At 39.1% G+C, this 72,089-nt stretch overlaps 2 protein-coding genes across 3 annotated transcripts in view; both read left to right on the top strand.

Annotated features, from left to right (window-relative positions):
* The window catches only part of LOC308393523 (gamma-aminobutyric acid receptor subunit beta-3-like), a 99,942-nt gene extending 90,729 nt beyond the window's left edge, over positions 1–9,213 (top strand). For both annotated transcript variants that reach the window (XM_080877346.1, XM_080877347.1), the window contains one exon: positions 3,362–9,213. In XM_080877346.1, coding sequence (XP_080733472.1) covers positions 3,362–3,733 — 372 coding nt within the window. In that variant the 3' untranslated portion in view covers positions 3,734–9,213. The remainder of the gene's footprint in view (positions 1–3,361) is intronic.
* A 21,332-nt stretch (positions 9,214–30,545) lies between these two features.
* On the top strand, positions 30,546–48,413 carry ndfip2 (Nedd4 family interacting protein 2). The gene is made up of 8 exons (XM_080879002.1): positions 30,546–30,790; positions 37,115–37,349; positions 38,676–38,806; positions 40,271–40,358; positions 40,671–40,795; positions 42,800–42,866; positions 42,950–43,055; positions 45,476–48,413. The coding sequence occupies exons 1-7, from the start codon at positions 30,764–30,766 to the stop codon at positions 43,051–43,053; spliced, it is 777 nt and encodes a 258-aa protein (XP_080735128.1). The 5' UTR covers positions 30,546–30,763; the 3' UTR covers positions 43,054–43,055; positions 45,476–48,413.
* The last annotated feature ends 23,676 nt before the right edge of the window (positions 48,414–72,089 follow it).

Genomic DNA, 72,089 nt, shown 5'->3' with positions numbered 1-72,089 from the left:
CACTCACGCTCGGTGAGTTGTTTTGTTCAGTGAGACCCTTCAATTCGCCGTCATCATCAGCAGACATGGATGCGTTTTCTTTTGCCTTGATGCAAAAATATTTCTCCATCCATGTGATAAACTGAGCAATCGCAGACATCTCCATGACATCGCAGATTTGCCACATTGGTGTTTCTGATATGACTTGTTTCCTCCTTTCAGAGCTCATTTTGAATGCATGCTGTCTGTATATCTTTCCTCATCGAAGTCATCAGTGAAGCCATTTCTTTCACAGTGCATGTAAGAATGTGGTGAAGCAGTCCACCTGCCAGTGGGTAGTCACTGCAGAGGTCCCCCACCATGCACAGTGGTATACAAAACAAATGAATTAATCTGAATATAGGGAACGAGTGCAGCATATTTACAAAGAAAGATACTAAAGTGACTGTTTTATTTGATTTAATAACATAAGACTTGAAAAACAGTTCATATTTAACCTCAGGTTTATTACACTCCAAAAAGTTGTATTGAGTCTAGTGATGATTGGTAGCCACCATAAGCTTTTTTATTATGTGGTAATTCTTGATTACTGGAGCCCGACTGATATATGATATTTAAGACTGATACCCATATTTGGTGATTTAAAAATCTGATATTGCGCTGTATCAGATAGTATATTTTTTCTTTTAGACACACAAAAGAAACAGATTTGCCTAACCTTTTTCCATAACCATTAATTTATTTACTCCTTCGGTTATTGTGTTTGTGGCATCCCAGACACATTTGACAACAGGGAAATTGCATAATCTCTACGTAACCATCAAATTGTTCAAATAGCTAATAATGTCATTTACTGGCATGACCATAAATCAGTCAGACTCTGGTGAAAGCAGTACATGCACTAAAATCAGAAATGTAGCTGTACTACATGTTAAATATAAGTACAAAGATAGATTTCTACCTATTTCCACAAGATTTGGAATGTTGTGTAAAATAAAAATAGAAATGAGTGATTTACTAATTAATTAAAGCCTGTGTTAAATTAAAAATAGTACAAAGACAATTTATCAAATGTTAAACCCATAATGTTTTTTTTTTAAGAATATATGCTAATCTAGCACATTTTTCATTAAATTTGCAATAAAAATATGTTTACCACTCCACAAGGCATTCTTTGACAGAGCTTTTCTTAAATGATATAACTGAGAGAGAGTAGGAATTTGTAAAGAGCCATGATGTGGGCATATCTCTAGAATGCATTTTGGCATTATCTTTCTGAAACAATTAAGGCCATCCCTGGAAATAGTGTCGTCTGGATTGTAGCATGTGATGCTCTAAAATCTGTAGTTGCTGTACAGCATTAACGTTGCCTTCACATACGGGCAAGTTGCCGTATGCTTCCCAATTAAAAATATGTCTTAAATGATTTGAAAATCAGTGTATATTGACATTTTAAACAGTATAACCTGTTTCCAAAAAAGCCTGTATGCTAAGTGCTTCACATCACCAGGTAAGCAGACTAGAGATAGATCACAGTGCTTTAAAAAAAACAATAAAATATTCTGAAATATAATATAGTGTATAGCACATGAAAAATAAAACTTCTGGATGGGGTAGTGCATAGGCTAATAATTAGTAAATCAAACACCTCACAATAACAAGCTTCTTGCAGCAGTTTTAATTCTAACTCAAACAAAAAGGAACGATGGGACTTCCACAGTTGCTACATTTGCATGAGCAATCACTACTTTTCATTAATGTTGATTTGTCTATAATCATAAGCATGGATTATGATGTATTGTATCTTGTGTTGAATTTAACTGTTGAATATGACAATGAATGAACTGAAATAACTTCTATTCAACTGATGTATCAGGTTAGCAATTTAATGTGTTATCATGGACTATATTGGCATATTAATGTGCAGCAGCAATGCAACATGATTACAGTTATAGTCACAATGTTTAAAAAAAAAGTCAATTCTGTGAATATTTGCATGTTAAAATGTGACAAATATGTTTTTGTTTGTTTTTTTTCTCATTTTTGATTTTAGCAAACTGAAGACCTAATTCCATATAGTAAATGCGTTCAACGTGCTATTCAGCCAAAACGTGTTGTAGCTTCTCCAAACCATTGCTACAATGGAGTGAACAAGGAGTAGAGGGAGTAATCCTGACTAACTCCACAGAGACAAAACTCTATGGAAAATGACTCTTCACTTGTCTCTTATCTGTGACCTCAGGAAATACTTTTCAGTTGAGTTTATGGTCTCAATCAGAATGGTGTTCGTGCATTAATGAAACTCAACAAGGTTAACGGACATGCAACTAAGTTAGCTAGCTAGCCATCGAAAATTACTCAAAAATGGGTTTGTTTTTTTTTAAAAAAAAAGAGGGCATCTCATACTGTGAATTTAAAGTTGAAAGTTACAATAATTTGCCTTTTACAACTTGAAAAATAAAGACCAGTGTCCTCCGAATGTCAGGTGGTGTTACATATTTCCAGTCTGGATTATTGGTTAGCCTTGTTTTGGACAGCCGATGTTCCATTACTGCCACCTGATAGAACAAGCTCACTTTGATTGCATAGAACAATTGTGTGGGCTTTATGCAGAAAAGGTCAACAATGCCTGACAGATACATTTGTTTATGTAAGCTGCCAAAATCAACATTAATATGAAGTCTACGGTAGCTCCTATTTATTTTTATATGATGTGATGCAGAGTTTGAGTAAAACTAAGCCATCCATCCTTTGAAGAAATACAATAATCCTCGAAACTTTTTCAACACTTTGTTTTGAAAGTGTTTGAACCACAAGGGCTCAGATAAAAGAAAAAAACAATGTTTGATATGTAATCTCATGGGGGAATTCAGATGAGGTCGGGCATGAGAAAAGAAAAGAAAATGCGTAACAGTGCTTTAAAAGGAGCCTCCCATTTTTGCATCCTAATAGATGCAATGTCATACTGGTGGAAACAAAGTAGCAATGAGCCTAACAAGGCCCATTTGTTACTTCAGTATTTGTATTGCAATGTATGTTTTCCTGTTTTCCTAGTGTTAGTTCCGTTTTTCAATGCAAGATATTTTAACCGTTTGAGGGCTAGGTTGCAAAGGTGATGGGACCCAACCCTAACAATAATGCTAATACTCACTCAAGGGGCAATCAGAAAATGCTTTTTTTTTTTTTTTTTTTTAAATTATATTCTTCTCCCAAGAAACAAAAAAATAATCATTCCAACAAATGGAGCTAGGGTTCGGGTGGTACGGACTTTAAACCCCAGACAGCCATGAAAATCTTTCTTTCAGGATTCCTTCAATTCTTGGTCTTGGAGGGAAGGTTCCTAAAGTGCTGATATTCATAACTGTTTTCTTTCTCCATTCAGGCAGAGCCACATGGTCATGGGAACATTCTGCTGACCACCCTGGAAATCCATAATGAAGTGGCAGGAAGTGAGATCACCACCAGCGTGGCAGACATTAGGAACTCTCAGTCCATGGTGCAGCTGGACAGCACTGCCTCATCGCACATCCAGTATCGCAAGCAGAGTGGCGGAGTCGGTCCATGTTCTGCTAGCCGTCACTCCCTGGACCGCTCCGCTCAGATGAAACGCAACCGCCTGCGGAGGCGGTCCTCGCAGTTAAAAATCAAAATCCCCGACCTGACGGATGTAAATGCCATTGATCGCTGGTCACGGATCATTTTCCCTTCCGTGTTCTCAATCTTCAACCTCATCTACTGGCTCTACTATGTCTGATTGGACTGTTTTGTTGAGGTGTTTTATTCTGGTTTGTTTTTTTGTTGTTGTTTTTTTTTTGTGACTTTTTTCATTTCATTTGTTTTTCTTCCTTTTCTCTGTTGCTTTTATACATGATGGAATCTGCCACGTTGAAGACTGTAACACAATAAGACAAAAGTGAAAAAGAGACTGAGAAAAGACTACCGAGTTTTGGACCAAGTTCTCATTTAAGTTGTTTTTATATTTGCAGTGTTTGAACCCTTAGTACCGAGTTCTTTTTATTTTTGAAAGTATGTACTGTAATTGGGATTTGTGACGGTCATTTCCCAACACATTTGCCCTCTCAGTAATGTGTAAATAGCAAGATACAAAGCCAGCAATTGAATAAATATTACAGTATTTGCAAAAAAGAAAAAGAAACAAGAACCAGTTAAGTTAAAGATTTTTCTAATCAAAAAAGTAAGAAATCTTTATACTACACAGGTGATCAGATAAGTGCAGGCAACTCCTAGAAATCATTTACCCTATGCACTATTAATGCATGTAATGATCAGCCGTAGAAGAAAAAAAAAAAAGAGTACTTTTTGCCTTCGGTAATAGCACAACTTCACAGCAACAAACCAATGTGTGTTTGTTTATAGCATTAATAATATACTTCCTACTAAATACAATTTATCATGCATTGAACTGGTAAACCTTTACCCAAACACAATATCTTCAAACTCTTAACATCCCCCAGGTCACTGGCAACCCATTTAGGGGTAGGTTTAGGCTAACATCTACCCTTTTTTAAAGACTTTATCACCTACTTGGAACATCCAGAAAAAAAACTGTACGGCCAAAATGAATGTACTTCATTTGAAAGGTAACATAGTTTCTTCAAATGTGCCCGTTTCCTATGTTAATTAAACAGAACCCTAGAACTGACCCTAGACTGACCACCGATGACCAGCTGGAGGTTAGGAGTTTGAAGCGGAGGTTTTTGTCCTCTGTTCAGAATGATTATGACTCAGGTTCTGAATTTTTTGGGTGTCTTTTTCTTAAAAACCAAACAAAAAAAATGTCGCTGAAATAACTTTTTTGGTCATTTGATAAGGGGAATAGAAAATAATAAGCACAACTATGACAACTGCCATTTCTTTCCTCTTCTACCTTCAACCAACAACACTTTTCAAGTGATAGCATGACAGAATTGCACTTAAATTTCTCCAACATTCTAGAAAAACTGTTTAAGAAAACTGCCAAGGGCCTTTTGGGCAATACAGTTATTACTTATCTCATGAAATATTATGATATTTTTGTACTCTGCGTCTTGAGGTCTTCATTTGAGTTCCTAATCTATTCTTGTTTTCTTTTGCGCCATCTCCGTTGTGGTAATAGAATAAAAGACCCATTTTTTGTACATAAGTTCATAGGTGTGTATATATATAAATGTGTATATGTATATATACATGTATATATATATATCTATATATAGCTATGAGAGGTGGGATCAAAAAGTTCCAGGGATGGGCCTCTGAAAATTTAAAATTTGGCTCAGTAGACTTTAGTTCAAGGTTATCTTCTCACGTACCATTCACTGTTAACAGTGCATTTTAAGGTCACTTAACAGAAGTCCTGTGTTTCTCTATTGCTCACTGGATCCACTCAAGTATCTCAACATTTCAGATTGATTTTCTTTTACATAATCTGGATGAAGCAAATCTAGCAAACAGATTTGTGTTGATGTTGTCAAGAAAACATGCATTTTGAATGCACTTAGTGCTGACACACCACAGTTTTTGTAGTTCCGTGCTAAATGTTCTGCATTGATCCCTCAAGACATTACCATAGAGGTCTGCATTGACTGGCTGATCCCTGGACAAATTCCTGTTGCAAAAACCAGTGAATTCCAACAAAATGTATGACAGTAACCCTGTCACCAGTGATGACAATTCCAATACTTACTCCACAATAAGTGTTTCGATGAAAATCACTGTGTTGGGTAATTAACAAATCTACAAGGCATGTGAGATGACAGTATGTCACCAGTTGTGTAAGACAACAATCACGCTCAGTCATGGTACAGGCAATTGTACGTAGTGTACACCTAAGGACAGAATTTCTAGGCATAGCCAGGTGGCAGAAAGCTTCCACTTTGGTGCCCTCAGAATCTCATCACTGCTTTTTGCAGATGATGTGGTTCTGTTGGTTCTATGAGGTGGGGATCTCGTGCTCGCACTGGAGCAGTTCGCCAGTTGATCTATGTCCCTACCCTCACTTGTGATCACAAGCTGTGGATGCAAGCGGCAGGAATGAGTCTATTCTGAACTACTGTGTTAATGCAGCCAGGGATATAACCACCAACCTAAATTGTGAGTTAGTGGAAGGCCTACTCTACAGCCACCCCTAAATAAATTGCCCAACTTTAATAAATTAAAAACCACAAATCGGCAGTACAAAAAAGTCTTTTGGTCTCTATGAATAGTTTGCCACTTCATCAGCAACACTAAATGGGGCTAATTTTCTTATAATTCACCTACCTGGATAATTGTTTTGGGCTCAAACCAATGATCACATTGTCTGTCAGTTCTTGTGATTGGACTCTGTGGGGCCTCATCTACTTCTTTCAGTCGTTAAATTGGACTGCTTCACTGTAGGTTTCTTCATGGTGCCTTTTTGAGGCATTTTAATTGGTTATCTGATGCTTTGCTGTGAGGTAGAGACCTTTCAAGTAGTTCAACCAATATAATTTATGAACACAACCAGCTAGCTGTCATTAGCTGCTAACTTAGGACTCCATCTTTTTATTCATTCATTTCTGGCTCCAGAAACAAACATGGCAACCGCTAAAACATTAACATTAAAGCTCCATATTTGACACCCATAACCAGTGGTGACAAAAATGATCATCCATGGTGCCATGTTTTAGTCCTTTGAGATATATATATACACACACGTACGTTTAAGATGTGCTGTGAAAATGACCTTGAACAGTAGCTCAGCCAAATTAAACTCTGGTATGGATTTTGATTTTCTTCGGGAGCCTGTTCCCAGAAGTTTTTGTTCACATCTCATATATCCCTGCATGTACAACCCCAAAATGAAAATGATCTTTTTGTGATTGTCATACTGGCAATTAACATAATTTAGTAGAAAGAATTAAACTAACAGATCTGTTTCACGCATCCGTTTAGTTTTGAGCATTTGTGGGGCACTCTGAAGACATTCCTACCCAATAACTCCACTCAAGACACTGTATGTATGTTCAGCTGTACTGAGTGATGCAAATGGATTCCATAGAGCCCGAAGATGGACCAAGATAACTGATCTGTCGTGTAAACAAAAGCACATACTAGTATTGAATGTATCAGATCCATTCTTCAGGGAGAGGATAATGAGCCATGATCATAATTTTTCCATCAGAATGTAACACCCATTCCTACATTGTGAGTGACAAATAGAATAGAGTGAGAAAGTAAAAAGATGGTGCTTTACTAGTGTGTGCATGTGCATGTGTGATGGAAAGTGGATATGGAGCCACTGAAAGGAATGGCATTGGTAGATTATTTGTTTTCTTGCTGCTTGCTCAACTATGGACAAATGTCAACATATAATAGTTTTCTGGATTAAAAATAGCTCTACTGTCAGACTCTTTTGACAAACTGTGTGCCATTCCACCTAAGGTCGCAGAGCCATCAACCAGTTATAACTTGAGGATGTACATTTGAAGCATTCTTGATCAATTGCAGATACATGGAATACATCCACTATTTGTGCATGTACAAGAATACATGTAGAGAAAAAAAAAGGTTATTGATAACTGAGTTTGTTGACAGAATACAATCAGTCAAGTTTTCTTTGTACAGGTTGATATATGACTAAGAACTGAATGTATTGTACTTGGATTGTTTCTGCACAATTTCAGTTTGCTTACTGGAAAAAGGATTGACCTCAGTACTGATTAATATAGAGCTCTTGTGACCCCAAATCACATTTTCTGCTGTGTATACAGGCCTGGAGGCAAATAAGATCAGGGTACAAGAAAGAAATGGCAGCGAAATAATACATAAGTCTGCTTAGGCATAAAGTTAAGAAAAATGTACGCTTTTATGCAACCTAACAAGCATCTAGCCCTACAAAGTTGCCCCAGAGATGACCTGAAACAGACATTCTGCTTCACATTATAATAATAATAACAATAATAATGGTATTATACTAAAATTATCAGCAGTCCAGTCAGAAGCACAACAGAGGGTGTGTGTAATATGGTCTCCAATAGGAATTGTAACTAATGGCGCTAAATGGTTTTAATAGTTGCATATGCTTATGCTTCAAGAGAAATAAACCCAGATATTTATTTATTACATTTTGCAAATACAGTATCTGTAATATTTTGCTGAAATCTGTGAAAAAAATAAAAAATGGAAATATTATGTTTTTGTCATAAGCCAGTCAAAAAGAACAAACAAAATTTGCACTTTTGGGCCCTGTTCATTCTGGACCATTACCTGATCGTAATATAATTCCAGCTAGCAAAAGCTTTTAAATATATTAGAAGTTCTACGGTAACTCTGTGAAGTAGTTCATCTGGTATTGGACATGTCATCCCCTTGAAGGCGAAATCTTTCCAAAAAAACTTTACCCAACGGTGTGTTACCAGCACAAATGGAGACTACAAAATATTTTTGGAAATCTAGAAAATATTGCTCAATCATCAAGTGATTTCCAGTAATGTGGAAACAATTTTATTTCACTCAGATACAAATTTGTCTCCACATCGTCATCGACTAGACTTTGTATGTAATTGCGCTACATGTTGTTTTGCAATGAACACACAGTAAAAGAAAATGTCTTTGACTTTGGTCTTGGTCACAGAGCATTGTTTGGGAATATCTTGCATGAATGCAAAAAAGTAATGAAATAAGTCTGTCCAAAGAAGATTCAAACTGCTTTGTGTTGATGAAGCTTCAGTCTAGTGTAAATAAGACTGAACATGGAAGCTAAAGAAAAAACCTTTTACAACACGTGTCTAAAAAGATCTTCCTAGCTAACTGGTTTGCTTTGAATTACTTTTGGATGATGTGCTGGCATTACAACTGGTCAATGTGTGAATCATTTTTTTTTTTAAATTACTGAACTACAAAGCGCAGTTTACGAGTAAAAGAAGGCAAGTGTTATAAACTCTAGATACCTGTTTATCATGCATGCAACTACAATTTGTAACTTTGGAGAATTAAAAAGAAAAAAAAGATTTATTGCAAACTCATTTATAAGAGCTGTCAGCTGCTCATTTTAGAAATGACACAATGCCGTGTGAGCCTACATCTAATAAATAAATAAATATTAAAAAATAAAATAAAAAAATAAAAAAAGTCATTGAATACTTCAGGTGTTGTATGGCCTTGGTCCCATAATGGAATGTGAAATGTTCTGTGCTGCCACAAAATGTATTTAGGCTTAGATTTATACTGTATATCTCTGTATGTTTCTCTTCCTTTTTCGGTAGATTTCCATGTTAAAACATCAAATAAATGATATACATTGTACTTGTGTACTTGGTATTGTATACATCATACAGCAAGAAAATGCACCTTCCTAAAGTTAGGGAAATCCTTACAGAAACTTGGGAAACTAGTGAAACAAGTCCAGAGATTGGTGGGGATGACATCTCGTTTTGAAGCAGACAATTTTGCTCCAACAAGGTACTTGTTTCCTGTCTTTTTCCATTTTCAGTTCAAATCTATATTGTAATTGACCACTTACACTAGGATACATCATATGGTCAAATGAACTTGCTGAATGCATGCCAGAGTGATAATCTACAAGAGTACCGTAGGTTCCTGGATATAGGAAGAATTGGCAAGCAGACTTGAAGTGTATAGTAGCATCTTTAGTAGATTAGCTAGCTATCTTAAAAATGCTAAAATAAGGTTCTCTCCAAGCTAAATTAAGTTGTTATTCCTGCAGGTCAGAGTGTTCAAAGCACAGATTGCATGTTTTCTTATAATGCTGAAAGACAAACTTGTACTGTCAGTCCGAGTTTAAGTTTTTCTGGCATAGATTCAGCATCAAATCTTAATGCTCCAAAGGCTCTCAAAACTTGATCACAGCTCAGACAGACCTGCTGGCACAACATTTCTTCAAAGACAATAAACCTAGGTTGAACACCATGTATAAATAATACATTGCATTTAAATAACTTTTATGTGCCATCTGGGTGTTTAAAGGTAATCTGAGCAATGTAACTCATCAAGGGTTAGTCTATCTAAGGGTTAGTCTATCTAAGGGGCAGGGATAGCTCAGTAGGTAAAGTGGTCGCCCCATGATCGGAAGGTCGGCGGTTCGAATCCACTTAACAGCTACCCTGAGGTACCCCTGAGCAAGGTACCGTCCCTACACACTGCTCCCCAGGCGCCTGCTTAGTGGGCTGCCCACTGCTTCACTGAGTGAATGGGTCAAATGCAGAGAAAAACAAGTAATTTCCCCATGGGGATCAATAAAGTATCCATTATTATTATTATCTATTTCATAATATAGTTTCTTTGGAGCAAGTTGTAAAAAGATACCTCTGAGACATACTGTTATGTGCTTACCCTTAACTAAGCAGTGAATCATTTTTCACTGACTTAAGTCTAATACCTATGGAACAGGCAGCTCAAAGGAAGAGCAGGAAAACACAAAGCTGGATTCCAGTTTCCATGGCCCACTACTGTTTATGCATACATAGTTCTAAAGTTTGTTGAATGAGGTAATGTGAAAACATGCCAAATTTTAGGGATGCAAAACTTTTTTAAAATGGCACTGCACCAATATTTCTGAGAAAACAGATGGGGAAGTCTTCTCAATTTAATTATTTTGTTCAACTAAAATTGGAAGCTAAAAATAGGCATGGATGTTAGCTGTCGTCAAGGAGAACGGGTTTTCCCTAGGTGCTTGTAGTTATATCTGAATATAATATGTTTGTATGCCCTAACATTTCTGTCTGCGGCAAAATAAAAATGTTCTCAGTGTTGCAGGATGTGTTCAATTGAACTGAATTGACTTTCATTTATATTCCAACAGCAGTCTCCTTAAGGAGCTTTTGTATACAATAAGGTAAAGATTAAGGGAGAAGCAGTGATGCAAGTGTGCTGGAATAGTGTTTAAGCAGGACTTGCAGTTAATTAGAGAGGAAATCATGCCCCCTTCCAGCAATTTCTGACCTGGAGAGGTGAAGGTTAATGGACATAATAGTTCAGTTATTGTGCTAATACTATGAAATGTAGCTGGAGACTCTAATCAAGTCAGTGTGACTGCAGCAGTTTGATTGTGAAAACCCAAAAAACTCGGTTTCAAGTATGATAACAGTAAAGTCTCATAATTAAAGAAGTGAATGTCTAAATCTTTAGTTATTATTCATATAGAATTGGGTTGATTCGATTCATAGCACCAAACTGCAACAGCAGTCCCTTCAAGACACTTGTACTGTAAGGTGAAGACTCTAAAATAATGGGGAGAAAACCCCAACAATCAGATGACCCCTGATGATCAAGCACTTGGCAACAGTGAGAAGGAAAAACTCCATTTTAACAGGAAGGAATAACTGGCAGAAACAGGCTCATGGAGTGGCGGCCATCTGCTGCGACTGGTTGGAGGTGAGAGGAGGGAGACAGGCCAAAGACAAACTGTGGACAAGAGCTAGAGATTAATGATAACTAAAGTGTCATAAAATGCTGTGTGAGTCAAGGCAGGATAGGACCTTAATATGCAGGACTCAAATGCAAAACTGAAATCAAAGCATATACACATGAGGAAATCAGGACCGAGAGGACTTTAGGCCTCTTTAGTATATTGGATAAGACCTTCCTTTTGTCTCAGGTAAAGAAAATACACATTGGCTATATCATAACGTACAATAACTTGAGAAAAAGCTGAGGTTGGCTTTCTTTGCTCCAAACGCTCTACAGTATAAGTCCCTTGGGGTATGTGTGAGAAATTAGAATTTTTCTTTTTCCTCTGGTGTCTTTATAATATATATAAGGGTTCTGACCCCAAGATATACTGCAGTTTATCATAAAAGAAATTACTGTTCAGCAGTTTGTGGGAGGCATGTGAGTGGGACTGCTTGTTGATAGCAATACATATATTTTTCCTCAAAGAGAGCTGGCCTTTTGAACAAGCTTCCAACTATGTGTTGCAGCAGGGTTTTGGAAGCGTTGGTAGGTATAAATAGCAAATCCAGTCGATTTGTTTATCCAGATGTGACTACCTGGCTAACTTCCTACTCGCAGTGGTGCAGGTCTTGCCTTGCCTCAAAGAAACTGAAGTTGAGATTTGTAAGAGTCTTCTCCTCTTGTGAAATTGTTTCTAGCATATCAGGCCCCCAGGTCATCCCTGCACTCAGTTTTGAAAGGACAAAAATAAACTTTTTACTCTTCAACTTTGTCAGATTCTTTCACAGCCCTATGGTTTTTTTTTTTTCTAAAAGCATCCAAACAGATCAGGGATTGCTGTTCTTACTCTGGAATCTGACAGGGATATTGTGATAGATGACCTCGGGCAAACAAGATGCCAAAATTGCTAATAAAAAGCACTCTAGAGGGCCATCAAGCAAAAGTCAACTAAAGGTTATCGGAACAAAAGAAAACAGAGGCATCATCCGTTCTCCCTTCTGCTATCACTCACTCTGATCTTATTGACCGGATACTTCAGAAATAAATAAAGAAGCAGTTCAAATGTGAAAAAAATGACTAATAGGACCATTAAACTTCATCAAATGGGAACAAAAAAGGATCTGGATCCCTTGCTGAACAATGTAGTCCAGGTTTTCAGGGCATGTGTTGTTGAATGTTGTCAAACTCTTGTGGAACTTAAGTCCTTCATTTAGGCAATAAGTCTCCAAAGGTTTGCTGATTTTCAGGTGGGGATGGGGTATGACCTGAAGCAAAGATTTATGTGTGAGCTGCTCTGAAGCTCTGCACTGAGAGACTTATTACTTTCATAAATGCAGTGAAAAGAATATGAATATTTAATTACTTTTTTTTTCCTTGTCAAGAATTAGACAGAAGATACAAGTTTTATAACCCCAGTGGGGAAATGGGGTTGCAACAGCACCAAATTATACAACAAAAGAAGCATGTACTAAAAAATAATGCAGGAAAGAAATGTGCTAGTTATGTAAAAAAAAACAAGATGTGATGCCACAGCATACTTACCGTGCTTGGAGATATATCATATTTTTAAGTAGATACAGCTTACCATACTTAACACTATAGTTCAATGCATAAGCATTCTGGCTTGTCAATAATTGGAAATCTAATTATTGGGTAATTTTAAAATTTTGACCGAATGATGATGCTAAAGAAATACATTTATTAAGTTTATTTTGATTAGCAATCAATTGCTCCCTAATTGATATACTGCAGCTACTGTATATAGAGTGCCATAGTGACTACCCACTTTTTTAAGGGCTCTGCATAAAGCCCAGTAATATAGGAATTGACCATTTTTAAAAAAAAAAAAATAGAAGTCCAAGTCCAACTTGAGTTTCACACACTTTGTTTATTAGAAATTTATTCAAAAGTGTGTTACTTGCTTAAATTGTCATGAACAAATTTGTGTATTTTTCACCAAAAACGTAAAGCTAATTTTTCTTGATTTATTGGGTTAATAGCACTTATATTTATGCCACTTCCAGAATGTAATAATCAATAATCAGAATGTAATAATCAATAATCAGAAATGCCTGTGGTGTTGAGTTAAGATGCACTCTGGATTAGGACTCGGCGATATGTCGAGTTTTTAAATATATCGATATATTTTTATACGAGATATGAGATGTGACAATATCGTTTATATCGATATAGTCTATGGTACGTTATAACTAGAGATGGCACGATACCACTTTTTTATGTCCGATATCATAAATTTGGATATCTGCCGATACCGATATGAATCCGATATAGTGTTTTTTAATCAACAAAACTGTTTTTTTAAATATCTTGCTGCATTTTGTATAAGTTCATACTCAAGTTTAAAACAACAACTACACTAAAGCTATTCTGTTATACCTGTATGCAAAAAAAAAAAATTTCATAGTTCAGCAATACTGAACAATCTAATAAACTTAAACCTACACCATCCTCCCTATTCTGGTATTTTAAAGAGTACTTAGCATAAATATTAAGCAACCTAACTAATAGGGTTCCAACTCCCAGCAACAACAAAAATAAATAAATAAAAAATAGGGAACCACCCCTCACGCGCCACCTCATGATGCTTAATCGACGTAATCAACCTTAATTTGATGCAGTGTGAAAAAAAATGCACAGAAATCAATTATTTTTCAAGAAATATTAAATAGATTCAACATCTTTTTTCAACAAAATTGCAGACTGCACAGATGGTACCTTCCCAAAGGAAAAAGTACTATAGCTTACTAGGGTATATATATTAGACTTAATAGTTACTATATACAGTAATTGACTTCTATTCATTTTACATCAAATTAAAACTTTGGGTGTCAGATAATTATTTATTAAAAGCTAGACATTTTAAATGAGAATAAGAAAGAAAAGTATGTCTTTGTGCCCCCTTTTCCCTGTTCATGCCCTATCGGCCCCCCTGGCTAAACTTTGCTAGATCCGCCCCTGCACAGTTACCAGCCGTCAGCTACGTAGAAAAAGATCCTCGAGTAGAAAGTAATATTAAATAAATTCTAACAACAGCTGATCAAGCTTAAACGTGCTGCTGTTGTTCAGCCGCTGGTTTCCTCTTTCTGGTGCAAAGTGGGCCAAAAACAAACAAGAGAGACGAACTCGCGACAGAAGATCAGCTGATCATTAAGCAGTTTCATGATTGAAGTAGCAGCAAGAAGAGGCAGTCGCTCTATATATCGTTTGTTAAGCTTAAAGCAGGAATGCTTTACAAACATTCAGAGATGGACTTACACACTTGCTTTACTTCTCTCGGGATAACTTTGTCGGAGATGAAATGCCGGGTTGCTAGTGAAGCTCCAAATGCTATCCAGACCACCGACAGGTCCCGCATGCCACAGCCGCTCTATCACGTGATGCATACTGCTCCGACGTGCTAACGTTCTGAGGCGAGTTACAGCGTGTTGCAAGTTTTGTGAGGTGCTTTCGTGATATTTAATGGATCGGATTACATTTTTTATTTTTCTCCGATATCCGATCCAGTAATTTAGGTCAGTATCGGACCGATACCGATACTTAATATCGGATCGGTCCATCTCTAGTTATAACTATACTTGTGGAGCTGCAAGTTTGCCTCTCTTTAGTACACTTTTGTCTCTACGCTGCCTCGCCTCTCTCCTTCACTGAACACAACTCCCCCATCGCTTCACCTGCAGGCAACAACAAGATGGACACGGCAGCTATCAAAGAGGAGCTGGTCGGTAAAAAGAAAACATTTGAAGATTACTATTTTAGTGCTGTCAGCGTGACGTTAACGCCATAACTGCATTAACGGGGCAAATCTCTGTTAACGAGTTACCGCGGATCACCCCGTGCATGGGGCTGGACGGCATCAATGCATTAATGAGCTAACCGCGCTAACGCATTGATGCCTAAAATCCTATCATTTTCTCAAAAATCGACAGTGTGTCTTATGTATGAATTCAGGTTGTGCTTACTGACCGCAAACTGATTTTATGTGGTACACAGCGCTCAGAAACCTTTCAAAAAATGTTTTGGTACGACTTTGGTAAGCTACGAAGCTGCACTGCTTGATGGATTGTTGGAGCATCACGGCTACCGAGGAGCCACGTGCTCTGCTTCAAGGTAATATTACTGTACTGTGTGCATATAAGGACCACAAATGGCACCTGTTAAGAGACATGGTTACAAAGAGGATTTCAAACTCCAGGCTGTCAGTCACAGAGGCAAGGCAAGGCAAGTTTATTTGTATAGCACAATTCAACAACAAGGTGGTTCAAAGTGCTTTACAGAGACATTAGAAACAAAAACAAATAAAAAGCATGATTTAAAATTGATTAAAACAAGCAAGCAAACAAACAAACTAACTAACTAAATAACAAACAAACAAACAAACAAAACAGTATGTAAAATCAAAACAGATAAAATCAGAACAGTAGATAAAATCAGTAGTTAAAATGTAAGTTTTGAAGTTTAAGCTTAAAAGTGTGGATTTGGTGCTTTATTCAAATGCAGCTGAGAACAGGTGAGTCTTCAACCTGGATTTAAATAAACTGAGTGTTTCAGCTGATCTGAGGCTTTCTGGGAGTTTGTTCCAGATATAAGGAGCATAAAAGCTGAATGCAGCTTCTCCGTGTCTGGTTCTGACTCTGGGAACTGATAAAAGACCGGATCCAGATGACCTGAGGGATCTGGAAGGTTCATACTGGGTCAGGAGGTCACTGATGTATTTTGGTCCTAAACCATTCAGAGCTTTATAGACCAGCATCAGAACTTTAAAGTCTATCCTCTGACGGACAGGCAGCCAGTGTAAGGACCTCAGAGCTGGACTGATGTGGTCCACTTTTTTGGTCTTAGTGAGGACTCGAGCAGCAGAGTTCTGAATGAGCTGTAGTTGTCTGACTGATTTTTTAGGTAGACCTGTAAAGATGCTGTTACAGTAATCAAGCCTACTAAAGATGAATGCATGGACTAGTTTTTCCAGGTCCTGTTGAGACATCAGATCTTTTATCCTCGAAATATTTTTGAGGTGATAGTAAGCTGATTTTGTTATTGTCTTAATGTGTTTTTCTAAGTTTAGGTCTGCATCCATCACTACACCCAAATTTCTCGCCTGGTCTGTGGTTTTTAGGTGTATAGATTGAAGTTCTCTGGTGATCTGTAATCGTTTTTCTTTGGCACCAAAGACTATTACCTCAGTTTTGTTTTTGTTTAGCTGGAGAAAATTTTGGCACAACCAGTCATTAATTTCCTCAATGCATTTACCAAGAGCCTGTACAGGGCCTTGGTCTCCTGGTGACATTGTGATATATATTTGTGTGTCATCTGCATAGCTATGATAGTTTATTTTGTTGTTCTTTATAATCTGTGCCAGTGGGAGCATGTAAATGTTAAACAGAGGGGGTCCCAAGATGGAACCTTGGGGAACTCCACAGAGTAGAACTTGGGAACAGAGCAGATGCTCAGCGTCTTTTAGTTTACATTTTGACTGCACAATTGTGAGCTTTTTGTTATGCACAAAAACAACATTGTTTTGTTTTATTCATGGAGCATTATTATTTAATAAATGCTAATAATTTATTTCTGAGTAATTTTTTCTTGTACATCCACACTTTATGTTAGTAAAAGTGCCTGTGTGAGATTTGGGACACAGCTTTGACTAAGAACTCTCTTTTTGTTCTTACTTTATGACTTTAAAAAATATCGAGATATATATCGTATATTGCCATCTAGCTAAAGAATATCGAGATATGAATTTTGGGTCATATCGCCCGGTCCTACTCTGGATCATAGACATCGGTTGGTATTGACAACAAGAACAGATGCTGTGGGCTTTTTCCATTAAGGAACCAACCAAACAAAAAAGTTTATTGCATGAATAAATCTTTAATAGACACTGTATATGAGATTTAAAGGAGCTTTACCACATTAATCTCCACTAGCGTCAGATAAAGTTAGATCACAGTTATTGTTACTCTCCTGATTCGGCTAATTAGCATTTGGCATGGCTCACTTTTCTCTGAATGGTGATTTGGTTTTACTTACTTTTTTTTAATGCTGTTTTTTTTCCTCCATATGAAAATATTTGAAGGGTAAAGGGTAGGTAGCATTTTAGCCACATGCTAAATAGGTATACTTGTAGAATGTATTTATTTCTTTCAGATCAACTCTCTTAGGAACATTTTTGCATTATATTTCTTCTGTTTTAAGTATGTCAAATTGGGAAAAATTCCATAAAAGGTTTTAAATGAGTTTAACCCTAACTTTCATCAATGTGCAGCTAAGAAAAAAGTTGCTTTAAAACATGTAGAAGTTATTTTATTCAGACTTTGAGCAGGCTGTTTGGGAAGCTACCATTACCTAATTTTCACTATTCAAAAATTTAATGAATTTTTAAACCTGGTATTTTAAATGGTAAATGGTAAATGGCCTGTATTTATATAGCGCTTTACTAGTCCCTAAGGACCCCAAAGCGCTTTACATATCCAGTCATCCACCCATTCACACACACATTCACACATATTTTAATAAGAGCTTGTTGTGCTGTTGCACTCACAAAGACATTTCAACATTTAGCAATGCTGCATTGTACTCTTGTACAAGCCTTCAGCAGTCACATAGCAACAGCTAGACCTTTCTGCTTCCAGTAGATGCGTTTTCAGCTGTTTGCTAAAAACGAGCCAGGCCATGAACGGAGGCCAAGTTGTTCCGATGTAAAAATGAAATATCCTGATACATTTGTGTCAGCCCAAACGGAAAGTGCAAAGTGTACAGATTCAGGTGAGTTCTTAGCCCTGACAGCTGACCCAAATAACTCCCTTCAGACCTTAAAAACTTGTGAGGCACTGAGCAGTCAGACCCTGTGTTTATGTTGGAAAAACTAACTCAATGAATGAATTCTTTCTGATGTCTTCTTTCTCGTCTCCCCTCCCTGCCTGCCAACTGACATACTTTCTTTTAATTCATCAGCAGCATGGTGAGCGATGGAGGGAGCGTGGGAGAGAGTAGGAGGGAGAAAGGATGGATGGAGAGAGAAAGAAAGTCTGTTTCAGCATCAAAAGACTTTCTTGGAGACTAGGGGGAATACATTGACTCTTCTATGTGCTTTTTGATGATGCCTTTCTGTTTTATGAGCTCAATGATACACAACAGCAGCAGAAATGTATTAGCCTACTTCTCTGTCTCCCGTTCTTGCCCTCTGTCTCGCTCTCTTCTTTTAGTCGTCTTAATTCTCTTCTGTTGCTCATTATATCTTCTCTTCCATGCATCTTACCTTCTCTTTTATGTCTGGTCAGGACAAACCGGCCAGGATGTACTATGCAATACAGTATTATAATGGCTCATCCTTCCTATGTTCTATTTGATAAAAAAACCCCCAACCTTTTCTTAAAGCGCGTAATACATATCTCCAGATCATTAAACATTTAAAGGGTTGTTCCCTAAACATTCAATACTATAAAGAAGAACATCCTAATATATATGACCCAGAAAAAACCTCAGTCATATCTCCAATCACATCTGCTCACTGCAAAAAAGTATTACAAAAAAAAAAGTCTCTTTAGAGACAGATTAAAGAGAATACTGACTTGTTATGACTATGACGATCATAAGTCTGGTTTGGCTTTGTGAAAAAAGAGAGAGCAGGGTTTTGCACAGCATAGCTTTGCATCAGTGAAAATGATATAATTCTGATTAATGCTAGATTTAATTCAACATGACTGCAGCTGTGCATCAGAACTTGTTCTGCTAATTAAATCAAACATAATATGTTAGAAAATAAGACATACAAGCACTGCAGCAGCTGTCTTTGAGGAATGATTTAAATAAATGTGATGTAACTGAGAAAGAGCTATTGTCACAAAGCTAAATGTTTTATCATGTTATCTGTCTTTTTTAAACTGTATGAGCACAGACTGATCATGTTTGTAATTTGGTTTGAAGTCATTTGATTGTTTCCAGTTGTTAAACTGCTACAATCAACATTTTTATATCATCCATCAAATAACTACTTCATGTATAATGTGAAAAGGAAATAAATTTTAACCTGACTTTACCAAAATTATCAAAAGAATTGGAGGAATTAACCTCTTAACATCCACCAAGTCACAGGTAAATCACTTAGGCTACATCTACACTAATCCGGATACATTTGAAAATGGCGTTTTCGTCTAAAAACACTCCGCGTCCTCACTATCATTTTCAAGCATTTCCGAACAGTTTTTCATCCACACTGAAATGATCAAAACGCTTACGTTCCTGTATTTCACATGGGTGAAAAGTAAGACAATTTGACCTGCGTCATTATTTACTTTCCGGCTCTTTGGAACGTCGCGGAAAAATGTCGAGGAAAAGCACCGAGTGAGGTGGAGTTGTTGATGCCAGTAACACGAAAGTACAAAATTGCAAAAGCGAGTGAGAGTTAAAGAATTTGACGAAAAGCTATCTGGAGCATGTACAAACTGATATTAATCTTCAATAGGGCTATTAAAATTGAGAGGAAAAAAACAACTGCTGTATAATGCCCTCCTCTATCTTAGTTTAGTTGGTCACATGACTGCAACACATGACTAAAATATGTCATCGTTTTCAAAAAGGCTCCGGGTTCGCTGTCCACACTGCGACGTGAAAACTGCATTTTCAAATGTATCTGCTTTGGAGAGCGTTTTCAAAAAGCTCAGTTTTCCTTGACCAAAAACACCGTCTGAGTGTGGACAGAAGGCCAAAACGGAGAGAAAAAGATGTGTTTTCAAACGAAAACGTATTAGTGTGGACATGGTCTTAGGGGCAGGGTTAGATTGCATTTTAGCAACATGCTAAGCAAGCATGGTTTCATGAACTACAATTTATCTTTCAAAATGTGTATATGTATTTTGTAGTTACTTAATCTAAGATTTCCTTTTAGATATGCCAAGTAGATGAAAACTGCATCGCTGTGTGAACTCATAAAGGTTGCTGGTACTAACTTCTAAGCTAACAGCTAAGGCGTTTTATCAAAGTCATCTTCTCTTGTGTGTTGAGGTGAAAATATCTGCTGAAGTTACAGGGAGTCCAGTTACCTGACATTCACTCAGGCTGGCACTGAGTTGAGGGTAGAACGAAGAGCAGACGAAGTTTTGGGTCAAGTGCAGTCCCAGCATTGTTGCAAAGCTCTAATGAGGTCCATGATAGCTTTTCCAGCTCAGCTCTGAATTCCCTATGGACCAGGTGTGTTGTAAGGGGTTGCTGGATTGCTATGTGCAAACTGAACAGTTGACAACGTGGTAATCAGAGATGGATATTAAAGTAATAAAAAAGCTGTATCCATCTACACTAAGTTGATCATCCACTCTGTACATAATGTTCCTCCTAGTCTACGTACTCTAATCTCTTCTATTGAGACAAGACCAAGAAAAATGCCATTTCTGCTAAGAAAGAGGAAGACTGGAGCACATCCTAGTAGCTATTCAAAAGCAGTGAGGGAAGGCTATTTTTGTTGCTGCAGCAGCCATGTGCTAAAGGTAATATCCATCAAGAGTCCTTCAGCCACACCATTGTCAAGTACCTTCCACCACCAAAACAGACAATTAGATTTGTCAGAACACCCAAATCCCCAAGCAAAGGCCCAAGCCTTAGAATATGTGTGTGGACCTGGGGAAGCAATTTGGATTACTTGAAGACTCATTATTATCGCTTAAATGTCTAAGCAAGTAGTTGTGATGGAGCTGACAGTGCCCTGAGAGAAGCAGATGGAGGAAGCCAGAAAAAGGAAAAAAGGGTGATGGAGGAGTGCTGCTGATGGAGGTGGCAGTGCAAACCTATAGCCTGTTACTGGGGCATGTGAAAGAACAGTTCTCCTCAGCTGGTCAAAGGCTGCTAAACAGAGCACTTGCAGTTGAAAGACCTAAAACACCTAATGACTCCAGCTACTGAATTTGTGTCCACGTTCATCACTACATATATATATATATATATATATATATATATATATATATATATATATATATATATATATATATATATATATATATATATATATATATATATAATCGCCAAGTTAGCACACTACCCAGGTAGGTTATTGTCTCACCATACAATATATGTTCAAGGTGGGGTGATGGGTCAGTGTAGTATTAAGTTTGTTGAAGACCAATAAGTCATCAGAGCTCTCCTTCCAAACGTATATTTTCTTGCAAATGGCTTAAAATGTCCACCAGCATTTCGTAAAAAGACAAAAGTAGTTTCAGTAGTTTCTCCAGTGGTTGGCTGGTGGATCATTTCTAGGTCAATCTCAATAGAAATATTCCATCACTCAATCAGTTAGCCATGCTACAGTAACTGAATCTAAGGACTTTTAAGTAAAGTTTAGCAAAGGCCAACAAACCTCTGCCAATTACTCCAGTTCTACCAGCAATAGCAAGAAATACGCTACTCACTTCTACTACACTTTCAGAAAGAGGGCTTGTGAGTTAACCCTATCAGCAGAGAGCATTAAAGATGATACCTTGTATAGTTCAGTTTCACGAGGATTTGAACACAGACATAAAATATGGTTTGGGCAATAATTTATTCAAAAACAACCCAGAGGCAGATAGACAGATAGATAAGCCTGAAAGAGAACATGTAAAAGGCTGCTCCAAAGAGTTCGTGCTACACAGCTTATAAAAATAGGACTGTCTAGTCTTTCTGGATACAGCCTGATGCTAAGACCCATTCATGTAAAATAGTCTGTGAAGACAGTTTTTTTTCTTACTGAGAGGCTAACTTGTCATTAACAGATTTGACCTTTTAGTATAAAACATATGTAAATAAATCTGAATTTAATTTAATTACTGTGGTAAGGATGACTTCACAACGACTAGGTCTATACATTATATTCATTTTAATGTGTTTAAGAGATTTCAATTTAAACACGCTGCAGCAGAACTGTGACGTTAAAGCCCTGCAGTTTGGATACTTTCTGCTTAGCTATAAAAAAAAAAAACTTGATCTCTTGGTTGAGACAGCTTCATTTATTCAAAATATTCAAGTGTAAGTGAAGTTTTCTCACAGCAAGCCTAATTAGTGCAGTCAGTTTCAACCATTATAGGAAGTTCTCACACTGCCAAAAATGACCAGCCCACATTCATCTCTGCCAGATGCAGTGGAATAATTTAAATCTTCCTACAGCACTCTCTCTCTCTCTCTTTCAATTCATCCCTACAGTGATAAGAGTACTTCTATTCCTCGGACTCATTGTGATCAGGACAAAGTGAGCGGTGGCTGCCAGGGAGAAGATCAGTGTAGACTGAAAAGTATCTTTTAAATGTCACCATACATCTCTGAAAGGTTAACAAGTCCTTGTTATCGTCCTGGTTTGGTTGCAGTCTCTCTGCATGAGGAAACGACAACCGACTGAATTTATTAAAGTTTGTTCCACTCAGTGATTCACTCAGCACGCTCTTTTCTGTGAACAATTTCCAAAGACAAAGCAAAACTCTGCAAAAACGCTGCAGTGTATACATTTCTGGACAAAGCCTTGTATTTTGAGACAACTATAATGCTAATTTTGACTCTTTCTAAACCGTCAAAACATCTTTTTATTCATCTTAACAAAAAAGCACATTTGGATTACAAAATAAAGTCGACTTATATTAACAAAAGACTGAGACATGGCATGTTTTAAAATAATGGTGACGTTGAACCTGGCGCCTCGAACGATAACTTTGTCTCTTCTGCACTCTGCTGGCCACTTTAAGTACCTGCAGTGCACACACTGTATTTACTCCACCACCCCTCTCTTTGTCAAACACACATTTATACGCCCACACGCTCATCTGCAGACACAGGGAGAGGCGTGCACATGTGATTAATGCTCTCTCTTTTCACATTTTGCACTAATTAGCTGCTCGTAGCTCCCAGTTACTATTATTGAAAAGACATTTTATTCTGCCTGTGTTGACTGTGGCATACATACTAAAATTACTGTTGGTTTATATTTAAAGATATGTCTTTTTAGCATTTAATTTTTTCATGTTCAATAAATCTACATAGTGTGTATCAGATAAATACATGCCTTGTGAACTCTTTTTCTGAACATTATACATCACTAATTCAGGTCATTATACAATGAGCAAAACATTTTCTATTTATTGTGTTTACTAAACACTTAATATCCTGTTGTTGTTGTTGTAGTAGTCAGAATCATTTTCCTAATCGTTTTCTGCAAGCTTCCCAGAGAGAACTGTGTAATTTTGGTACTATTTATGGAGAAAAATGAGATGCGTTCAATAGCACGTCAAGTAAATGGCTAGCATTTCCATGAGGGTCTTTCAGTCAGTGCACAGCAGGTGAGCTGAACATGCGAAAAAGCAACAATGTAGCTACAGGCACACTGGAAGAAATGTGTCTGTTGCACTAGAAACACAAACAACCTCCATCCATCCATTTTTCTAAATGCTTTCCGGTTCAGGGTTGCAGGGCCTATCTCAGCTGGAAGGGTACACCCTGTACAAGGTTTCCTGTCAATTACGGTGTCCTTACCTAAATGATGCTAGTGTTTTTGTCTGAATTTACAGTAGTGTAAGTTTACTTAATTACATGGATATTTGTTGCAATCAATAGTGTCTCAAGAACTCTTCTGCCATGTCAAGTGCAAATGCTGTTAGTGTTTACCTTCATATCCTCCTTTATTATTGTTTTGTCCATTGTCTCGGCTGTTTTGTATTTCGATTTTGAATTTAGTTGAAATGTAAATCAGTCATGATGATTTGTGACGGAAATGGAAGGTTTACAAGATGTTAGTTGGATCTGCTATGGTTTAGACATGGTGGCGCTAATAAAAGAGACCTGTCCAGTCAGCTTATTCATAGTGACACTGCCTAAATTTAATATAACCATGTTGCAAAACTAACATACTGTAAGGTTCACATTCTTTGTATGTACCACACACTCAAAATAAAAAACTTAGCATAACTTTTCCATTGAGGTTGCAGTGACTTTAGTTGAGTTTACAGTTTTTTAAGTGAAGCTACATTATAACATTTTACAGTGTTTATTAGCCAGCATTAAATAGCTATTTTGCAGAGTTGAAGTATATTTTACAGTATAATACTGTTAAAGTTTTGACTACATTTCTACTAAAATTAAAATATTATCATCCTAATATTCTAATATTACTCTGATCTCTAAATGAATAAACAAATAAACAAATACCTACAGTAAATAGCTTATTACTGTGTAAATGCTGCTTAAATGTATCTATATATATATATATATGTTTAGCTAATAAAAGGTCACCATCTTTCAGACTCCATGCAACAATCAATCTACTTTGTTCTAAATTCCCTGGTCATACATAAGTTTGCTGCTGTATTCAACAACTAAAGCGCCCTGTTGATAAATGATTATCACTACAAGAGCTTCAGTCTCTGCGGTCCACCCTTATCAAAGCCTTGACAATGTTCTTGGCCATTATGAAACTTCTAAATAAATGATTTTAAATAAAACATTTACATTCCTTCGGATCTTGAAAGAAACAAAGATATAGTGTATTAGACCAAAAAAAAAAAAAAAATAATAATACATTATTCCCAAAAGGAAGATTTTGTATTTTTAAAACCTGAGCTCCAGCCTGAAGTGGCATCAAGCTGTGTCCAGGTTTTTGCAGGGCCAGTTGGCAAAGTCCAACTAGACAGCACCCAGGGCACCGGCAGCCAGAGGGGTGCCAAGAAGTGTGTGTGTGTGTGTGTGTGTGTGTGTGTGTGTGTGTGTGTGTGTGTGTGTGTGTGTGGGGGGGGGGGGGTGCAATGTGGTTTTGACAAAAGAAGAGGAGCTGATGAGCTGTTTGCTTACAGCTGTTTGTAGGAGTCTTTCCTCTAAGGATCTCCCACAGCAAAAGAGTTGTGTGCGTTTATACATGTGGCACAACAGCAGGAAGCGTATGAATTATTGGTAATTACGATTCATTGTCTGAAGTAAGGAGACAATAATAAACAATGTTGGTCATTGCCACAGTCAGCACCAAAGAAATGCATGTTTCTTTTAGACTGGTGAGTTCATGCAAATACCAGGTAGGAGCAATGGCTTCTCAGCTGTCATCAAGTTTAGGGGGACAGGTCGCCAGTCCTTCCCTGTTATCCTCAATCAACTTACTCATGTCTCTGCAGGAAGCATGTAAAAAAAAATTAGGGCCACTAAAAGAAAATAACAGGGTGACCGGAACTGTTTTTTTTTTCATAGTTCTTAGATCGAACCATTTTCTTCTGCTTCTTACAGTCAAAATTCTCTACAAACTCAGGTGCCAGCCCACTAGGAGGTTGAAATTCAGTACTTTCAGTCAGTGAAGCAACACTGAGCCAAGAGCACTAACCACTGCACCGTCACCCCCCTTACTCTCACGTGTTTTACAACCAGAATGGGCAAAAAATACTAGAAATTTCTGGTCAAACACTGCCCCCAGGTGGTGAAATTTTAAAACAGCATTACCTCAATACCTTTAAAGTAAGTCAAATAAGTCAAATACCAGCCCGGGCTCACTTTCTAGAGCCGGTCATCCACTAATCCGAAGGTTGGTGGTTCAACCCCTGCCTGGGCCAGTCTGGATACCAAGATACTGAATCCCAAGTTGCTCCTAGTAAGCATCAGAGTGTGATTATTAGACAGATGGAACTTAGGTGCAGAAAATGGTGCTTGGGTGAATGAGGGAAGTTGTATACAGCTCTCTGAGTATTCAGGTAAAAAAAAGCTTTATATCAAAACCAAAACTGTTCTGTCATTATTCTCAAAGTTAGCGCCACATGTCAGAGCAGTGAATTGCCAAAGTGTGGAGCGGTGCAAAGGTACTGCACACAATACTAGAAGAGCTACAGTATTAACAGAAATTCACATTGAAATTACTTACAATTATCTGCAGTTACATATTTCTATAAATGTATTTATTTCTATAAAAATGAATTCAGTCTAGTAATAAGAGGTGGTTAGTTTGTGATATTACTCATTACTGTGACCCAAATTTACTCCTATTGTATTGAACTTTATATACAAGTGCAGGTAGGTCACACATCAGTCTTTACAAATTAAGGCCTATAATTTGGCCTTAGCAAGTTACAGTCAACAGCCTGTGTTATTCATGTTTTTTGAATCACATTTTCAAGGAAATACATCACTCTCTCTTGTTTGTTGGTTAAATTGAAGATTTATGATTGGGTGGGCCCTAAAGATGAGCAAATCAATCCAAATGGTATCAATACCAACGTTGGTATTGGTATCGGAATGATAGTAGCACGATAGGACTGATACTTTGTTTCTATCCTCTGAGTTTAGTAAATAGCCCACCAAATTGTCTGAATATCTTTGTTTTCACTGTCATGTCTATTTTATTAATAACCTATTGCACATTTTAAAACACAGAAGTTTAATGGAGAGTCCTTGCTTAAATGCACCTTGGGAGTTTTAGCTGTGGCTTTAACAGTGGTTTTACACCTACAGGAATGTATCTTCTCTCCTACTTGGCAAGTTTAGATAACACAATTTAAAATTGTTGTTTGAGTCGCCTTTTAGATTCCCTCCCACACAAACACACCCCACAACCCTGTAAATAACTTTCATTGTGTTCCTCAGATGAAATATGCTCAAGAATTATGAACAATTCTTCTCACAGTGCATACATCGTATTTGGAAGTATATTAAAACCTTCCTGTATTGCCACTTCTCCACACATAAAATGCAAATTCAGCCCCAAATGCACGGCAGCTTGGCAATTAAATTGCTGCTTGTATCCTCGCGAAACTAAACAGATGTCTTCCCCTTGTGATGCACGATTCTATCAGCATCTAACAAAGTGCTCACCTCCAGTGAAACAGCAAAGCTTTCAGGGGCATGAGAGGGACTCTGCCACGCTGAAAAGCTGCAGTATCTGACAGAGATGCCCACTGTTTCTTTATATAACACCTTTTTATAGCACCTATTTACCTTGAAATGATGTTGCCAAGTAACAACATCCCAACTGTGCAGCCGCGGTGGGGATGGTGGTGTGTGTGTGTGGGTAGGTGTGGGTGTGTGTCAGTGATGGATGTCCTGAAGGGCTGTTATTGACTCTAAAAGTGGGGTTCTAACAGCGAGCTGGGCGAATGAATTCCAGTGTTTTTCACTCTCATGCAGGTCTGCTGCTGCAGTAAAGGTGTAGACAAGAACTCATCCATCACTGCTGCAAGTTCCATCCTTAACGCTGCTAATCGCCTTGCACGGGGCCCAAACCTCTATGATGCTTCTACACCACCCCTCCTTTTTTTTTTCCTTTTTCACAAGTTTCTCCAACCTCTCCCACTCCCTCCATCCTCTTTCTCTCTCAGCATGAGTCACTTAACTGATACATGTACTACAATAATCCCTCTTCTTAGTGAATGGGATTAATATTCAATTCAAGAAGAGCCTTTCATCAATACCCCTCCATGCCTTCTTTGTTCGCTCTGTTTAACCTTTTTTTGCTTTTTTTTTTTGGCAAATCCAGCAATGATGTAATAATGCAACAGATCAGGGCAGATGTAGTGATGTGTAGTTAAGTGCAGCAGAGCCAGTCACTTTGGTTAAAAATGATACGTGTGGAGGGAAAATGCACGTACAGCAGTTTGGAGAGGGGAAAAAAAATCTATTAACAATGCATCAAAAGAGGATTTGGACTCAAATTGTCCTCAGTGCTCTGTTTTAATGATGCCTTCTGGTCTGTTAGGCTTCTACGAGAGACCAAGCTACTGCTTTTAAGTCACCCTGCAACAGTATCTGAAGCTGTTTGTGCTTTATCCTTGAAACTCCAGCACTTGCATTGATAGAAGTATCAACCAGAGCCTGTTATGCACTGATCCAATCCAATGCTGATCCAGGATTAGCTGGGGAGGCGAGACCACATGACGGAGTAAACTTGAGAACGGACGTAAAGAGTTTACCCCGCCTCCCCTCTGCTCATATCTACACACATATATTTTAACATGATTTTTGATGGTGGGGATAGAGGAATGTTTCTTTTAGACAGTGAGCTGTCTAAATGCACTCCCAGCCTGGAGCAAAGAGGGTCAAATCTATCTGAGGTTGCTCTCTGCGTGTGTTTGATAGTGTTTTGCAGTACTGCAAATTTTGGTATCGATCCAAAAGTACAGAGTCAGTAATGCCAATACCAATACCGATATTTATGTAGTCTATGTAAGGGAGACCAGTGTGTCATGATTGATGAGATGACTCACCAATAACAACAATTTATTTAACAGAATTCAGTGTATTAAACGTAGAGGATTGAAACAAAGTATCGCTCCTATTGCTCCAGTGTCGATGCAATACCAATACCAGAGATGATATCTATATTATTGATAAGGGTGTTTGATAGCTCAGGGCCTGCTTATTTGTGTTAAACAAGGAGGGGTCTCACTTCTTAAACTGCAGCAATAAGGTTTCCAGGGTTTTTGGTGAAAATGAATAACGATCTTATTTTATGTTCACCTTGCTTTTAGTCATGCAACAGGATGGTGTTAAAGTTTTGGTGTTTTTTATGGATGGAAATGGGTCGTTGTGGTTCAGAGATAAAAGAGGAATTTGGCTCCACCTAGTGGTTTCTCTCGTCAAATTTATTTATTTATTTTTGTATTTGCGTCATCACCCTTTCTCAATCCTTGGAAATCTGAGATCAAGCTACCGAGGAAGGAGTCAATTGGTCGAACGACAATTGGAACAAGAGGTAGTCGCCTTCAAAATAAAGCGTCTAGCGAGCGTTGACGGCCATCTGAAATGGTACAGAAAAAGTAAAACAGACAGTAGAACAGCCATCTTAAAACGTTATGAACTGAATAATATTAAAAGACAGTAACATATCACATTCCCAGGAATTTCTAACAGATTAACTGCCTAACAATTCAGCTGAAAGCAAGCGCGGATAGAAGCCAAGTGCATTAGATATTGATATTATATTAATTGTACCTTTTTTATACTTACAATGAAAATATAATGCTAATATATGGTTGTTATCAATAATAATAATAATAATAACTCTTAAAGCTTAGGTGTAAATGTAAGGTAAATTAGATAAGTAGAAGATCACATATGCATTAATGAATACAACAACGATAATAGTAATAATAACATTAATGCGCAATACAGATTATATTCCATTTCCACCCAGTGCTTCCTGCAGAAGTTCTCTGATGACTCTGCAATAGTCGGCCTCATCACTGATGGGGACGACAAGGAGTACAGAGGACTGACTCAAGACTTTGTGGACTGGTGCCAGCTGAACTACCTCCAGATCAACGCCAGTAAAACCAAGGAGCTGGTGGTAGACTTCCGCAGGCACAAGCATTCTCCACTGCAACCACTGAACATCCAGGGTATGGACATTGAGGCTGTGGACAGCTACAGGTACCTTGGTGTTCATCTGAACAACAGACTGGACTGGACTCATAACTCAGACGCCCTCTACAGGAAAGGGCAGAGCAGGCTGTACCTGCTGCGGAGACTCAGGTCGTTTGGGGTGGAGGGCCCACTCCTGAAGACCTTCTATGACTCTGTGGTGGCTTCTGCTATCTTTTATGGTGTGGTCTGCTGGGGCGGCAGCATCTCTGCTGGGGACAGGAAGAGACTGAACAGGGTGATCCGAAGGGCCAGCTCTGTTCTAGGATGCCCTCTGGACCCAGTGGAGGTGGTGAGTGACAGGAGAATGGCGGCTAAGCTGTCATCCCTGTTGGACAACGTCTCCCACCCCATGCAGCAGACTGTGACAGCACTGAGCAGCTCCTTCAGTGGGAGACTGCGGCACCCACGGTGTGGGACGGAGAGATTTCGCAGGTCTTTCCTCCCCACTGCTGTCAGACTCCACAACAAAGACTTTAACTGAACAAACACACACATCCACACATGTGCAATAACACTAAGTGCAATAATCTTTTCTGGCATCGTTGTATTTTTACTCAGTTGTATATAGCATTCGTATTCTATTTTTATCTTATTGTATATTTTTATTCTATTTTATTCTACTGTATATAGTATATTATTTTATTCTATTCTGTACAGCTGTGTACTGTATTTATTCTTATTGTATTCTAATTTTTGCGTCATAACTTTTGCACTGTCCACTTCCTGCTGTGACAAAACAAATTTCCCACGTGTGGGACTAATAAAGGTTATCTTATCTTATCTTATCTTATACATTTTAGTTTGAAATATTTAACCGGAAGTGTGACATCTTTAGACTAGCTTGAAAGTGGGTGAAGGTTTTTACACAGAACGGTATTTTTCTGTGAATGCATTGTAGGTTGTAGCCATTTCTTTCATCGCTCAGAATCCGGTTCTTCAGCGTTGTGTCTGGAATCAACATCTCTTGCCCGTGACTCACACATCGGAGTAAACCCAAGTCTTATTTTTTTTTGATAGTTCTCACCGGCTGGCTCGTTTAGCCAGCTGAACCTAGTCGAAGATGGACCCAGCGAGCCGATACCAAGTGGTGAGTGGAAGCTGATCAAAACACCGTTTGATAGCTCGGCTTGCCACTCGTCACAGGCACCAGGCCCTTGCCAAAAAAATTAATGCTTATTGTTTGTATTGACTATTTAAAATGCGTTATGTGGGACAGACAAAAGCCGTAAAAAAAATCAAACTTTCACAAGTGTTGTGTTTTTCCCCTAAATTGGTTTTGCTATGGTACCCAGCCTTTGATTAGCCACCTCCGTTAGCTGGCCAGCCAAGAGTAGTCACGAAGGCCGTTTAAGTGAAAATGCTTTTAATAGCGCTACACACATAAAATACACTCTCTAACTTGTCGTTACATGTGTACATTAAAACAGAGGTGTAGTTACACGGTTTTTGGCAGCATAAATTCTGAGAAGCTTAGCTCTAAGTTAAGTGGTTAGCATAGGGATTTAGTAGCTGGCTCATATTAAATGTGGTAAGAGGGCCTTTTTCCCCTCTGGTTGTATTTTTTTAAAGCTGTATTTCCGGCTTAAACCGCAGCTTAAAGGGCTGGTACGAATCAAGAGAAAGGAATGACTGTGACAAATAAGTGTTAACGAACTAATTGTTCAGAAATATGACTTATATTATGTCTTCGCAGAATCATAAAATTCTATAGTAATGCAGGGAAAAACTAATGCTACTACTGTTAGTCAAAAACATTAATGGATGCCAGCCTCAGAGTATGGCTTCTTTGGTTGAACTGGCCTAAGCATGTGGAGTTTGTTCCTTCTCTTAATGTATTGTAACAGCAGTGTTGGTAAAACTTTGGAGTCAGCTATGAACCTTGGGACATAAAGTATGCTTTGTGCCTTGTATTCTGGTATTATGGCTGATAATCCCACAGCATATTCGGTATGAGCCAAGGCAAATCAGCAATGTCCTTTTTAACTTTTCAGCCCTGAACAAAGCAGCGATTCACACCAAGTTCTTTTTTTTGGTTTTTTTTGAAACTCCAGCACAATACAGTGGATTCTCAAGGATGGCTTGGATGTGGCCAAACGGATAAGTTATCTGATATTGTGGTTTGTGAAAGCAAACAAAAAATATACTAATAAAAACCCAGTGTTCATCACAGTATGCCTACACTGTCATCTCTTGCTCTGTTTCCTTTCTAAATAATACTACAGGTATGGGGCACTGCTGCTGTGAGGTTCAGGTGTATTTGGACACATGAGGAGGCTTGTGGCTATGTTGTTAAGATCTTATGTAATCCCCTGTGCTTGCGTGGGGGTGCAGTTATGCTTTGTCCTTGATTCTGAGCCAGTCGTCGGCCGCTCATTCACTTCCCTGCCTTGTTTGCTGACCCAGCGCTGGTGGAGGTTCAAAAGTCGGTTGGGACGGCCAAGATCTTAGTTTTTTAGAAGTCTATCGGTGTGGTAAACCAACAGATTTCACTGTGACTGTGCTTATTAAAGAAGCTATTTAGGTTTGTTAGTCACCTCTGGCTTTTCAACTTGCGTGATATCATTACTTATCACAAAGGGTGTTTCCCCTGTTTGTCGCGGTGTTTTACCACTGTTCGAAAACCACCATTACTTCATGGAAAAGGTTTCAAATGGTAGATTCGCCTTTCAAAAACATCATTTTAAGCAGATTATCAGAATTGTGGAATTCAGTCCTGCTGACGCAGAGTCAAAATGAGTTTCAAATGAAAACTTGCATAGCTTCAAGCTATGCAACTGAAGTTTGCTGCCTTTTTTTTTTTCTTCCAACTTTTTACATATAAAGCAATCATTTTGTTAATCAGGATTTTTTTTTTTCAGTACAATAATCATGAAGTGAAAATCATGACATGCTGCGTTTGTAATTTTTTTTTTTTTTTAAACCTTTTCAATCCTAAAGTAAAAATCTGATATCGGCACATGCTTAGTCAATATTTCTAATTGATAAATCCGACATGTAATGAAGCTGAATGTCAAACCCAAACTGCCTCAAGCTTTGCAGTGACATCAAATCAATCTGCTCTTGCTAACTGTAAACTTGGTGAATGTATCTGGCTCAAACATTAGAGGCAAGCGTGTTCTATTGCCTATTAGATCAACACAAGTCAGCAGAACAGCATACCAATTCACCCAACTAAAGGTATCACTGTAACTGTTTACTGACGATTGTGATCATTTAAAATTAAATTCATTGATTGTGTCAGTCACACAGATCATAATCTCATCAATAATTGTACTTTTTGTAAGCTTAGTCTTCAACATCATACTTTTGTATGTTGAGTTCAATTTAAGTTGCTTTCTTTGTTTTTTGCATGGCTGTCCCACCTAATATTCATATGTGACAAATGAGGTTCCAACTGACTTTTGGCAAATTGCAGTTCCATTTACACATTATGAAGGTTCAACAAGAGGATTGGACCTAAACATTAGTGGGCCATGGGAGTTTTGGGCTCTCACCCTAGTGAATGGCACCATACAACAAAACTATCATTAAATCTGCTGGTGCATGGTGTTGTTTCAGGCGAGTGATGTGCTTCTTGAGTTTGTTTGCAGGTTGAAGACACGAGTTGACCATTGTGGTGATTTTTACCACCATTTAAATGATCTATCAGTACAGAAGCATATACAGAGAAATGTTGCAAGTTTGTCTTTCTGAGGAAAATCTTTTAAAAAAAAAAGCCTGCAATTTCTTCACTTCTTGGTTTTCACTTCTCTTATATTATCGCTGGTATAAAAGATACAGAACTGTGGTGACGTCACCACTGACGTGCAAAGTGACCAGTGGAAATATATTGGATCCTTCGATTGCTCTGCTGTTTTTAATATAAACACGGTCCTGTAGAACAGCGGTATAGTGATCCACCCAAACTATTGCTATTACAATAATTATATTGATGATGAAAATCAAGAACTGAGGATTATTGTGAAAGTTGTCAGCTCAACTTAGATCAGTGTTTTTCCTGTGGTTCTGCCTCTTTGATTACAGGCACTTTACTGTGCTCTTGGGGAATTTGTTCTTGGACTTTAAACAAGCTAAACTTGCTTAACCACCTTGAGACAGCTTTTGTTATTCTTTGGGTTATCAGCATTCTGACGCACAATGAGTCTGTCAGGTTATCCTGCCAATCCTGGGTCACGTAGCACTGTCCTTAAAGTTACATGCAGTTTACTTAATTCTAAAACTACAATCTTATGCCTTTGGCCAGGAGCTGACTAGATTGAACTTTCTAATGGATGCCCTTTTGGAACAGAGGGGCGGAGGTGATTCCCTCTCGGTTATACTGTAACCATCATCTGTAATTTCAGAAGGTGTTTGGCTCTAAGACCTGACAAAAAAAATCTGCTTAGGCTTGTAGATGACCCTCTCAGATGTCGCGTGGTCTGTCATTAACTTATTACATGTAGATCACTTTTCCAGAAACCTTCCTCTGTTGACATATTGATGTGGCTTTATGTATCTGTGCTTGCTGTGTCAAACATTCTGTTTAGGGCAAACCGTACTGCTCTTACTCATTTTACTCCTCCTTACATGCAGGCTAAGGATATCACTGTAATTCAACATTTCTTAAGCTTCTACATACTGTAGCAGTTCATTTCTTTAGGGTTCAGATTGTGTTAGCTTTCATTGAGTACAGCTCTGACAGATGCCAAAGGGTAAAGACCAAGGATTAGTCTGTAATGCTTAGCTAAGGAATTAGAACTAAGCAAGAATAATGGAACCTGCCACCACTAAGAAAGTCTCCTATAGAGTGGTAATCACCTTTCACTGGGGTAATACAGTATTTAACTTTATCTGTGTTTTTGAAAGGGCTAAAGGCATAACTAATTATTAATGTCAGCACCCATCATGTTCCGAAGCAGTGGTGTGGGTGCCCTGGCAATGCTTCCCAGTGCTAACAGACATAAATGTGAAGTGGTAAGCAAGATGGAACATACAGTTAGCATAGTATAGCTGTTTTTGGATTGTTTGTATGTATGCAGTGTCAGAACTAACTCACATGTGCCCAATATTAAATTTGTAGTGCTATCAGAGCTAATGTTAGCCACACACTCTGGGTGTTTTCTTACTTTTACACTAGTTGATTACTCTAAATTTTCATTTTAGTTAGAAAACTAGTAGCTATTAGGGCTGAACGATTATGGAAAATAATCTAATTGCGATTTTTTTGCCCCAATATTGCGATTGCGATGCGATATGCGATTATTTTTTAAGGTCTTTGTCTTCTGTATTATTAAACAAAGACAAGCAATACATCATATAGTATGGCCAATACTATATTACATTAATTTTAAACTGTTCTTTCCTGGAAGACAGACCTCTGTTATGATGACATGAGGTGATGCATGAATTGATGACTGACATTTTTATTTAACTTCTTCAATCACAACAGTATATTTGAACATACACAATAGTTTATTTTTAGCTTACAAACATCTGAGCATAAAGTGCTGACAAGGAACCCTGGTGTAAACATTAAAATGAAAGTCAGTACAATGTGCAGATTGCAGAAATATACATAAAAAAAATCAGTGGCTTTACCACACTCAGTTTTTCGACATCTGTGAACTACTAGACAGTCATTCAATTAAAAAATAATATTAAATAAATAAAACTAATAAATAAAAAATACACACATCTTACTGATCTCTGCAGTCAGTAACATTACACATAAAGTGCAAACATAATAGCAATTGTATAAACACACACACAAACACGCCTTTAAAATTTAAAGGCGTGAAATTGGACGGTCTAGCCAATCAGAAGGCTAGTTCTGATTAGCGTCACCGCTGTCTCGGTGGAGTTTAATAAACTCGGCCGTCTGCTTCTTGCTATCTAAAATATAACCAGACACTGGTGTAAATTCTCGACTGTCTCATACTTCTGTTTAATAAGTTTTCTGTTTGACGTTTAGTCAGCTGTGTGAAAACCAAGGAGGAACCCACCCGGGGGATTAATAAAGTTTTATTTTATCTAATCTAATAACTTTAATCTCAGCCAAACCGATTTACTCACAAACAAACAAAACACTGAAAAAAGCCCAACGATAACATTTTTAGGTTGTCTAAGTGACTTATATATTACGTTTAACCCGAGCAGCGAAACTCCGCGGTGATCTGAAAATGATGTGCCGGGAGTTGTGCCGCTCTCGGCCGCATCAGTAACCCTCGAGCTCCCGGCTAGCTGTCGAGCTGGTGGGTAGCAGACGCCTCTGAAAACGTCGAAGCACTTTTGCAAATATGGGATATCTTGATAAACCGAGCAGATATTTGATGTTTACACAACTACTTTCTCGCCTGAAAATATGTTAAAAGTTTATTTTGTGACCCAGAAAGATTAGTATGAGTAATTTTAAAACTTAGTAGCGGCCGCCATTGCTGGAAACTGGAGTTTGGCTGGGCCGCGCTATGAATTCTGGGATATGGTAGTAATTTGGACAGCCTTCGGCGCGTCGCTGTTACGTAATCGGTCTACAAATGCGGCCTCAGGAGGATGCAGCCCATGAATTTGGACATGTCCAGAGTATAATCGCAGCCTTTGCGGTTAGAAAATTGCACTTGATCATGTCGCGATATTATCGCAAATGCGATATATCGTTCAGCCCTAGTAGCTATGCATGGATTTAACATCCTGACTCCATACATTTTCTCTGGAGGACTGGCATTTGCTGCTTTTTTGAGGTCACCAAAAAGTAAAAAAAAAAATTCCACTTTGAAGTGTTGCCCCCTTTAGCCACAACTTTTCAGCAAATAGTCCATACCGCCTCACCTTTATTAGTGAGACGGAATCCAAAAAACATGTCATTTTTACACTTTGTTTACCCCTGTTGTTTCACAGCTCGCTGAGCTTTGATTTTTCTACAAGTACTCTGGTGTTACACTGACAACTTCTTCTGTCAGATGCTTATATTTGAAAACAACCTAAAGCACTCAAAATGAGACTGAAACATACATGTTCAGATTGTTTGTTTATGTTTACCTGACTGATACAACAACTAACTTGTCCGTACATTGCTATAGGTGCGTGTTTTGTTGTTTAGACTGGCCATAGCTTCCCAACTTTGGGCCTCCCTTTGAGAGCGAAACCAGAGTTTGATTTATATATATTTTTTTGATTCATATATATATATACACACATACATATACATGAATGAAAATATTGAAATCTTTTGCTTTCTGGTTTGTTATTTCAGTCGACTGGCAGCTGTTTTTATGCAGTCAGAAGAATTGGAGTTTTCAGACTTTGAAACTGCCAACACTCTGGTGCTTTCTTCTCAAGTCTTTCAGAGATGTAGGACGAGAGTGTGTGCATGTGTGCATTCCCCTTGAGCAGCAGCATTGGTTTTGGCTGATGATCTGCTTCTTGTTATATTCAGTTGCACAATGAGGACGACTCTTCGGAGGCCGGCGCCAGCGAGCCACAGCCGTGCACTTCTGCCACAGCCCAGCCCGGCACATCCGGCCAGGACCAGAGTCAGACTCGGGTGAGCCCGACCCCAGTCCCCGCGGCAGGGGAAGCATCGGGTGTGAGGACTCAGGGGGAGGCAGTGGACACGGCACCACCTCCATATGCTTCCATCGACTTGGGAGCAAATGCTGCAGCACCACCTGGTACTAATTTGACTTTAATTGCACACAGAGTTTGGTCTGATTGCAGCTCTGTGGTGACTATTTGGAGTGTTTGTAGCTTTGAGTCACTTTAGTTTCCAGGACGGTCTCAGAGCGTTATAGGAAGTGCACAGCTCCGCTTAGGGCTGCTCAATTAATCGAATTTTAATCACGATTACGATCTGGGCTTTCAACGATCATTAAAAATGACTGAGCCGATTATTAGCCCCTCCCTCATTTATCCGCGACACCTTAAAGGCCGGTCCGTGAAAATATTGTCGGGCATAAACCGTCCGTGGCGCAAAAAAGGTTGGAGACCGCTGATTAAGAGGACCCGAGGGAAGCTCGGAAAGCTAAGCAGAAGTTATTTGGAGAGTGACTGCCGTTGGTTGAAAAGAGAGTTTAAAAACAAACTTCAGTGGTGTTGCACACTATTTTATATTATTTTTTTAAAGTCATTGTTAACCCTTTAAAGCCGGTCAGAGCTGCACGCTCCGTTTTGTGTAACTATTGTTAAATCCCTGTAGAACCTGAACCGTGTAAGCTAGCGCAATAATTTGTTTTGCATATGAAACCGGAGGAGTTGTACTTACATCTGATGCCATCAGCTTGTCCTCGGTCACGATTTCCTTCCACATATAGCTTTGCAAAAATTGCATAAAAAGCGCTTGCAGGAACAAAAACATAATATTCCAGAAACACGCTTTGCGTTTCCTATCAGCTGTTCGTAACACTTCCCACAGTGAAATGATGCACCTGCTGTTTTCTTTGCAAATTTGCATCATAGGATTGTTTTTTGTTTTTCCTGCAGTATATAAAAATTGGTGTATTTCCAAAATAAAACTATGAAGACACTCAAAATAAATTTCCTGTTGTTGTAAACTATTTTTTGCAACTTTATTGTATTTAAAGTTTTGAGGGATAAACCTCTTAAATTTCTCCAAGTAGAAATATATGTAAACAAAACAAAAGCGATTTTCAATTTTTTTTGTAGTTTATTGCACTTTTTTGCAATTTATGTAATTACTATGGACTTAATGCATACATATTATTAAAATATGGGCTATAACAGTTGTATTGATGTATAGCAACTTGAAATGCTCCCACAAATGGCACTACAGCATGTAAAAAAATAATATAAGCTCTGGTGGACTTGGTTCTATAGTAGGTCTTAAAGGGTTAAATAAATATCGTCAAATAATCGTGATCTCAATTTCAGTGAAAATAATCGTGATTATCATTTTTGCCATAATCGAGCAGCCCTAGCTCCGCTTTGATCCTGCGTGCTTTCTGTCCTTTTCTTACTTTTTTCCTCCTCTCTCTCAACAGAGACTAGTTTCCGAGGTGACTTCCCTGTGCCGCCACCCTACAGCGTTGCCACCTCATTGCCCACATACGATGAAGCAGAGAAGGCCAAAGCAGCTGCCATGGCTGCCTCAGCAGTGGAGGTGATGCCACGGGTAAGGAGCCCTGCTCACACACGGTCGCCCTCTCAGATCCCCTCTTATTATTCTTGGGTTAAAGTTCTTCCACTGAAACATTCTTGTGGTTACTGGTCTTTGGTCTGGGTGTGGTTCACCTCAAAGTAGGGCTGGGCGATATGGCCTAAAATTCATATCGCGATATAATCTGAAGCGCGATATAATCTGAAGCACGTGGGGTAACGATATATATCACGATATATTCTTTTCTTCTGTATAACGTATTTTCCACACTATAAGGCACACTTAAAATCCTTTAATTTTCTCAAAAATCGAGAGTGTGCCTTATGTATGAATTCTGGTTGTGCTTACTGACTTCGAACTGATTTCTGCGTGCAGAAATCTGTTAAAAAATGTTTTAGTACAACTTTGGTAAGCCGCACTGCTTGATGGATTGTCAGAGCATTACGGCTGCCGTAGTGGGGAGCTTCGCGGCGTAATCTGGGTCCAAAGCGCCGTCTGCTTCAGGTCCCAAAGTCAAACGAACACTGAGAGTTAAAGAGTTAAAAACATGACATACCATGTTCTGACTGAGAGATTTTGAAACAAATTAAAACGTACAGCTCTGCTACCACTTCCGACATAAATGAAGACAGAAAACTAAACAGCAGTGGCGTTTGCAGGGTTACTGAAGTTGGACTACCTGGTATATAATGTTGTACCATGTATGTTAGCATAACATTAGCACAGTGAAGCTGGAGGATGAACCCCAACTTTTTTTCCACTTATTAAAAGTTAACGTGAGGGATTCTGGTGGTCAGGGACAAATGCAATCGCATAGCAAGATGCTATACACGGGCCAAACTTCAGTCAGGAGAACAACTGAGATTATTCATCCACAATATGAGGTTGGTTATTAATATAGTGTAACAACATGGGAATAGAACAGCTGCGAGAGAATTCAACATTAATGAATCAATGTTACGGAAGTGGAGGAAGCGCAGTTTTTGGCTTTCCCCATATTTCACAAGTGCTTCATCTCTTTGCTATGACTGTCGGCATAATTTGCAGATGATAATGGTTGTAGCCACTGCGATGCTTTCGACCAAAACAGGCGCAGCTTGATGACATCATCAACATGCGCTGTCGCGATAGAGCGGTATAGTCAAAATCTCTATCGTTGGCCAAATTTATATCGTTTCTATCGTATATCGTTTATATCGCCCACCCCTACCTCAAAGCATGCCAGAAAATTTTTGTCTTGACTACCCCACGCTTGTGACACTCCGGACCAAAGTAAATGCTGAAAGGCTTTATTTCTACCAGCTCTGAGTCTTCCCATTCAGAACAAGTAAAACTGCATTTCAGTTAACTTGAATTTATGCTCTGAGCACGTTATATCAGCACTTTAAAGGTTATTGTTAAGGTGACTTACTAATTCCAAAATACATTATGACTTTTAAAATAATATAACATTTGTACGTCTGTGTGTGTCCGTGTAAGGATGATGACTTCCCTCCCAGAGACGACTTCAGTGACGCCGATCAGCTCCGAGTGGGTAACGACGGGATCTTCATGTTGGCCTTTTTTAGTGAGTCTCGTGTTTTCTTTTGTTTGCTTATTTATGTGCAAAGTAAAGAGACCTGGTAGCAGCTCTGTTTGCTTTGCCCAGATTGCAACACACTCGTAAAACAGCATGTGACTCCCTGATAACAGATGAATTAACCCTCGAGTCTCACTCATAATTCAGTGGATAAACATTTAGAGAGACGCTCAAATCCAATGAGACTGTTGTTACTTTTAGATTTTTAACATATAATTTTAAAAAAAATCCACTGCTGATTTCAAAGTGAAAGTCACTTAGATGCCCAAATAAAAACAAGTCTTCCTGATGTTCCTTCAGTGGCCTTCCTGTTCAACTGGATTGGGTTCTGCCTGTCGTTCTGTCTGACCAACACCATTGCGGGGCGCTATGGGGCCATCTGCGGCTTCGGCCTTTCCCTCATCAAGTGGATTCTCATTGTCAGGGTATGTTTTTCCACTGTTTGTTTGTTGTGTTTGAACGATGGAGGTCAGTGTTACACACGAGGATCAGGGTTTAACGAAAAGTTGAGCAACTCAACAGCAATCTTGGAAAGAATCTGTGCAGTTTGTTTGTTTTTTTAAAACTTATATCTAAGTGAATGAGAATGCAGCCATTACTGAACATTTGAATATTATTCTCCTACAGCTACACCATGTTGTGGATGTTTTCCATTAAATAAAGCCTGCAGACAAGCGGTGAGCGGTAGCTAACATTCTTTAATCACAAACAAAGAACAGAAAACCAAGCTTGGTGGAGAGCCTGCATGATCGTGGGGCAGACGGTCAGCAGAGTCTCACTGAGCCTAGCATGGCTCTCAGTTAAATACCTTCTCCAGGAACAAAAGGCAGTACACAGCTGTTTCACACCTTAAGGTTCACACTCCCTTGCTACCTCCCAGAGTCCTCAAAGAGAGAAAAGATTCTTCCTGTGGACTTGTCTGCTTCCCCCAACTTCCTTACCAGACCCCCACCATCTGTCTAACTGTATGAGTGTGAGACATGTTAAAATCTAGTGGCGCTAAGGCATTATACAATAAAATAATGTGATCAATACATAAATAAAAGAAATTCCTATACAACCACGTGAACCTCTGAGCAGTGCTACAGGATTAGCTTTTTGGGGACGAGTCTCAGTGTCGTAGACCCAAAGACTTTGACCTTGAGGGCTTTGGACCGTACTGCTGCCAAGCCGTGAACTAAATGAGGTTTCTCTGTCAGACACTCTGAGTCCTTTACACACTCTCTCCAAATCACCATTCCCGCATAGTTTGTCTAAGGGTGTTACCCAGAGTTCATAGCCCTTTTATGTTAAACACAAGGTTGGTAGGTAATGGGGGGAAAATGGCAATGTCATACGCTCTGCTCCTCTGTGCACAACTACTACTGCAGAGGCTCATACAGTGTTCATACCATTACCAGCCTCTGGCAAACAATCAGCTCGTGCTACTGAGCAGACGACCTGCTGATCTGCATCCTCAGTCATTCTGGTGTTCTGGCTTTGAAACGCGAAAGATTGACATAAATCTGTAATATTCTTTGTTGTTTGGAAGTTTCATCAGTTGGGTTGACAAAGACTAAGTCTAATGTGGTCTACAGGCGAGAGTTTAATTGTGCTCGCAGTAGAAGGAGCATTATTATATCAGTTGGGAGCTGCAGCTGAAAAGCTCTCAAGCTGGTGGTGGTATTTGTGATGTTTCATTTCCTTTGCACATGTCTTTGAAGTTTGCAGAGTGTTGTTGCTATTATTATATCTTTTCATTTGTGAAGGTCAAAAGTCTCACTGGGATTAAAAAACCTCCCCCAGGAATGACGTGGCCAAGAGGCCAGCAGAGCCCTGAGAGCTGTTCAGAGTAAGCTCAGGACCTGCGACGCCCGTGCTTCCTGTCTCATTGTTGTAGGTTGAGATATCGAGAGCGAGTCTGATTTGGGCGTCTGATAGAACTGCAGCTGCTGCTGCGGAAGAACTCACAGGGGGACATTAAACACACTTAAAAACAATGCTAACTGCATCCTGTGTTAATGTCTGCACACTCATGCCCTTACCCGTGTGTGTGTGTGTGTGTGTGTGTGTGTGTGTGTTAGGGTGACCTTGAGGTTTGACTTTTTTTTTTTTTTTTTTTTAAATGTCATATTTCTGTTTTCAGAGATTGCCCTGTTTATACACAGCTGTCATTTTCCACACAACACATTTAGCAATATTTTCATTCATGCACTAGTCAAAGTAAGCAGATTTCATACCATCCCCGGTCCTCATATAACTGTTTTTTTTTTTTTTAATCTATAGTGTGAGAGCACATGACTGCTGGTCAGGCTTCATCGATGTGGGATTTGTATTTTTTAATGGACTTTATGAGAGAGCGTCACTTTGTATAAAGAGCAAATTAGACACAGCAATTGTTTCCTTCTGATAACACTAAAGCCAAACTCTCTCTTCCTGTGTGTGTCCAGTTCTCAGACTACTTCACTGGCTACTTCAACGGTCAGTACTGGCTGTGGTGGATCTTCCTGCTGCTCGGTGAGTGCGCTGCAGTCAGTAATCGTCCCTAAAAGCCAAAAAGCCTCCGTGTCAGAGTGACTTCATGATTCTCTCTCCCACAGGTCTCCTGCTGTTCTTCAGAGGTTTTGTGAACTATCTAAAAGTTCGCAATATGTCAGAGAACATGGCCACATCTCATAGAACACGCCTCTTCTTCCTCTACTAAAGGTATCAAAATCTTTGTATTGAGCTGGCTCTGTTCAACTGGATCAGAGTTTTTCAGTATGTGAAGTATTCAGGTCTGCATTTGTTTTCTAGGTGTTTGGTTTACAGCTCCAGCTTAAACTGGGGAGGTTTGATGAGATGAAGTCAGGACTAGAGTCTTTCAGGGTCTCGTTCGTGAATGTGGTAGGCGCAGAGCTGACAGGTGGCTGTGGTAAAGACATGGCATGTCAGCGGAACTGTTGGTCGACCTACATGCAGAGTTTTTTTTCCCCTGTGGCTGTGAGCTGTGGGAGCTGTGGGAACTGAGTGAACGAATAACCCAGCCAAGACTCGTGACATGTGTCTCAGCACCTCGCTGCTGCTGATAGACCCTGTGCATGAGAAAATGCTAACTTCCTGGTTTGAGACCAGATGTGGGGTTGTACATTTCCGGTAGCTTTACTTTGCGGTCAATCGCTACTACGAAGATATACTCCAAAATCATGTCCAAAACTCGAAAACGGAAAGATCGCGTTAAGTTACAAAGAGCAGAAGGTGGGAACACTCGCCACTGTTGTGTCATAAAAAATCTAATGATCAATTTTGACGTTTAAAGAGTTTAGATCAATCAGTTGTTTACATCACTCAACACAAGCAGAACTGCATTACTGCAGCAGAAGACACATCGTCCACATTCAGAAGCACATCTCTGTATAGTGACAGTTATTATGATTTAAACAGGCAAATGTTCAGCATTCAAACCACAGGTGAAGAATAGTCAAACCAGATGTTTCCCTGTTATGTCGATATCAGCTAGTCAAGTACACACCTACACAGCATGTCAACAAACTGTGAAAAAAAGCCACACAAAAAATGAACGATTGCTGGTAACGTTTTCTATGCATTAGTATTTACGAAGGGTATGTTGTGACTTACCTTCACAATTACAGTGGTCCCTCGCTATAACGCGGTTCACCTTTCACCTCGCTGTTTCGCAGATTTTTTAGTGCAAGTTTGCATGTTTATTTATTTTTTTTTACATCACATTGTGTCCTGATCGCTGCAGACGATCTCCTCCGTGACGTCTCTCCTGTACAGTACAGAATCGCTGCATCGATCGCTAGCAGTGTGACTCTGAAGTGCAGTACGTTATGTCCACGATGTCCACGAAACGTTTTGCATCGTCAAAAAATAAAATTGGCTACTTGATTTCACCTATCACAGGTTATTTTTTAGAACATAACACCCGCGATAAACGAGGGACCGCTGAGAAATATAACATTTGAATCCCTTTTCTCTTTTGCTCTGAGGCGCGGGGGAAAAAATATCGACAAGTCGATGAACATCATTTACATATATATTGGGTATATGCCCAAGACATCTATTGAAATGTAAATCGCCGCTTGATTCATTCATTTGCTTAACTTGTTTTGGACCGTAAACAAGGCGCGAATAGGACACCGGAAACAAAGCTCCCCACAGGAGTTTCCGCACCGGAAGTAGCATATGCTAACGTGCACACAGTCTACTGGCCACTTTGCAGAATTAAAGCCTGGTGAGCAGCTGCACCTGTACAGAGGATCTGTACCTGGAAGAGAACGAGACAGGAGAGTTGCTTTCCAAGTTAAACGCAGCTTAAAGCAGCACATAGCTATTATCTTCAGCTCAGGTGATCTTTGTCAGTTCTAAAATTAGACACAGCCCCATTCATGGTAATCCTTTCATGATGTAATTACAGATGATCGTCATTTAAAAACAGAAAAACGCACCATTCTCCAAAAAGCCAGCAGCACACAGCTCCTGCTGATAGATTGAAAAGTGTGCTGAACAGTGGACACTTCTGTGTGTTCCTGGGTTCACTTCAGCCGGTTATGTTAGAACCTCTGTCTGCTCTGTGGCTGGTTCAAGGGCCAACAACAACACAAGTAAGAGTAGCCCACAAACTGGTTGGTCCATATATGTTTGGCACCGCCTAAACAGTAAACAGCTGCAGCGTGTAGACAACTTGGAGTAAAGCACAGGCTCTACACGGGACCAGTACAGGGTTACTGCACCACGCCACAGTGAGTTTCAGTGATCATTTTACACCATGTGCTGAAATCTAGAGCCAACGTCACAACATCTCTTATCTTTGGAAGTGTCACAATTTAGTCAGCGGAAGTCATAGTCACACGAGCCCTGAGGTTCTTTGTTCAAGGTCGTGAATGCTGAAGCTTCACGACTCATGTTTAGTGTACAAATGTTTACAGTGTCCACCTGACAGTGGACAGTGCCAGTTTGTACAGTGTGTGAGAAACATAGTGTCCAGATAAAGGTCATCAGGACGGATGTGCAGTTTAAAGGTGGTACTGATGCACTTAGACAGGAAGTTGCAGATCAGATATGTTCTCATGTTTAATAACTGTCACTGTTCGCCCCTAATGTGTGGAATTCATTCCCTCCAGGTTCTCCGTGCCGTCACCGCTCCATTCCAATGTGAACGTCCTTCCCTCCCCCTTGAATGACCTGACTAAAGAGCCTTGCAGTGAAGAGAGGAGATGGGGAAGGAATGGAGGAAAAGATGTAGGGAGAAAGAGTTACCAGTTTCATTAAAAGTAAAACACGGCTCAGCTCTGAAGCAGCTGCTTCAGAGCTGAGCTGAAAAATCCGACTTTGATGATCACGTCTCATCCCTGGCCCTTTTTGCCCCCCCCCCCCCCCCCCCCCCCACCCCCCCCCCCACCCCACCCCCACTTCATTTTCCTTTGATTCAAAGCTTTTCACACTGTCTTCTCTTGGATCATGTGACGGAAACACCAGACCAGCTCATGTGTCACACAAACCTGGCCTGAGGCGAATTTAAGAGTTAACATTTATTCACAAAGCACAACAAAACAGTGTAGGATGTACATAAAAATAGCTTTGGCAGTTCTAAGCTAGCTTATGTGATGCCATGCGGTGACAGCAGTGTTAACAGCTTAAAGCTGAATCACAAAACCTTCATGACTATAAAGTAACATTTGGAATTTTAAAAAAGAAACCGTGTAGGAGGTGAAAACCCATTATGAGACTTTGATATTCAGATTTCCCCTCCAACAGCCTTGTTTGTCTCACTTGAAACAAACAGGAATTAAGGATTCAAACTGACAGACCTTTTAGTTACTCGTGGAATTTTAAAACACACCACTGTTTACTTTATATGGTTTTATTATAAAATGAATAGAATTCATGGCACATTAATGTTAAAAATAATGTAGTTAAAAGTAGCATGAAATACATTAATTATTTAACAAAAACATTAAAATAATACTAGCGGTGTGTTTAAAAATTCCCTGATGATTGTTTCATGAACTTCTCTTGAGCTTGAACTAAGCACTAGTTTTGCCGTATTATTTAAGCTTAGGGTGTTATAATGAAGTCTTAATTTAACGCTGGTGTAGCAGTTTGACAGCGCCAGTCCTTTTTCGTCATCTCAGATTTTCTTCAAATCAAATTTATGCAACAGTTTCCATTATAAGGGCACTCAGAACCGAACACCGAAGCTCTGCTTAGCTAGAATTGGCTCAAAATATAATAAATAATATAACTTTTCCCCCCCTTTTTTTCAGTCGGTTAAGTTGGGGCTCTGAGCCAATGGAAGGTGTTTGAAATTGCAAACTGGAATCTTCTATTATAATAATTTAAGATAATACAGGTGCCAAAAATTTGCATCAGCAATAACGGCACTCTGGACTGATATCAGTCACTGGCAAATATTTACTGATGATGTCACATTGGATGTGTGATGAAGAGCTTGAAACCTTTAATGACAAACCAGAAGCTTTTCTTAAAACGATATCAGATAACATGTGCTGGCAGAAACTTAGCATTGGCTAATATTGGCTCTATTGACTGATATCAGGAATGACAGCCACAGATATTTATGCATTATCCACCAATTAATTACAGTATGAAAACCTAAATAATTCAACTATAAAACAGTGAAGGGGGAAAGGAATGAGAACAAAAGCAAATTTAAAATGCAAAAAAAGTGGTTGTTTTTAAAAAATAAATAAATTGACGAGTCATACTGATGCTGTTTCTACTTTTACTGTTTCCCTCTGTGTTCTGTGTCATAAACAGAGCTTCCTTGTTTAAAAAACAAAAACAGAAAAACTTTGAAGTTTTCCATGGTTGAGTCATGTGACCGACTGAATATCTGCTGATATTCCTGGTATCAGTCAGTAAAGCCAATATCAGCCGATACGGGTTACCTGCTGATATCGGTGCATCTGATATTACTCGAATAAAAGCTTCTTGTTTATCTTGTTTTTCATTGCAGCGACTTTCCCTTAGAAACGATGGAAACATTTGCACCAGCAGATTTCCTGAATTGATTTTTTTTTTTTTAATCTCCTTTCCCTCAATAACAATCATTAATCAGCCTTTTTTTTTTTTTTTTTTTTTTTTTTTTTTTGGTAACATTTTTGAATCAAAGAAAAATGAACAGCTTTCATTAATTAATTAATTTATTATTTTTGGGTTAAACAAAAAAACCCAACCCTCACTATTTCACAGCACAAGTTCACCTCATCTCGGTCGGCAGTGAAACGGCTGCCTTTTCATTTTCAAAACTGTCTGTTTTCTACAGAGGCACTAACCAACGAGAGCTCGGTGGGAAAAGTTTGTTTTCAGGCTGCTACGGTCAGATCAGTAGAAAGTGACCCTAAAGTGGGCCTCGTATGCATCTCCTGCTTCGGTGCTGTTGAAGTTTAAAACGATAATAAGCATTTTTACATAGAGGGCAGCGACATGCCAGGCTCGAGGAGAAACTCCTTGAAATACACGAGTCTTATGCAATTTACTCAATTGTAATGACCTACGATTATTGTGGCTTTAAGGTCCTGTGATAATGAAGTAGACGTAGTTGAGTAGTTTAATCAGAGACTGAGATCCAGTTGTGACATCAGGGAGTGAAATGGCTGTTATTGGACAAGCTGGTTCTGCATGACCTGCATGACTCGGACAAAAGCCAACACACGGATCTCTCTGAGGTTTCAGCTTTTCTGATTACATTTAGGATTTCTTCCTCTTTCTTTTCATGGCGTGAGAAGCTTTCAGTGATGTGACTCCTTTTTTTTTTTTTTTTTTAATAAATCAATGTTAGCTGACGTTGTGACTTCCAGTGAGTGCGATGACGGCGATGAAGTCTGGGGACACGCTGTTGCGTCTTGAATATGGAGCCTGACTGGACAAAGAAAAATAAACTTTTTTTTTTGTTTTGTTTAAGTAATTATTATTTTTGTCATTAAGAAAAGAGAAGTGTATATACCAGATTATGCCAATTCAGAATATTTGCACTTTGAAGAACTTCTGTACAGTATGATTTATGAATCTGCAAAACTGGATCTGGGTTTAGAAAAAGGTTTTCTTCAGCCATCATTGAATTCTTAAATCATCCCAAGTGGAGAATTTGCCTTTTGCACTTTTTATTTTTGAAAATAATGTGTGTGTGTGTGTGTGTGTGTGTGTGTGTGTGTGTGTGTGTGTGTGTGTGTGTGTGTGTGTGTGTGTGTGTGTGTGTGTGTGTGTGTGTGTGTGTGTGTGTGTGTGTGTGTGTGTCTCATCGCTTTTAGCCTAAACTGTGACAGCTTGAGAATTGCCAAACTTTTTTTATTATCTTTTCGACTCTCATCATATCCCACTAAAGCCTCTTTCAGCAATATTCTGATCTTTTGGTGAATTGATGCTCTGCTGCATGATTTTCCCTCCCAAATGAGTGGGTAATGTTAGGATTAATCTAGTGCAAAATATTTCTCTTTGTATATAAATGAGGGGAAAAACGAGGCGGCAGCCACACTGTTTCTCTTGTCCAAAATATGTCCAAGTAACATGTTCTGAAGCGGTTGTTATGCATTTATTATAACTGGAATAATGATGACAAATAAATAATGTGTTTCAAAAATAAGAATAAAGTTCAAAAGTCTGCCACTTACATTTTATGTTGGCGTCTGCTTAAACTCATTTGGCAGTATTACTTACACTGTTCCACTTACAGGTTACGGGGTTAACATGCTACTGTCCTGTCAGATACTTGAGTTTCTGTGATCTCGACATCATCAGCGTCATTTTGTTTTTCTCCCGCTGACTTCTTTGGTATAATTTCCTGGTTCTGGCGTCACAGGGATAAAGCTTTCCCAAGTAAATTATAAAAATCTGAGAGCTAATCTGCCAGGTAAAGCCTGTGTATCATCTTTATTGCTTATCACCACACAAAGCTTTACCCAGAATGAAAGCTGACACAGGATATCTGCTCAAGATGAGTCGCACACAGAAAGTGAAAACACCCACAGGTGCTGATTCAGCTTTAAAAATCAAGAAGGTCGCTTGAAGATCATTTGAGGTCACCGGTCCAAAGGTGAAGCACGATTCGCACCTTTCATCAGGATAATGATTGCAAGCTACCGAGCAACGTCTCACAATAAAGGGCGATGCAAATCTAAAGTTAAAGCCAATGAAGGGATCATGAATAGATGCCTAAAGTTGTAACACAATCTAAAATATATTTAAAAACAATCCTGAAATGACACAAATTAATATTAGGAAGTAAAAAGTGCCAGAAAAGCTGAGGTATTAAACCTGGAGGGGATTTTAATCCTCTCTAACGCTGAATGGGATTGCAGGTTGAAGTCTTTCTTCAAATAATGACATTCAAACAGTTGTTATATAATACACCTACATATATCTATTAATACATTCATGTATTAATACATTCAAGTTCATTTTCATGTAGCTTGGAATACCAATTTTAAGTTACAGATGTATTCAATTTTTCATTATCTCTAAAGCTGAAAGCAAAGGTTAAAAATAAATGAATGTTTTCACCAACTCCACTAGATGGAGCCAAAGATTTATAGTTTATGTAGGTCAACGCGTCCCATCAGGAGAGAACCTCAACTGCCTTTTTTATGTCTGCAGCTAAGTTCCTATTAACATAATTTAAACCTCATGCCCATAAAAATGAAAACTAAAAAAACCCTTCATATATCACTGCCTCTGGATTTTTTTTATTTTTTTTAGCTCTTGTCATCAAAATGCAACAAGTTAGAAATTGAATTTTACAATGATGTTTGTGCTTTCTTGGAAAGAAACATGTTTTTTCCCCCCTATTTTTATTTTAGTTGTGAATCTAGTCAGATTCAAATTTGTTTTATAGTCAGACATGGGCTTCGACCTTTATTTCCTGTGGTTGAATAAAAACGCTGAAGTGGTGACAGCAGCTGTGGATGAGCGGAGGATCATTTCCACAGTGAACGAAAAACTCATTCATCCATCCAAGTGCAGAACACTCCAGGTGTAGTGGGAGTTTTTGAAGGTAAAGAAGTGAAATTTTCTGCAATTTGGTGGACATCAATGCAACTGAGGATGTATTTCACTAAAGGCATAAAGATCCACGGCAGGATCACAATAAATCCATAATATAATGTGTCGGTGGCCATAATGATATGAGCCTAACTGGAGGGGGTTGTTTGCTAATCGGAAGGTCAGTGGCTTGTCGAAGTATCCTTGGGTAAGATACTGAAATCTCAATTTCCCCTGATTAGTCCACTGGAGTTTGAATGCCGTACTACATATTGACCCTTTCATGCATTGAATTATGACAACATGCATGAAAGGCATGAATGACAACCTCAATCAGGATTTTTTCTCAAGTATTTTATTCATCTTTAGGCATGAAAAAAAGATTTGAGAATTTCATTTTTTTAAACATGTATTTTCCAAATAGTTTTTACATGTCCACTTAAGTGGACAGCATCACCTTTGGAGTGGGTGGATGGTATGGAGTGACACATCAGTGTCCAATGTAGTGGTTTATATGCAAGTATACCATCAACACTGACACAAATAAAAGAAAATAGCCTCTGTCTACTGTAGTGACCACCATGTGTGAAAGGGTTAAACAGAGCAGAAAAGTACTATGTAAGTACCATGCTGTATCTTATCTGGCTTCGTAATGCAGTATTGCTGTTCTTTTCATCTGAGAACCTCCTTAAACTCAGTTTTGCGCGACTTCCATGACATCCTGGATAAATGTTGTCAAATGCTAAATACTCAAACCTTTCAAAGAATTTGGGACTTGCTGTTCAAGTGTCTGTATGTCTTCTTCTGGGTAAACTTCCCCGTTTTAACCTTCAGCCAAAACTTCAGCCATCTCATCTAGCAGCACTTATAAATAGTCTTTGGCCATCTGTTAAAAAATCCCCAAAACAAACCGATGCCAAAAAAAGAAAGATCAATTGAAGTTGACATGAAATGTAAATATATCCCTTTTACCACACAATATGTAATCAGTTCAGCTGCATGGGGGAAAGGGGAGGCTGCATAGGTGTGCAGTATCAGAGTGTGACCAATAAAGATGAAGAGCTTGTGTGTTTTTATTAGCCCTCAAATCTAAGAGTGAAGCTGATCTAAAACAATGATTTCCTTGTTTATGAGATGCTCACTGATGTTCTGATCTCTTGTTTTTATGTTCTACGTTCTGTGAAAGTCAGCTATGCTACAGCCGGGATCTGGAACCCATTTTAGTCTCGCAGCTTTATTGAAGTTTTAATGGTGGCGTAACTTAACCACTGATCCGAGTTCAGCGGTCCCTGTCGAAGGGACTTGATAAATATAAGCCAGAGGCTCTTTAGAACTGCTCTGGGGGTACGTTTTGCTCTGTGCTAGATCAATGTGTTCTCACACACCAGCGCCTCAGGCTATTAACTACACTCTCTGTTCTTACACAGCTGTCTGTGTTATCATCTAAAAGCCTAGTTTCATGTGATAAGGCACCACGAGTCTGAAGCAGAAAAATGTGTTGGTCATTAATTATCATCGTGATAATAAAGATAAGTGGCTCGCTGTCAGTTCACAGAAGCAGGGACAAACTGTATTAACACACAGTTTAAGTTAAAGCCACAAAAAAGTCCCAAGGCTTGAATAAGGTTTCAGTCTAAGAAGCAGGAGGTTGTGGTACAGTGATTATTTTCCAATTGCTTTATATTTGTGATGCTAGCAGTTTTGTACTGTATTATATATACTGAATGCTAAAATCAGGACATTATGAAATTTGCAATGTGAATGCTAATATGTCAGGCAGATATGTTGATCAGGTGCATCTTTTTTCTTCTGCTTAAGCTTGACAACAGTTGCTATTAGCAGCAATCTCAGGGAAAGTTTGACAGCTGTTTGCAACTTTTTAAATAAACACAAATCTCACAAATATAGCTTGCTCTGTGATACAGACTGTCCAATGAATTTTATTACTTAGCATTAATTAGCACTTGCTAACCAAGCTTGCTAACTTTGGCTTATAATTTGGTGTTCTTGATGACTCATAGCTCCGAAACAAATTAAAATGGTGCGAGCAAATGCAAATGTTGAGGCTTCAAAATGCGAGTCCAAAAAAAGGAAGAAAGAAAAAAGTGACATCACAGTGGCTACTTCCATCTTTTGGATACAGTCCATGCCATGAACACGTTTTCTTTTGATAACATATATAAATTACAGTAAAACTTTTGCTTTTTGTTGAAATACCATTTAGAAAATGACAAAAAAGTTATTAAAAACAATTGGGTAACATAAATACCTGCACTAAATTTCAAGGCAATCCGTCATAAATACTTATATAGACGTTAAACTACTTAGGATTGTTCCTCTGGGGAATACATGTACATACAATGGAAACAGATCAATTTAGTATTTATTAATATGTTTCAGTATGGATGTACAGGATAGCCAAATCTAGAGATCCCAAGAGCCACAGCACTATGATCATTTCTGTCACCACACAGATCCATTGGGATTTTTATATATGTGACGTGGCAGCTTCAATACACATTAAATAAACAAACTAACACACAGATCTCATCATCAGACAACCCTCATTCTCAGAATTCTCCAAATTGACTTGTGGATCATAGTGGGTGGTTATGTTCATTCATGGTGGGAATAATTTCTTCTTTTTTTTTTTACCACAAGGAGGCGCTGTCTACATATGTTCTCATCGCCTGTGGAAACTAGGAAGTAAAAGCACTTCATGGTGAAGTTTGACTTCAGTAAAGCAGTTACAGGTCCTTGTGAACTACTGCTTCTGCATACTTTATGTATGAAAAATAAATCCTGGGTACAATTAATATTATTTGGCTCTGAGTCTGACCATGTTGGACTACAGTGACATATTGTGGAAATTTAATTACAGTGGAAACTAGTAGCCTACTGTAGTATTAATCATACTTCATCACTTTTCTTGTATCATTCAGAGCAGAAAAGGGTATTTTAAAAAATGATAGTGGGCGATGACTAAGACGTTGGTAGTACCCTTGTATGTGTGTGCGTGTGTGTCACCTCGCTTATCTGTGAACTGTGAAATGCTTGGAGCTACAAGCTGTTTCTTGCCTCCTGACAGACAGGGCTCAGGGGTTGCTCTTCCTTCCTGTGTAAATTATACACTGAGTTTTGATAGGTGTCACATTAGACACAGCACGTTGTTCCCCCTCGGTCTCTCTCTACCGCTGCCTTTTTCATGTCGCTGACAACAGCTATGTGTGCCAGAACCGGTTTCCACAAAGCAGCATTCTGATTTTTTAAAACACTGCTTTGTTTAACCATTTCTTCCTTTTAATATTCAATTAAATTACCTTCCTGTTTTAAAGAAGCGAGTACTTCAACAAAATCACTTTTAGAAAATACCTGCATCTACCTCAGTGTATACTGAATAGGCATATTCGATATACAGTGTGGTCACCAGTGAACACACACAAACGTGTCCGAAAAGTCTTTTCAGAATTCTTTGGATGAAATGTCCCCTTCTTTGTGTATTAGTAATACAGTAAAGATAGTGGCTATTTAAGACCTAGAACTCCAGTATTGGGATCTCCTTGAGGCCCTACTTGTGGGTAGGCACTCAACAGAAAAGGAGATCTTTATGTGAGAGATGGAGATCTGAAATACAGTGTTTATTAGGCGTTTCACTGTGTTGGACAAAGTAGAGCAATATCTAACAGTATGACAACCTCAATCAGGATTTTTTTTTCTTAAGTATTTTTATTCATCTTTAGGCATGAAAAAAATATTTTTGAACTTCATTTTTATAAACATGTACTTTTCAAAGAGTTTGTTACATGTCCACTTAGGTGGACAGCATACCGGTACGTTTTGAGTTATGGATTTGGTATGGAGTGACACATCAGTGTCCAGTGTAGTGGTTTATGTGCAAGTATACCATCAACAAAGACACAAATACAAGAAAACAGCCAGTCCTGTCACAATGGTTGTTGCTGTTGTTACATCCACAGTGTCAACATGGCTCTTACATGGCATCTTGATGGCATTCCTTTTAGCAAAAAAAGAAAGTCTTTAAGCTTAGCAGTGGAGCTGGTGCAGTTGGCAGGACGTGACTAGTGGACATGTAGCCGCTGGAGAACACAGAAAGTCTATGATATTTTGCAATTTCAAGCAACAACCAGAAAAATAAGAGCAGGTCAAGAATTAAATAGTTGTGACTACGATTGGGAGTGGAGATGCTGATAAATGATACATGAGAAGGGTGATAAATACACCAAGGCAACCTGAGCTTATATCATAGTTTGTAGAGATTTAGGACCCAAAGGCAATATATAAGCTGACTAAAGGTGAGAAAATTTATTAAGCCTGATAATTAACTCCAAACATTAACAAGGCCTAGAAGGCAAAAACAGAACCAAAAACTAAATAGATGCAAAGGGGGAACAGAGATGGAACACAAGTGGGAAGTACAACAGATGATCTGAAGAGGACAAAGGGGAAGCTAGGACAATTTATACACCGAGGGCTGAATAATAATCAGACATAAAGACAATCAGGACAATCAGACAGAGAAAAAGCAAAACTAACACAGGACATGAAAGGAAAGCAAAAAGACTGATACAGACATGATCGCTTATCAATTTTGAAACACACTGAACATAGAAATAAGAAGACACGCTAAATATGAAGACAGAGACAAAGACACACTGGAAGGAAAAAGACAGAAAGATGAGTCACAGGGAGGGACCGATGCAGTGGAATTCATGGTTCAGCAAGAGTTGCACATTGGCAGTCTGGGGATGGCCCATCCGTCTGCAGACAGCTCTGCTGTCAATGGAGCCAGTGTACAAAGTATGTGGTACAACCGGTCTGTTGGCCACTCTTGATTGGGCTTGTTGGTGCATCAGCCAGCAATGGAGAAAAGCAAAGATCTGATACAAAGATCTGAAGAGAGTGTTAAAAACAATGAAAAGTGTCTACCCCAGCCACTGCCTGTGCTTTTCATGCTGTATTCTTTTATCTTTGATGTTTTTTAACCGATCCTGTGTGAACTGGTTGGCATTTGGCAGTCAGCTGCTGCCAGTGATGGCCAGTTGGGATTTTGGAGAGCTGCGCGTGAGCATATCTGGTGTGGGTGAAAACCCCCTCTTTGCTCACTATAGGAACAGAAACGTGTACAGATTTGCGGGATTATAAATCACACTTAATGACACACCTAGGGAACTAAAATGCTACTATTAGAACTCAAGATATGTACTATAACACAGGAGACAATGCTGGAACTTATCACTAGAATAACAGTGAGGTAAAAAGGCAAAGTTAAGGCTCTCCATAATAGGGCCCGTGCCTTGAAAAGTACAGCGTACTTACAATGTAAAATGGGGACATACCGTCTGTTTTTCCACTAAATTGTCAAGAAATTCCTTAGTGTTCCTGTAAAACGAAGGTGTACCTACATTTAAGTACTTTAAGTATTTGGAGTGAAATATAATTATATTGTAATTTCAAATAAAATATGTTGAAATTCCATTTAATTACAGGGGAATTGTGCCCTTAGTGGTGGATCGTATTGTAAAGTGTTGCTATTTAAAGAGTGACTCTGCATGAGTTTTAGCCCTGTGCATTTATTTTGAAAGCGTACAGTGTTAATGTAACACAGAATTACACTGAGAATAGCAATCATTGTCTACCAGGGGAAGCTCCACTGAAAGGATGAGGCAAATAATAGCCTCACTGCTACATGAAATAATGACTGCTTGAAGCTTTGGTCGATATTCTGGGTATTCTTAAATTAATATTTTAGTAAAGACTATAACCTGAAAACAAAATCTAATCTTTAAAAGAAAGTGGGGCTTACTCTTAACAGAGAGGCCTATTCATATAATGGGTTTATGTTCCCTAGTTGCCTACCCGCCTGCCCCTGGCCCCAATCTGGCCTCCTCTTTTTTGGAGGCTTTAATGACTAACCCATTTACATAACTCCCTTTCGGTTTGCAAATGTTTCCCTTTACGAGGCCCTTGCCTCCCCTTGAAAAGCATTCTCTTCCTCCCTCCCTTCTTCCCTCCGTTGCTCTATCTGAACGTCTCTTGCCTTCGGTGTGACCAGGTGAAGCCTGGCCCGGCCCCGATCCCAAAGTAAACCTCTCACATGCAGAGAGAAAAAGGCAGACGGAGAACTGTGCCGACAAACCCTGTCAGCATCTGAGGGCCTTGATGCCCACCTACTGCCAAGCGTGTGTGTATTTGGCGCGCAAGCTTTCCGGTGTGTGGGTGTCCCTACTGATAGATAGCAAAAAGCTTGCCTTAGCCAAAAAGAATTTGCTAATATTTTTCCTAACATGGTGTAAAATGCACTAATTTTACAGCAACCAGTCTCATTAATTGACTTAGAACATGACATTTCGGCAGTCAATATGACAAATGAAGTTATATTATTACAGTCTCTGCAAGTGTCTTGAGCTACCACTGATTTCTTTATATTTTGCTAGGAAAACAGGTAGATACAGTTGATTGAAATATACATGCATCATCATATAGTATATAGGGCAAAAACACAGTTTTACATTTTTAATGGGCTTGAAAGTCAATATTTGGTATGACCACCTTCAATTTTCTTGTCATTTCTTAAAGTAGTTTTCAAGAAGAGATCCCCAGGCTTCTTGAACAACTCTTTAAAACTCTTCTCTAGATGTCGGATGCCTCTTTTTTTCTGTTCTCTGTTGAGATGATCCCACACTGCTTCAGAAATGAGGCCTTGGGAGGTCAATCCATGACTGATAGTGTTGCATTGTGTGTTTTTCTATCTAGGCATATCTCAGTCTTTGCTTCCAATTTCCCTTCCTTATGGAAGGCTTCTTGACAGCCACCCTTCCACTGAGACCATTTCAAACCACATCAGCTCAGGTTTTCAACAAACAGTAGACGGATAAACTGAAGGACCAGATTCCTCTCAGGTCCTGCATCAGTTTTTTGCTGGATATTTTTAAGAGCGTGACTTTCATCTACTGAACATTTGGGTTCTTGCACTGTAAGTCTAAAGCATGAAGATAAAAATACTCAAACTACACTTGTTCAAATTCTTACTATGAGCTGGACAAGAAGATTGAGATCACTTTCTTATCTTTTCCCAAAGTACTGAGCTAGCACCAGAGCTTCAACATGTTATTTACTGTTATATTTTATTTTTATTCTTATCTTTATATTGTTTTAGTGTACATTAAGGGCCATGTGTATATGATTTTTGACAGTAAAGCTGTCTTTGACTTTCACTTATATAGCAGTGTCTTGTGGAAACATTTCTGAGTGACTCGGAAAAAAAAGTTTGTACTGTGGTAGCGATCTGATCACACTGACGATACGTTCATGAAGGAAATAAACCACATATAAATATAGACAACCTAAATGTAGAACTTCATCTGGTGTCAGCGCTTTGATCTTATCAAACCACAAACATGAAACTTTCTTCTTTTATTTGCTGTTGTTTGTTTGTTTTTAAATTGCATGACTTCAATTTAAAATGCATTTTCTTGCAGAGAGGTGGACGCGAAGACTAAACTAACTTCGTATCTGTGAGATAGCTTAGCCTAGCAACAAGATGGGAAACAGCTATCAGAAATCAGATATTTCTTACTTGTTTATGTACTATGTTTATCATGGTGTGAAAATAAGAAGTCATGTTTTTCACATCAAGACGTGCTGGAAACATTTAGTGGTGACTTTCAGAAAATAACTTGTGGCTTAATAACAGTCAAATCATGTTTGCGATAAGCTCAAACTGGAAATAAGCCGAGTGTAAATATAGAAGACCACTGCAGAGACTCTGGGGATGTTTCACAAGTGTTGAATCACCAGCCTTATCGGACCGCAGATTTGGCTGCTATTTTCCATTAGGTGGTAAATTATGTGTTTGAGCTGAAAATGATTTGAACAGTGGGGTTAAAGATTTCTTCTGGAAATTACTGTCAGTGTGATATAATAGAATGCCTATTTTTTAAATCTCTGTTCCTAATTTTGCAATTATTATTATTATTATTACTATTATTATGCAACTGGTTAAAATTTAGAACATCCCATCTCAGAGTAATGCTGAAAAACCAGCCCAAGCATATCTTACTTCTGGACCAGACTACTGTAATTCCACACTAACCTTCCCTGAAAAGCATTCAGCTTTTCTAAAATGCTTTGGTGAAAGTATATCAAAAATATAAATCATATTTCTTCCATATTAGCTTGTCTTTATAGGCTCCCTGTTAAATTCTGAATTTAATCTAAATTGTAATCCTTCTCCCCACAAACAAATAATCTCACAAAAGGAAGGTTTGTTTGAATGATACAATGGGTTTATAGCGAGAACTTAAACCACCAACGCTTGCATGTGTGAGTTAACATGTTTACAGTACCAAAACCACTATTAAAATACAACACAAGTCACCCACACAAAGTTATTTAACCCTGTAGCTGTGAGGAAACACGCAATCTCGTTGGCACAAGGCAGCATGGCTTTCAAGTGGGCATGAAACACAGAGTTGCGGGATTACAAAATAGCTGCGTGTTCCGCTTTCGGCGCTCGCATGTACACACATGTCTCCTTTATTCAGGAGTCAAGACAAACAGCAGGGCCTCGAGGCATCTTTCACTGGAAGAATGGGTTTGGAATGGCTTCCAGGACACATGCCTGTCTGTTGTCGAATGTCAAACACAGAGCTGTGACATTTCGCAAGACTGCACGTACACACAACATGCAGAGAGAGGTTTTCAGAGCATTTTCACAGCTCTAATGTGGCTCCAAAGGTTATTCCTTTAGGAGAACAAAGAATTTATCAATGAGATGTGAAGATCTCTTCCAAGTCTTTGGCCAGACTTTGTGTCATGAATGTGTCCTGTCGTGGGACAATTGTGGGGAAAAGAAAGTTTACTTTAATCCTTTCCTGGAATTTTCTAAATTGTTTTTGTATTGTCCTGCGCTGCAATTGACGCCCAAGATAGTTGCAAAAAAAAATGACTGAATAAGGATGTGACCTTTGTCATTTAGGAAACATTTGCAGTTCTAATGCCATTTCCCTATGTTTGTGATGACTTCAATTTGCGACTTATATGCATTTGCCATATTCAAGGCAACTAGAGTGACAGCAGAGGCCTGTCAGAACACCTGTAGTTGAGCAGCTAGTGTAGCCAGACAGAAATCTTACACCAATTTTGCAAGATAAGGTCATGCGTCGTTGCTTCAAGACTGAGGTTAATGCTGGATATTTACTTTTTAAAATGCTTTTGTTTGCATCATTTCTCTCCACGCGTTATTTTGGACCGCCACTTGAACTTATTGACATTTTAATGTGCCTGAGGGGTGTACAGTATGACATGAAATAAGATTAATCGTCAACGAGGTATTTTGAGCCTAAAGCCACATGAAACTGTTCCCTTTAACCGTGGTGACACAACCATCTGGGCTGAAAAACAAACCCAACTTCCTCTAAGTTGAGGCTGGCTCGATTGATACAGTGGGGCAAAAAAGTATTTAGTCAGCCACCGATTGTGCAAGTTCCCCCACCTAAAATGATGACAGAGGTCAGTAATTTGCACCAGAGGTACACTTCAACTGTGAGAGACAGAATGTGAAAAAAAAAAATCCATGAATCCACATGGTAGGATTTGTAAAGAATTTATTCGTAAATCAGGGTGGAAAATAGGTATTTGGTCAATAACAAAAATACAACTCAATACTTTGTAACATAACCTTTGTTGGCAATAACAGAGGTCAAACGTTTACTATAGGTCTTTACCAGGTTTGCACACACAGTAGCTGGTATTTTGGCCCATTCCTCCATGCAGATCTTCTCGAGAGCAGTGATGTTTTGGGGCTGTCGCCGAGCAACACGGACTTTCAACTCCCGCCACAGATTTTCTATGGGGTTGAGGTCTGGAGACTGGCTAGGCCACTCCAGGACTTTCAAATGCTTCTTACGGAGCCACTCCTTTGTTGCCCGGGCGGTGTGTTTTGGATCATTGTCATGTTGGAAGACCCAGTCTCGTTTCATCTTCAAAGTTCTCACTGATGGAAGGAGGTTTTGGCTCAAAATCTCACGATACATGGCCCCATTCATTCTGTCCTTAACACGGATCAGTCGTCCTGTCCCCTTGGCAGAAAAACAGCCCCATAGCATGATGTTTCCACCCCCATGCGTCACAGTAGGTATGGTGTTCTTGGGATGCAACTCAGTATTCTTCTTCCTCCAAACACGACGAGTTGAGTTTATACCAAAAAGTTCTACTTTGGTTTCATCTGACCACATGACATTCTCCCAATCCTCTGCTGTATCATCCATGTGCTCTCTGGCAAACTTCAGACGGGCCTGGACATGCACTGGCTTCAGCAGCGGGACACGTCTGGCACTGCGGGATTTGATTCCCTGCCGTTGTAGTGTGTTACTGATGGTGACCTTTGTTACTTTGGTCCCAGCTCTCTGCAGGTCATTCACCAGGTCCCCCCGTGTGGTTCTGGGATCTTTGCTCACCGTTCTCATGATCATTTTGACCCCACGGGATGAGATCTTGCGTGGAGCCCCAGATCGAGGGAGATTATCAGTGGTCTTGTATGTCTTCCATTTTCTGATGATTGCTCCCACAGTTGATTTTTTCACACCAAGCTGCTTGCCTATTGTAGATTCACTCTTCCCAGTCTGGTGCAGGTCTACAATACTTTTCCTGGTGTCCTTCGAAAGCTCTTTGGTCTTGGCCATGGCGGAGTTTGGAGTCTGACTGTTTGAGGCTGTGGACAGGTGTCTTTTATACAGATGATGAGTTCAAACAGGTGCCATTCATACAGGTAACGAGTGGGGGACAGAAAAGGTTCTTACAGAAGACGTTACAGGTCTGTGAGAGCCAGAGACTTTCCTTGTTTGAGGTGACCAAATACTTATTTTCCACCCTAATTTACGAATAAATTCTTTACAAATCCTACCATGTGAATTCATGGATTTTTTTTTCACATTGTACCTTGAAGTGTACCTCTGGTGCAAATTACTGACCTCTGTCATCATTTTAAGTGGGGGAACTTGCACAATCGGTGGCTGACTAAATACTTTTTTGCCCCACTGTATGTGGACTCAGGGGTCCACATATCAGGGAGTAGGGTGACCATATCTTGATTTCCAAGAAAAAGGACACTTGGCCCAGTCATGTAGAACTTTAATAATACTGTTTGCTTAAAGAAACCTTTAACATATTTAAATGATGCCTTCTCTGTGTGGTTAATGAATGGTGAAATAAAAAACGTCATATAGACTTTTAAAAGTCAACAAGTGCAAATAAGAGGCCCTTTGGTCCCTTGTATCTCGCACCTAATGTCTATGATAAATGTAAGTGCTTATGTGGACATATTAACTCTTCTAAACTGTAATAAAAGTGTGATGAAAGTAAGATTTTTTTTTCTTTTTGTGGTTAAGACAGTCCACCACCCACTTCTGTAGATAGATATTAATGGATAGGTGGGTGCTTTTCCCCAAGCACCCACACTGTTGATTTCTGAAGACATAAACATAAACAATATCAGTATGTTCATGGATTAATTGGGTAGAGAAACAGGAACTGAAAGGCTGTAGCCTATGTGCTTGAAAACATGCTAACACGAGCGCCTCCTAAAACCATAGGTGGCTTGGCGTGTTGACATAAATCAGTCTTCCATTTAGTGTCTGTAGAGCAGCTCACTTTATACCTGATGACATTTCAAGTCTTTAGCGTGAGTTCTCTGGTTTCCGGAGGGCCTCCGTTCCCTTTAACTCCTTCATGTGTGGAAAGCCTTGACACGTGGAACTCCTGGAGAGTGACCTCTTCATATTTTCACAGTAAACAGCCCCTCCAAAGGCACTCGCTCCTTCTCCTCCATCTCTGAACAGTGGCCTCCTTTCAGGGCCATCACTTAAGGGCCCTATTAATAATTTGACAAGTTTTCTCAAAGATTAATTACAGCCAGCTTCTAGGCTGCAATTATGCAGGGTGGAGAGACTCTGTAAACCTTCTTCAACGCCATTTCCAGGCCCAATTTTCCACTTATCAAGATGTCAACGCAGAGGAGAGCAGTCTTCTGATGCATTGATCCCAGTTAGGTGGAAGGAATGAACAGCTCTCACTGGCAAATGCTCTCTGATTCCCTGGCAGATGGCTGAAATTGAATGCCAGATTGAAGTCATTAAGAGCAATCTTTTAAGGCCAAGAACAAATAAATCTGCACCCATCAGAATCAGGGAGTTGTAAATCTGAAATTCTCTGAATGCTTAGGTGGGTATTTCCTCTTGACTGGACTGCAATGCAGGTTAAGTCCAAGGGGGTTATCACTGAAAAAAAGGCTCTCCCTTGTCTGAAGAAAACTTGTCCATTAAATGCCAGCAGTGCACACAACCAACAAATTTTTGTGTAACAATCGAGAGAAATAAAATAACTTGTTAAAAAATTTGTCAGGTAAAGTATATTCATTCAATTTAAGTTGCAATTTTGTGTTTTTGAAAAAGTTTGATACAAGTATTTATTTCTAGCATTATTATGGTCATTTAAACGGCCTCTCACAGTACTTCCACAGCTCCTCAGGGGACAGTGGTCCACAGTTCAATGCTTCATTAATCCATTATCCCCAGTTGGATTGGACATGGATCGGCTTTTGCAGTTTGTGCAAAATTCATGTACACAGAAATTTGATGTAAAATCCGACTTACAGCGAAGCTAGTGACTCTTCAGGCTATAATAAATGCTAATGCTAGCATGGCAACACTGTTTATATTTCAAGTTGTTTATTGAGCCATGAATATTTGGCTAATATTAATATTGTGCCAGTGGACACCCTGTCAGATTTAATGAAAATAACTTACCCAACTAAGCAGCGTGTCTATAGGCTATGAAAATCAATCCACATTCAGGGGGCACGTCACTGACGGCCAATCAGTGGCTCTAATGTGGACCTAGAGGTCCAAGTGATTAAGGCCTGGAGAGACTATAAGTAGCACAAGAAGAAAGGAGCACAGAGGTCACCAGAAGTGACGCTAGAGTGCGACACTAGTGGAGGAACTGTGCCACTATGGCTCCATCACTGCTACTACTTCTGGACACCAAAAGGAGACCCTGTACTCTTTTCAGAGTCAAACCCACCACCCTAAATCCATCAGTACAGATGCGGCAGAGTAACATCTTCTGTTTCTTCTTCTTGTGCAATAACTAGTATCATAGTGTCATGTGGCAGCTTTAGAGTTTTGTAGCCATACTGGCTTTGTGAAGAAGTAATGCTCAGGAAGAAGTATCCTGAGAGAGCTGCTGCATTGAAGAAGGATCGCTCAGATGCAGATTCAATGCTGGACTTTAAGTCAAGCTTTGGGACAAACAGTGATCTCTCTGCATTGAATCATACTTGTTTTTAATCAGGACAACATGCTGTGTCCTGTCTTCTTCCTCGCATCCCAACCCGTTGCGGTAGATGGCTGCCCCTCCATGAGCCTGGTTCTGGTGAAGGTTTCTTCCTGTTAAAAGGGAGTTTTTCCTTTTAACCAGCTGAGAGTGTCTTTGCTGTGGATTTCAATCCACTCAGAATTCAGAGGAGTTGCGCCCTGCTGAAAATGACAGAGAATGCAAAGGTATAGCACTTCAGTATTGCTTGAAATGCCTTACCACCTTTTGTGACTCAGTCATTGTTTAAATATCTATGGCTGCCATTGCTGCCACCCACAGACTCAGACTGCTGCAAATTTAAATCAAGAGACAAAACAAAGTAGATGACTTTTTTTTTAAAGACAAAACATTTTTCCATTTTCCATTTCAAATACTCATTTTCAGTTCAGTATCAACAAGCCATGAATGTCGTACAACAAAGCACTCAAAGCAATTAGCGCTCGAGTCTGACCGACTTCCACCTTTATATGATGAAGTGGTTGAACTTGTGACTGCAGGGTGAGGTGGCAAGTAGCAGCCAGACTCCATACATCACCTCTGAAAAGTGGAAGGCTCCTGTCGTCCAAAGCAGATGGTTCGTCCTGAGCCAGCCAGCCGGCCTCTGGATGAATGTGTTCAAGAGTGTGTGTGTGTGTGTGTGTGTGTGTGTGTGTGTGTGTGTGTGTGTGTGTGTGTGTGTGTGTGTGTGTGTGTGTGTGTGTGTGTGTGTGTGAGAGAGAGAGAGAGAGAGAGAGAGAGAGAGAGAGAGAAGTGGCGAATACAATGCAGTGAGTGTCCCCATGCTGTTGTCTGTCAGAGATAAGAGCCACCTGCCTATCCCATTCAACCAGAGCCCTCAGTGTCACTATAACCCATATACATCAGTTTAAAACTACAATGTGTATGTTTTATTGTGTAGTAGCAGTGCAATTCATTTGGGGTGTACATAGTAATACAGTTGAAGTGTATAAATGGTGCTTTTTAAGTGAAAAATTAAACAAATATAGCTTTCATTCATTAAGCCCCGCTGGAATAAATAATGGCCAACTGCTGCTTCCTGCTCTGACTACTATCTCATTTGCCTCATGTGAAAAGTGTGTTTGGGTTTTTGTTTGTCATTCCAAGCTAATGCATTACCATCTATCTGTGCACCCGGAAAGAAAATGAGAAAGAAAGGGGGGACGGAGAGGTGAACTCGGAGCACAAAGCTCAGATTGTTCCTCCTCGCTGTCTGTCCATGATAACAATGAGCCATTCATTTGCGCTGCCATGGGCCCTAATTAATTCCAACTTTACATTCTGACCTACAATCTCCCTTTGCTCATCCCGTTTTCCTCCAGATCCATCAGTTATTCCACACGCCCAGATGACTTCACCCTGTGTCTTTATCTCCTTCACTTCCCTCCTTTTTTTGACCAAAACATGTTAGCCTCATTGGGCAAATCTGAATTCCCATATAAAGCTATTTTCTTTTGCACAACTACACATAAAACTTTAGTACTGAATATATCTGCATTTTAGAAGGTTTTCCTTGTTTTTATGCATGGACTAGTGCCTTCCCCATGCTGAAAGTTGAACGTAGTGGAGGCCTTTTGATTTTGAACAGTATTTTTAAGCCTAAATGTTAGCATTTCGGCTGATGCCAATTCAGATTTTTATTGCCAGAATTGACCATATTTGGACAATAGGTTAGAGTGTGACAATATCTGCTAAATATACAATAAGACTTCAGATATGCTAAAATTTCACTCATTCAAAACTGAAGCACAAACTTGTTGGATTGTCTGTACCACAGACTCTATTCATAGAGACCAAAACTGTATCTTGAACCAGGCAGTGAACATGTTTTTTAATACTGGAGGTCTGGGGATTTCATCATGAAAGTCCGAGGGGATTGACTGCCCTTTGGAGTTAAGTGGCTAACAGAGAAAAGGCTTTTTTTAAATATATTTTTGCATTAGCCTAATTTTTCAGACTGGGAGGTTGCGATGTATCTCCACAACCACCCCTGAGAAAGATATTTGACTCTTGAGCGGCTAAATGATACTTAGCTAGCTAGCTAAGTAGCTAGCTAGCTAAGTATCATGTTATTTAAGAGTCTAATGGTTTTCTGTTATGTAACTAAAAGTAAAGGTAACTAGATAGCCTGTGAGCACAGCGGAACATCTAGCCACTAACTGGAGATTTACGCTTCAGCGGGAAATCTGCACCATAACTAGATTGTAACGGCAAACTCCTCTGAAACCCTATGACATAACCTAACATGCAGCTTCCCAGAAATTTAACTGCACATTGGTCAACACATCCCCCAACTACTGTGATTGGTCTGTTCAGTAGTGCTAATTTCCGAATGGTTTGTGGCAGCAGTTTTTGAACTGAAAGACATCAACAAAACAAGCTTTAGGCTTGAAAAACAAAAACAACAAACTAAAAGAACCTAAAATATTCCATTGGACTACAAAGATCCCTTTCACATTCCCAACAACTGTGCACTAACATACTGAGTAGTAGATTTAATTTTAAAAGAAAAATACACAGCCCACCTTCCACCAACCTGCTAAGCCTTTAGTAGGTCACCTCCACCTCCTACATTATCCTTTAGAGAGTTACAGTCAGTTGTGGTCAGTAAATGTAGGTGGACAGCTTATTATTTCAGTCTCGCAGAGAACGCTGCTATTGATGTCAATCAGTTATACCACTGAAAGCACATTGTAATTGCAGTATTCCTCTGCTTCTGATTTGAGGTGAATTTACAATTGACCTTTTTTTTCTTCTGCAGTTGTCTTTTCCACGATGGATGAATGCTGCTGTAAAAACAAGTCTGCTTCTTAGAAACTGGCATCAAAGGCTGACATTTACCATTTCATGTTTCACATCACATACAGAAGTAGAGGTTTGCAGCGTTATTTCTTTAACACTCTCACCACAGAATTTCAAAATAATAGATATGTTGAATGCAACAACTCAGATCTTTTAATAGAAGCGTCCGTGCATACATGAATCAAGCCAGGACACGAAGCTTTTCAGCCATCATTGCTTCTCCTTTTATCTGCCTTTTTCTCATTCATAATTTTTATTAAAATACCCTGCCAGCATCTTTGCCCACAATTTACATCCTGCATCAGCCCACACAAGCTGTGTAAGCAGAATTTCCTTCTTTTTGACCCTCCGTCTTCTGCTTCCCCTCCCTTCTCACTCAGCTCCTTCCTCTACTAACCAGGCACTGAACACCCCCCCCCCCCCCCCCCCCCCCACACACACACACACACACACACAAACCCTTCAAAAATAATCCCTTTGCTTCAGTCCCTGCTCTCCCCATGTCAAACAGAGCTTGGCGCTGTTTCCTTTTTCCTGCCCTACATCCGAAATGTGAGGAGAGAAGAATTAAGAGAACGGGGTTGGGGGCGTGGCGGGGTGATGACGAAGAATAGGAGACAGAAAATAGGTGGGATATAGAAGGGAGAAGCCATGAAATATCCAAGAGAGAAAAGTGGGAGGGTAGGAAGGAGGGGTGGTTGTGTTAGGGGCACAACATGAAGAACAGAGGCTGCTTTGTCGATAGCAACAGCAAACTTTTACAGCGATCGCTTGGTGCTCTCACTGCGTGTGCTCAAAGTGAAGCAACCCGTGTGTGTCTGAATATGTGCGGCAACATGTGAGTCTAAACACGAAGGATTCTCCTTCCAAGAAGGATGTAACGTATGGAAAACACACAGAGTCACACAGGGTACTGGGTTGGTTAAAGCAGCAGTAACATGACACTTAGCTTGGACCACGATGACCAGATCCTTGATTGTATCCTCTTTAGCATAGGGGCGAGTATTCGGAGCCCAGCAAAACCAAGCTTACAGATAGTATTTCTCTTGCTGTGAAGCAATGGCCAGAAACCAATTCTTTGATTAAAAGCTACTATGAATAGATAACGTTTGGACAACACAGACGTGTGTTAAGTGGATGATATTTATGCATTTTGCTGTGTTCATTTATGTGAATATCTCATTTAGAATGAGACAGGTACTTAGTTTACACACACTTTGACGATATATCAGCCCATTCTCTTTCCAGGGACAGAAATTGCTGATCTTTGTCAAGTTTGGCAATATATGAACCACTCCAGTGGCTTTGACAAAAGTCATTTTTTGTGCCTAAACCTGACCGAGTTATTTCTGGTGTCTAAAAATGAACAAATAACCAACTAGCTTTTAGTTCTTAAATTATAGTCAGTCATTGTATTGGTGATTGATGCCTCTAAACTTTCCCAGGCCAATTTATATGTCTAGTTTCAAAATTACTTAAAATACAATTTCTCTATTTTAACATCAATATATAATTGATTAATTATTAAATTAGGGCTAACTATATTCTCTACTAATACTGATCCTCCATAAAGTTCAATTTATGAGAGGCAAATCCAAAAAAACAATGATCAAATCAGAGCAAGAAATGATGTGTGTCATTTATTAGCCAAGCCTAAATTAAGCACAAATTAATTAGGCCTTCGGGTACTTGTTAAATGGCCCCAAGTTTCAGTTTCCTGCCTATTGTCTCTTATTAGGTTTTGTTCAAAATTTGATGTGTCATACCCAATTATCTGTGGCGAAGAGCCCACAGATAATTGGGTAGTCTATTGTAACTTTCAGAATCCTGACACTGAATATTATTAGTCAAACTGTGCTGGCCTGTGGAAAAAATGATGCTTTTCTTGTAGAAAAGTACCTTGCAGTCTGCAATGGTTGTTTGTTTTTAAGAACAAAAAAAAAAGGATTGTCCTTGTCTTTCTGACAAGAAAAAATGATACTACTACTACTTTCCCAAAGAGAGGGAAGAATAAATAAAGATTAATTTATTTGTCAGTGGTAGGAGTTTAATTTTCTGCTGCTGTTTTCAAAATCAAGGTAAGAACTCTGGGCTTCAAAGGATGTTCCCAAATCTTTCAAAAGGATGACTTTGTGGAAAACGCTATATTGGAATGTCCTTATGTTCTTGTAATAATCTTTATTGTGATTGTAGTTGTTTGAGGTTGATGCCAATGCTGGAGGGTTAGCCACCTCATTTTAACATAATTGGGCAACACTTTTCACAAAGTGCTTAGTTCCAAATACTGTCCAGTCATTAGTGTCCACACTCACCACTGCCAAGGGGCCGATGGTGCAATATGGCAGCCTCGCTTCTGTCAGTCTGCCCCAGGGCAGCTGTGGCTACAACTGTAGCTTACCTTCACCAGTGTATGAATGTGAGAGTGAATGAATAGTGGAATTGTAAAGCGCTTTTAGGGGTCCCAAAATGCGCTATATAAATGCAATCCATTATTATTATTATTAAAAATCACACGCTGTAACCACATATTGGAGATGCTACAATGACAAGTCTACATGGCAAGTGCTTGACCTACTCTTGGCTGTATCCCCCCTTGTACCCCAGAACAGCACTTTTCATTGCTGACAGCGTGTGATAACCAAACTGCTGCTGAAGCTGTTCTTTAAAAAAAAAAAGATAACATAACTTGGAAACAATTTGATGGCAAAACATCTTTTTAGCTTACATTGGTGTGATAAAGCATGTACCCCCTACCTGATTCCCTGTTTTTTTGTATATTTGTCACACACATTTAAACACATTTAAATATAAGAAGAAGATAACACAAGTCAACACAAAATGCAGTTTCTAAATGAAGGTGTTTATTTTTAAGGCCCCCCCCCCCAAAAAAAAAAAACTTTAGCAACTGGGGTAGAAGGACCTTAGTCAGGGAGGTGACCACCAGAGATGGGCATTACTTTTATGAGTAACGAGCAAAGTAAGGGATTACTATTGCAAAAAAGGTAATTAGATTACTGTTACTTTCCCGTAAGCACGCTGCGTTACTGCTTTACTAAAACTGTGATTTTTTTATGAGAGTGTCTCATGACAATGACGTAAGCGAGTGCGACGTTCGTGGCAACAGCTGTGTGCAGATCAAAAATGGATAATATAACGTGTGCGGGAGAGAGTATGAGCGTGCAGCGTTTAAAGCGTGGAAGCACTGACCTTATTTTGAGTTTGATTCCGTAAAAAGTGACAAAAACATTAGCGTCTGCTGCTCACTGCGTGGGAAGAAAACTTCTTTTTACAGCGAAAAAAAACCCTAAACGTCTGAGCAAGCACCAAATACGCTGCTGCTGGAATGTGACATTCACAGAGAAACTGCTGTATCCTTCCACTGACCGCTGCGGCACACCTGCACCAGGGCAAACCTCCGCCTGCCCCACTCCTGCTATACAGGTGAAAATAGAGCAACAGGACCGCTGAGTCTTTCATTTTATTTATTTTCTGCTGTGTTTTACGTGCATCTATTTGAAAGAGTGAGTGTAAACACACACAAAAAACTATTTTATTTTATGTGCTGAAATGTGCAGAAAATAGGTTTAAATGTTAAACAAATTTCTTCCAGTCAGAATGTTGCATATAATTTAATGTTTGCTTGATGCATAAAGTTAAACGATTGAAACGAATAAAACAAGTTTTAAAAAGAGACTTTTCCATTTGATTACATTTTATATGATGGATTATGCAGAAAAAGTAAAATTGGGCTGAACGATCTATTGCTTTATTACCTATTTAGGGGATAAATCATGTTTTAAAAAGTAATTAAGTAACTAATTACTTTTGAAAATAAGTAATCAGTAAAGTAACAGGACAACCATTTCTGCACTGTGCCACCAGTCTGCCCTTTATGGTAGAGTGGCGAGATGGAAGTCACTCCTTATTTGCCTGAAGTTTGGAAAAGGCACCTAAAGGCCTCTCAGGCCATGAAAAACAAAAGTGTGATGAAACAAAGGCTGAACTCTTTGGCCTGAATGCTTAATATCAGGATTAGAGGAATCACCACGCCAAAACCATCCTCACTGTGAAGCATGGTGGAGGCAGCATCATGCTGTTGGGATGTTTTATTTGGCAGCAGGAGCTGTGAGACTATTCGGGGTTGAGTGAATGCAAAAATGTACAGAGACATCCTTCATGATAACCTGCTCCAGGGCACTCTGGACCTCGGACTGGGGCGAAGGTTCATTTTCCAAGAGGAAAATGACCCTAAGGACACAGCCAAGATAACAAAGGAGTGGCTTTGGGACCACTGTGTGAATGTCCAGATACCAGAATGTCAGAGACTCGATTGAACATCACTGGAGAGATCTGACAATGGCTGTGCACTAACACTCTCCATATCAGGCTGGATAAGCATACATTTTTTAAATATATTCAATGTTTCTGTAGGCTCTGTTCATCCACCAAAGCCTGTATGCCACAGCTGAAGAGTGGCTATAACCAAGTGGACAGTTTGGGTAGTACAGGCCCTTATGAGAGAGAGAGACAGTGAAATTTGGGCTGTAAGGGTCTCTTTCTTCAGGGTTATTGAGCACGGATGACCACAGGAAGCCGTTTCCAGAGCTTTTCCACTGGTGTGTGTGTGTTCAGCTTAGGACCGTCTCACCACAGGAACTTCCTCTTTGGGTAAACACACATATACACACAAACACAAGATTCCCACATACATGCATCACCTGTATACACACTAAATTCCAAAAGGACAAGCACACCCGTGTGTCCAGTGATGGTGTCAGCTTGCACAGAGGGAAACTGCTGTTTATACAAGTGCTTTAATGAAAACTGACTTTTGATTTTTCCTTTGATTAACAAATGACAAAAAGCCGATAAAAGCTTGGCTTCTTATTTCAGAGTTTGGTGCCAAAACATTTATAGATGTTAAAATAAAGCCAAAACTAAAAGCTGATTATACTGATTCAGTCGACTTGGCAGACATGCCTTGTTATTTTGATAGGCAACTTAACTAGCAAGAAAAGTGACACAATTCTGCACCAAAATGAGCTCAAGCCATACTTTGTTTTCTATATTAATCAAGCAGGCATTCCAGGCTGAAGGAATTCTGTTGCTTTTGGCGACAGTTCAACTGCAGTGCTGCTTCTTAAGATGCCTCGCTGTGAAATGACATGTTAAGTGTGCGTCTTGTTTTCTCTAACTTCAGGGTCCCGGCAATGAGGCAATCTCTGTCTAGTGGTCTACAGCGGCCCTACAGACATGGAACGTATACAGAAAGCTTTAGCCACATTTTAAACTGTAAGACATGCGGGGCTATCAGAGACAAACATAGGTGCAGTAAATCAGAACAGAGCATTTTGTTTTCATATTTAGTGTCACTCCTATTTATTCATTTATTTATTTAATGGCAACAATTTTCTAAAAACTCATGATGTACACAACAGCCCATGGACTGACGGTGTCCTGGACACTAAATATCTGATTTTTGTCAAGGTTTTATTGTGAACATTTAGCTTAGACTTAGCTACTTTACTACTTTAGCTACTCTAA

Source organism: Rhamphochromis sp. 'chilingali' (assembly GCF_963969265.1).
Source record: "Rhamphochromis sp. 'chilingali' genome assembly, chromosome: 3".
Lineage (NCBI taxonomy): Eukaryota > Metazoa > Chordata > Actinopteri > Cichliformes > Cichlidae > Rhamphochromis > Rhamphochromis sp. 'chilingali'.
This window is presented reverse-complemented; position numbering and strand designations above follow the sequence as displayed.

Excerpts from the sequence above, each read along its gene's own strand:
- ndfip2 (XM_080879002.1), top strand. The coding sequence starts at position 30,764 with ATGGACCCAGCGAGCCGATACCAAGTG. Across the intron at positions 40,359-40,670 it reads CTTCATGTTGGCCTTTTTTA|TGGCCTTCCTGTTCAACTGG; the intron begins GTGAGTCTCGTG and ends ATGTTCCTTCAG. Across the intron at positions 42,867-42,949 it reads GTGGATCTTCCTGCTGCTCG|GTCTCCTGCTGTTCTTCAGA; the intron begins GTGAGTGCGCTG and ends TCTCTCCCACAG.